The 69301-nt window shown below is 40.9% G+C and overlaps 6 protein-coding genes and 2 long non-coding RNA genes across 13 annotated transcripts; 5 read left to right on the top strand and 3 right to left on the bottom strand.

Moving 5' to 3' along the window:
* The first annotated feature begins 1681 nt into the window (after positions 1-1681).
* Positions 1682-4999, top strand: LOC120720292 (kinesin-like protein KIF1B). 2 transcript variants are annotated; one of them, XM_040009908.1, is made up of 6 exons: positions 1682-1795; positions 3914-4028; positions 4127-4260; positions 4361-4422; positions 4517-4662; positions 4838-4999. In XM_040009908.1, the coding sequence occupies exons 2-6, from the start codon at positions 4005-4007 to the stop codon at positions 4904-4906; spliced, it is 435 nt and encodes a 144-aa protein (XP_039865842.1). In that variant the 5' UTR covers positions 1682-1795; positions 3914-4004; the 3' UTR covers positions 4907-4999. The 2 variants fall into 2 exon arrangements, with proteins under 2 accessions (XP_039865842.1, XP_039865843.1); XM_040009909.1 differs by lacking the exon at positions 1682-1795 and adding an exon at positions 2045-2106.
* Positions 5000-6406: 1407 nt separating this feature from the next.
* On the top strand, positions 6407-13654 carry LOC120720289 (kinesin-like protein KIF1A). Its single transcript, XM_040009906.1, has 11 exons — positions 6407-6459; positions 6706-6756; positions 6950-6993; positions 7570-7625; positions 7843-8057; positions 8689-8797; positions 8916-8982; positions 9130-9214; positions 10285-10468; positions 11601-11703; positions 12727-13654. The coding sequence occupies exons 2-9, from the start codon at positions 6753-6755 to the stop codon at positions 10308-10310; spliced, it is 606 nt and encodes a 201-aa protein (XP_039865840.1). The 5' UTR covers positions 6407-6459; positions 6706-6752; the 3' UTR covers positions 10311-10468; positions 11601-11703; positions 12727-13654.
* A 10473-nt stretch (positions 13655-24127) lies between these two features.
* On the bottom strand, positions 24128-30391 carry LOC120720293. The gene is made up of 4 exons (XR_005692866.1): positions 29563-30391; positions 25563-25668; positions 25272-25383; positions 24128-24172 (listed from the first exon to the last, which is right to left on the bottom strand). It is a non-coding gene; the product is annotated as an uncharacterized LOC120720293 (long non-coding RNA).
* Positions 30392-35529: 5138 nt separating this feature from the next.
* Positions 35530-38001, top strand: LOC120720281 (transcription factor 7-like 2). Its single transcript, XM_040009899.1, has 7 exons — positions 35530-35817; positions 36149-36171; positions 36275-36337; positions 36541-36697; positions 36833-36940; positions 37057-37090; positions 37202-38001. The coding sequence occupies exons 1-7, from the start codon at positions 35530-35532 to the stop codon at positions 37945-37947; spliced, it is 1419 nt and encodes a 472-aa protein (XP_039865833.1). The 3' UTR covers positions 37948-38001.
* A 297-nt stretch (positions 38002-38298) lies between these two features.
* LOC120720284 (leukocyte elastase inhibitor-like) lies at positions 38299-43628 on the bottom strand. Its single transcript, XM_040009900.1, has 8 exons — positions 43311-43628; positions 42677-42817; positions 41746-41863; positions 39710-39852; positions 39252-39329; positions 39017-39106; positions 38765-38945; positions 38299-38637 (listed from the first exon to the last, which is right to left on the bottom strand). Exons 1-8 carry the CDS (start codon positions 43563-43565, stop codon positions 38411-38413), a joined length of 1233 nt encoding a protein of 410 aa, XP_039865834.1. The 5' UTR covers positions 43566-43628; the 3' UTR covers positions 38299-38410.
* Positions 43629-46805: 3177 nt separating this feature from the next.
* On the bottom strand, positions 46806-50601 carry LOC120720290 (kinesin-like protein KIF1B). Its single transcript, XM_040009907.1, has 6 exons — positions 50152-50601; positions 47923-48037; positions 47691-47824; positions 47529-47590; positions 47286-47434; positions 46806-47106 (listed from the first exon to the last, which is right to left on the bottom strand). Exons 2-6 carry the CDS (start codon positions 47944-47946, stop codon positions 46921-46923), a joined length of 555 nt encoding a protein of 184 aa, XP_039865841.1. The 5' UTR covers positions 47947-48037; positions 50152-50601; the 3' UTR covers positions 46806-46920.
* A 3564-nt stretch (positions 50602-54165) lies between these two features.
* On the top strand, positions 54166-57957 carry LOC120720297. Of its 3 annotated transcripts, none has more exons than XR_005692874.1 (4): positions 54166-54630; positions 56241-56365; positions 57049-57107; positions 57235-57262. It is a non-coding gene; the product is annotated as an uncharacterized LOC120720297 (long non-coding RNA). The 3 variants fall into 3 exon arrangements; XR_005692873.1 differs by lacking the exon at positions 54166-54630 and adding an exon at positions 57909-57957 and having other exon boundaries at positions 55517-56365; positions 57235-57339; XR_005692875.1 differs by lacking the exon at positions 54166-54630 and adding an exon at positions 55517-56053.
* A 181-nt stretch (positions 57958-58138) lies between these two features.
* Positions 58139-65150, top strand: LOC120720286 (probable E3 ubiquitin-protein ligase HERC6). Of its 3 annotated transcripts, none has more exons than XM_040009902.1 (11): positions 58139-58433; positions 58547-59356; positions 59473-59580; positions 59709-59807; positions 60221-60388; positions 60482-60622; positions 60727-60896; positions 61552-61622; positions 61719-61902; positions 64107-64209; positions 64732-65150. In XM_040009902.1, the coding sequence occupies exons 6-11, from the start codon at positions 60607-60609 to the stop codon at positions 64941-64943; spliced, it is 756 nt and encodes a 251-aa protein (XP_039865836.1). In that variant the 5' UTR covers positions 58139-58433; positions 58547-59356; positions 59473-59580; positions 59709-59807; positions 60221-60388; positions 60482-60606; the 3' UTR covers positions 64944-65150. The 3 variants fall into 3 exon arrangements, with proteins under 3 accessions (XP_039865836.1, XP_039865835.1, XP_039865837.1); XM_040009901.1 differs by having other exon boundaries at positions 58139-58745; positions 59218-59356; XM_040009903.1 differs by having other exon boundaries at positions 58232-58253; positions 58347-59356.
* The last annotated feature ends 4151 nt before the right edge of the window (positions 65151-69301 follow it).

Raw genomic sequence — 69301 nt, 5'->3', positions numbered from 1 at the left:
GGCCATCTGCCTCGGCCGGTGGGGGTGATGGTAACGATAATACGAGGAGACACGATGAAGAATATTTCTCAGTCTAATTAAAGTCGAATGAAATAGTTTTAAAACAAAATATACCTCAGATGTTAACTCTGAGGCCAGACTGCTTTAAGATTTTAAAAGAGGTATTCAGCAGTTTGGCTTGAAGCTTGCAAACTGTTTTAACTTGTTATGTCTGATTAAGTTTTCCTTTCAGGATGCTCGCCAGTTTTCTTTCACTTGTTTCCTGTTCCTGCCAGCAGAATGCACACACAGCTGCAGTAACTACACACAATGTTGCAGAAAACATTGACTACAGTCATTTGTGCATTTTGGGTTGCTTTAAATAAATAATGATGTGTTGTAATCATCCAGATCTAGAACCTTAAACTGCTTTTTCATGTGTCTGTAAATGAATTTCTATCATTGGTGTGGGCTGACACTTGACACTCTGTGGCTCCTGATTTGTCTGTTGTCAAGGTCTCACCTCAGTGTGATTCCTCACGTTTTGTCATGATTAAAGGATGAATGTGAACACAGCTTCAGTGTAAATGTGAATGAAAAAAAAAAAAAAAGCTGGAAAAAGGAGGAGCCCGGAGCTTCGTCTTTCGCTCGGACTACCCAGCTATAGCAGACGGACCGTCAGAGACTCGAACTTGGCCGTTAAATTCCGGGGTCTGAATGCTGGCCTCTTAACGCTGCCACAGCCGGCCAGTTGAAAAGAGAAAAAAAGGACATTTATCTTCTGTTGTTCAACAATTTTTTTTCGTTTTTTTTTTAATCTATTTAGCTTGTTGTGCAGTATTGTTGCTGTAAACAGTGTGTCACGTTACTTGAAAAAAGTAATCGGATTACAGTAAACATGGGCAGTTAACATCTCTGTTAACTAGTCATGATAGAAGCCAATATTTCTGTCCTAACATGGTCGGAATATGTTTGACTACAAGCTAACATTTACAGCATGACTTTAAGCTAGCACCATAAAGATGGTAAAAGACACTGTAATATGTAGAAATGCATGTGAAAAGTGTTATATTAGCAGTGGCTGTGCTACTCCACACAGCCACTTTAACATTACTGACACTGTGTTTCTTACCTGTAAACAGCGGTCGTGTGTGATAAAAGCTTGTGCAGAAAGTAGCAGGTGTAGACTGGCCCACAGCACTGTATGAAGTGATAAGATGTGAAAGGACATATATAGGGTACCTTAAAGGGCGCCTTAAAAGTGTTTCCCTGAGCTTTTACTTGCAGCTTGATATCTAAATAAATGTGAATGAAAAAAAAAAAGCTGGAAAAAGGAGGAGCCCGGAGCTTCGTCTTTCGCTCGGCCTACCCCGCTATAGCAGACGGACCGTCAGAGACTCGAACTTGGCCGTTAAACTCTGGGGTCTGAATGCTGGCCTCTTAACGCTGCACACCACACAGCCGGCCAGTTGGAAATAGAAAAAAAGGACATTTATCTTCTGTTGTTCAACAATTTTTTTTTTCGTTTTTTTTAAATCTATTTAGCTTGTTGTGCAGCATTGTTCCACACAAATGACACATGGAAACCTAGCTATTTTTTTTACTGGCTTTCATAAAATGGGACTGCCAATGTTGTAGGCCTTACTGCACCAAAGTCTTCCTGCTAGCCGGAAACCTGCTGGCGGCGCCACTATGTTCTCAGCACACTCTTCAGCGTCAGCTTTGTCGCCTGTTTTCGGCACACCTACCTAGTCCCACTCATCCACTTTATCTGCTCATGGCAGATTTACCCACACTGAGCACTCCTTGGATTAAGGTAAATTGAAGCAGGTCATTATAAAAAAGACACACAGTTTATCATCTTATCCTTGTGCAACACCTAAAAGCACTGTGTTCATTTGTTTGCTAGATTAGCCGCTAGCATACATACACTGTGTTAGAGGCTTGTTGCTACCTAGTTAGCGATGCTACACACCTGTTACTGTGTATTTTTCAATGATTCAGCACTCCTTGGATTTTTAGACAGTAATGAGATCATGTGCACACTCCACAGAGGTCCAGAGTACAAATGTGACCTCTAGCACCAAACGCTTGCTGCAGTTGTTGGTGTCAGAGGTGACACACAAGGTATCGGGTTTTCTGTGTGATTACTTTTTCATATAGGACCAAGTATGTTTGGATAGCGTTTTGCCCTTGAAAACTGCCGTTGAATATTAGACATTGTTGTCTAATGTTATAAATGTATTGATGTGAAAGGTGTAAGTGTGACAAATATGGAATAAGATAGGAAATGAGAAAGGAGGCAAATACTTGTTCACAGGGCTATAGTCTGTAAATGGTCTTCTTTTGGCTATAGTAGATCTTTTACTTGTTCATTTTTTTAATTTTTTGTTAAAATAGTTTTTTCCATCATATTGAGTATAGAGGAATGCAACTGTGAGCTTTAGCAATTAGCCCGTTTCAACAGGACCGTGATCCCGATGTGTGAGACAGCAGGGTGCTGCCACTGGTGTTGTAATGTGTGATTTAGTTCCTCCTAACATTTCAGTTTGCTTCCAGTATCTATCCTCTGTGATTACTGGCTCTTTAGACAGATTTAGTAGAAGTGTGTGAGCTATTGGCTCAGTATAAAGGGTCAGTAGTGTTTTCATGTCACCTATCCATCCTCCATTTAGTCACCCAAAGCATGTAGTAAATACTGCTCACTTTTATTCATCTGCTCTTAAATCCAGAAAAATTCCCACTTGTTAACGTTGAGCTTGTGTGTGTGTGTGTGTGTGTGTGTGTGTGTGTGAGAGAGAGAGAGAGAGAGAGAGAGAGAGAGAGAGCTGTGCATGAAGTGTGGTGGAAGCAAAACAGCAAAAGTCAGAGTGAATTCATGATGATGTTTTTGTGAAGCGTAGTTTGGATCTTCTTTTGCTGCTGGTTCAGTCAATATTGTTTTGGAGAGACATCAAACTAACAGCTTTAGAATCAGCGCAAAAAGGGCGTAAACACAAAGCGCGGAGTCGCCAAAACATCAGAATCAGCGAGCTGTCTGCTTTCAGCCCCAAGTGTCGTGCCGTCGGGTGAGAAAGGCGACGTCTCACTGATTCTGATCCGCGGGTCTTTGTGTTTACGTCTTTGTGCAGAATCCGTGTTCCTGCTCTCATTTACTGTTTTAGCTGTTTGGTGGTTCTTGAAATTTTGTGAGGTTTGACCGGAGATTCTGGCACTTCGGACAAAATAAATGAACATTAAAAAATCGATTCAGGATTTTAATGAATCAATATCACGTTATCCAAGCCAGAATTGATTTTAATCGATAAATCGATTATCAAAACCCACCCCTACTGCAAAGTGTCCAGGTCCCTGAGTGAGCCATGAAGTACTCTAGAGTCAAAGAGATCATCGTTGGGTCAGTGACTCCAGAGCGCAGCAGCAAAGCAACAACAGAGTGGTGCTGCAGTGGCTCAAAGTTGAGACTTCAACATGATTGAACATTAAGAAAGCTGTGAATGAATAAACATCTGCAAACTTCAATGAACCAAAGAAACATTGTAAAGACAAACGGGCCAGAAATCCGTCCACACTGCTGTGAAACACTAATAAAAAATGATTACCTCAAGTTTTTGCTGCTAGAGTTGGTTCTATCAGCTGCTGAATCACAGGATGTACTTGGTTATAGTCATTTGTGCATTTTGTGTTGCTTTAAATAAATAATGATGTGTTGTAATCATCCAGATCTAGAACCTTAAACTGCTTTTTCACGTGTCTGTAAATGAATTTCTTTCTTATCATTGGTGTGGGCTGACACTTGACACTCTGTGGCTCCTGATTTGTCTGTTGTCAAGGTCTCACCTCAGTGCGATTCCTCACGTTTTTGTCATGATTAAAGGATGAATGTGAACAATAATGCTGCCAAGCTAACTTTTCCTCTTTCTGTCTTTTTCAGCACTTTCTATCGCTTTGAGGCAGTGTGGGACAGCTCCCTGCACAACTCCCTCCTGCTCAACCGCGTCACTCCCTACGGAGAGAAGATCTACATGACCTTATCTGCGTATCTGGAGGTCAGCCGCTGCTCCGCCGTGTTGTACCTGTTTGTACGTGTTTTTAAGTCTCTTGATGTCATCGTGTCTAACACACACCCTTTATCTCCTCTCTGCAGCTGGACCATTGCATCCAGCCTGCCATTATCACCAAAGACATCTGCACGGTCTTTTACTCCCGAGACGCCAAGATTTCCCCACCCCGTTCTCTCAAGAACCTCTTTGGGACTGGATACTCCAAAACTGCTGACTGGTAAATCTGGGCTGCTGCACTGTGGCCATCTCTGTTTCACAATCAAAGATATCTGCCCTGTTACAAAGTTTCCTTGTTCAAAACTTCTGCTTCATTATAGCAACCGAGTGACTGGGATCTACGAGCTGAGCTTGTGTAAGATGTCTGACACTGGAAGCCCAGGTGAGCGGCCATGAAACATGTTTAAAGAACGGCAGCTGTTTTATCATAATTCTGTGGAGAGCTTCATCCTAATGAGGGCTCATGTCCTGAGCAGGGATGCAGAGGAGGAGGAGGAAGGTCCTGGACACATCAGTGGCTTATGTGCGTGGAGAGGAGAACCTGGCCGGCTGGAGGCCCAGAGGAGATAGCCTCATCCTAGAGCACCAGTGGGAGCTAGAGAAGATGGAGCAGCTGCAGGAGGTGGGGCCTTAAAAGATTCATAAAGAAATAAATCTGTTTAATATCATTGAGGGAAAAATGACTTTTCAACTCAAAGACCAAAGTGCTATTCTGAAAAGTTTTTTCTTAGAGTACAGACTTTACATGACTAACTCCCTCTTCTCCCCACCTCACATTGCCCCCATCTTTCGTCCAGGTGGAAAAGACCCGTCACCTTCTGGGAGAGGCGGCTCCCGTGGGAACAGCTCCAACACCAAGTCCCTGAGTGAGTCTCTGTCCCCCAGCGTGAGCTCCGGCACTCTGTCCACGTCCACCTCCGTCTCCTCGCAGATCTCCAGCACCACCTTTGAAAGCGTGAGAAGGAGCTGGCCACCAAGGGAGAAAAACGTGGGCTTAGTGGGCGTTCTTGTTGCTGCCTTCTTCCAGGATCAGACGCGATCCGAGAAGAGCAGAGATATCTTATCCTTGTGCAACACCTAAAGCACTTGTTCATTGTTTGCTCGATTAGCCGCTAGCTACACAACACTGTGTTAGAGGCTTATTGCTAGCTAGTTAGCAGATGCTACACACCTGTACTGTGTATTTTTCAATGATTCAGCACTCCTTGGATTTTAGAGCTAATGAATCATGTGCACACTCCACAGAGTCCAGTCAGAGTCCAAATGTGACCTCTAGCACCAAACGCTTGCTGCAGTTGTTGTGTCAGAGGTGACACACAAGGTATCAGGTTTTCTGTGTGATTACTTTTCATATAGGACCAAGTATGTTTGGATAGCGTTTGCCCTTGAAAACTGCCGTTGATTTAGACATTGTTGTTCAATGTTTATAAATGTATTGATGTGAAGGTGTAAGTGTGACAAATATGGAATAAGATAGGAAATGAGAAAGGAGGCAAATACTTGTTCACAGGGCTATAGTCTGTAAACGGTCTTCTTTTGGCTATAGTAGATCTTTTACTTGTTCCTTTTTTAATTGTTTGTTAAAATAGTTTTTTCGATCATATTGAGTATAGAGGAATGCAACTGTGAGCTTTAGCAATTATCCCGCTTCAACAGGACCGTGATCCTGATGTGTGAGACAGCAGGGTGCTGCCACTGGTGTTGTAATGTGTGATTTAGTTCATCCTAACATTTCAGTTTGCTTCCGTATCTATCCTCTGTGATTACTGGCTCTTTAGACAGATTTAAATGAACACATTCAGTAGCTGTTGTGAGATGAACTGGCATTTATAGTACATCTGTTCCAACACAGTGAAGTCACATGCAATTAGATAGTCATCATGAGACGTTTTACCAAAAGCTTTTGTAATTCTTTCAGTCTGTCAGTGTGGCATCTGTGTCTACACTTGGATCTGAAGTTTATAGAGGTAAAGAGCACATTGTACACGGGCCTTGAAGAAAAGGTATGTAGTCTTAAGCCCGATGTTTTGGTGGAGTCAGGGGTCTGTAGCATTTTGCACTCCAGCAGACTGACGTTTGGTCATCATCATCATCATCACTGAATCACAACATCTTCTCCTTCACCCTCACACTCTAACTCCACTCTGTTCCCTTTCATACGTCATATATACTTAGTCTGCTACAAACCAGGAGGCGTAAAGCAGGATAAAGTTAAAAGTTTGACCCTATTGTTTAAACTAACTTGAATGATCAACAACCAGGAGGAGGCAACGATTATGGAGGGACGGGAGGTGAGGACCACGCAGGTGGAGGAAGTGAGGAACGTGATGGAGAAGATTGAGCTCAACAAGGGACAGGATGAACCCACTGAGCACTTCAGAGGGGCAAGTGGAGCACGCAGGCAACAAGACCAGCAAAGGTGATTTGTATGTTTGTATGTATTGTATGCTTTATATTTGGAGTCCAGGCTGAATTTTAGAGGAGTACCCGATGGCTGAAACACAGATATTTATGTTCCCTGACCAAGGATCAAGGAACATGTATTTTACACCAGTTGATACATGTACAGTCAAATCTATTGGATGTTGATATTATACATTTAATGTAACCATTTTAAAGTGATTTTGTTTTTGTTTTTCTCCCAAAATCACGTACGTCAACACAGGATCCACCAGGGGGAGAGTTTTTGGTGAAAGCCACAAAAAGACAAAGATGGGTATGTCATTGTTTGTGGAAGTATTTAGACTAGTTTGATACACTGTAGTAGAGTGTGTATGGAAGATTTGATTCAAGGAACATTATCATATGAAGATGAAAACCAAAGTTGTGCGATCTCTGAAAGTGTTTTGTTTATTTGCTTTTTGTTTGTTTGTTGTTTATGAAACTGGTGACTTGGCTGTGATCTTCAGTCCCAGAGGCATCAAGATCCAGACCTAAGAAGAAAAGGCCACTAGTAAGTATGCTTTTGCTAATGCTTTTAATCACCACAGCTCATTCCATTCAGTACAAATACCTGTAGATATGTGATGATTCCAAGTTTACATTACACTAATGGCAGGAAACTGCATACATGTGTCACCTTATACACATACCACATACTATAGAATTCAGTCCCCTTTGCTTTTTGCAGTCTTATTGCAATATATAAGTACTTTTAAGAGATGATGCAAGTACAGTTAAATGCATTCACTCCAGTAAAAATGCTTCTAACACAATGCTGTTGCAAGCAGCAGGTTTTCTTTTTCTGTTGTCGATGTAGATTAGATAGAACTTTATTAATCCCTCGGGTGGTTCCTCTGGGAAATTCAGTTTCCAGTATCAGGACACTGACAGAAGTTGCATATTACAGAGTTAGAATATCAGGACGGGACCAGGTTGGTGGGGGTCAAACAGCAGATCCAGTCGTGCAGTGATAATTCATATTTAATGCAGCAGATTTTGTTAGAAATGTGTAAACGATTGTATTCTAATCACATTGGCTAATTTTATATGCATATATAGAAAAAAGGTATTTTTATTATGTCAACAGTCCTCCAACAGCATCCAGGAAGTACTATCCTATTCCCATGCCTCTGTCCAAACCAGGCGAGTGTTTCCATGTCACTTCAATGTGTTCTTTGCCATCAATAATTTTATGTTGATTTTTTTACATAAGCTGCCTCATGTGACCTTCCACTTTTTTCCCCTTGTCATTTCTCACCTCCTTTGGATATGTATGTATCTTTTATTTATATAATCCTCTTACCCAACTCTGTCCTCCTTTCTCTACTTTTCTCCTTCAATCTCTCTCACCGTTCATCAGTATCGCACATCCAGACTATACCCGTAAGATGGAGTTGATCCGCTACCTTGTGAGCGGCTATGTAAACGGCAAAGTACTGGACACGCTGTCCGAGCACGCCAACTCCCTGGCGTCCTCTGCTGTGGCCATTCTGGAGGACGAGACTGACCAGCTCTCTCACTTCCCCTTCCTCCCAGTGGCCAGTGACTCTGTGCTAACGGTCCCCAAGCATCATGGTTGGTACAGTGGACTCTGTTGTAGCTAATGAGCCAGACATTTGATGCTGGTGCTGTAGTGATTAGAGTCGTGCTGTGCTCTTATAGTGCTCTGTGGCTGCAGGCAGTAGCACGGTAAAGCTCTGCTGTGGTTATGAGTGCTGCACCTTGCTGACATATCATTCACACCAAAAGAAGACGTGAATAGAGCAGTTTTCAAGTGTAATAACATTCCTTTCGATCATATTGAGTATAGAAGAATGCAACTGTGAGCTTTAGCGATTAGCCCGTTTCAACAGGACCGTGATCCCGATGTGTGAGACAGCAGGGTGCTGCCACTGGTGTTGTAATGTGTGATTTAGTTCCTCCTAACATTTCAGTTTGCTTCCAGTATCTATCCTCTGTGATTACTGGCTCTTTAGACAGATTTAATAGAAGTGTGTGAGCTATTGGCTCAGTATAAAGGGTCAGTACTGTTTTCATGTCACCTATCCATCCTCCATTTAGTCACCCAAAGCATGTAGTAAATACTGCTCACTTTTATTCATCTTCTCTTAAATCCAGACAAATTCCCACTTGTTAACGTTGTGTGTGTGTGTGTGTGTGTGTGTGTGTGTGTGTGTGTGTGTGTGTGTGTGTGTGTGTGTGCCAGTTGCAGCCTCCAAGTTGAACACCATCACCAAATCCATCCTGGGTCAGTGTGTCAGCAAGTACGACCTGCTGGTCTGGTTTGAGATCAGCGAGCTGGAGCCCACTGGAGAGTGAGTATCCACCTGGAGTGTTATATTGACGCACAAGCTTTAAAGGAACCATAAAAATGATCTCCAGGAAGAATATTATAAGTTGGGATGTTGTGTCACCTCCTCCCTCCATGCACAGGTACATCCCAGCCATCGTGGATCACAGTGGAGGCCTGCCCTGTCATGGTACCTACCTGCTGCACCAGGTACAGGATTGGTGCACATGTTGTTTCCTTATTACTCACACAGTGGTAACTGCTTCCTTTGTACACAGTTGAATATCTTCTTTTAAAGCGTAATGTTGCTCTAGCTGTGCTCACTGTGATCCTGAGCTCCTGTTATGTTTGCTGCAGGGGATCCAGCGGAGGATCACAGTGACCCTCATCCACGAGAAGGGCAGCGAGCTCCATTGGAAAGATGTTCGTGAGCTGGTTGTAGGTGAGCAGCCTGCCTTTAGGGTCTAGTCGTGCTATACCTCTGTGTAGAAAACAAAACCCCAAAGCACCGAAACAATGTTTTATAGTGTTTGTGTGCTTTTGATAGAGGAAGACAGGACAGAACATCATTAAAGGGATTTGACTTTGTGAGATCACCCTGAAAACGCACCACTCGGTTCACTCTGAGATATTTTCAGTCTGGAAAGATGAATCTGTCGGGCTTCAGGCTGCTTCTCACTTTAAGCAGTTCATGCTGTAGCTGATGGACCAAAAATGACATTTGATATTTTAGACATTCAGCTGCTGACTCTGAAGCCAACAGGCTCTTGAGTGTGGATGATTGTGTTGGTACTGGATGCTGTGATCAAACAGCTGTTCTGATCTGTCTTCATTCATGCCTGTTGTTATTAAGCCTCCTAAGCTCCAAACCAGTAAAAGCAATCTTTGGAGGCAACACCCTTTTTAGTACTTTGCTGTATTTGTTTGTGATTGTGTGACACTGAACCACAGTGTATATCCTCTGTAACACTCGGACGTTTCCAGATCAGTGTTTCCCCCTCAGCTGTTTCTCACTATAGAGTCTTTCCTCTGTAACAATGAGGCACCAGCAGAGCATATCTGGCTCCCAGTCTGTGGCTGATAGTGCCCCCTGCTGGGGCGATCGTGGCTCAAGAGTTGGGAGTTTGCCTTGTAATCGGAAGGTTGCCGGTTCGAGCCCCGGCTTGGACAGTCTTGGTCGTTGTGTCCTTGGGCAAGACACTTCACCCGTTGCCTACTGGTGGTGGTCAGAGGGCCCGGTGGCGCCAGTGTCCGGCAGCCTCTTCTCTGTCAGTGCGCCCCAGGGTGGCTGTAGCTGCCATCACCAGTGTGTGAATGTGTGCGTGAATGGGTGGATGACTGGATATGTGAGCTCTCAGGTTTTATGTATCAGGACATAATTAAAAAACAATCAGGTCCTTAGTAGGTCTTAATATGAGGTAAATATAAAACATGAAGTGTTTGTGAGGTTCATCTGCAGCACCTTTGTCTCTGTGAAATGTTTGCTAATTTAACATTTTCCCTCCTAAACAGGAAGGAGTTTGTGGAGGCCTATGTGAATCATGCCTTCAACACATCAGTGGAGAGTCTGTTCCAGGAGTTCAAGCGAGGCTTCTTCCTGGTGTGTGAGCAGGATTTGGTGAGGCTGTTTCGACCAGAGGAGCTGCAGGGAGTGCTGGTCAGCCAGGACGTGCATGACTGGGAAAAGTTCAAACAGGTACAGTCAGCCAAACAGACACAGGCTGTAGTTTCACAGCTGTCCTGTAGCACAATAACTGTGTACTGCATACTGCCAAAAGCATTCAGTCGGCTGCTTTAACACAAATATGAACTTGAGTCACATCTCAGTCTTAATCCAGACTTTTGTATGATAGTATAATATAATAGTCAGCCCACCCTTCGCAGCTATAACTGCTTCCACTCTTCTGGGAAAGCTTTCCACAAGGTTTAGGTGTGTTTATGGGAATTTTTTGACTATTCTTCCAGAGGTGCATTTATGGTGTCAGACACTGATGTTGGAGGAGAAGGCCTGGCTCACAGTTGCTGCTCTAATTCATCCCAAAGATGTTCTATCAGGTTGAGGTCAGGACTCTGTGCAGGCTAGTCCAGTTCTTCTACACCAAACTCACTCATCCATGTCTTTATGGACCTTGTATTGTGCACTGGTGCCCAGCCATGTGCACACATGCCCACACTTTACACTTGGCACAGTGCAGTCAGACAAGTACTTCTGGCAACCACCAAACCCTGACACATCCATCGGATTGCCAGTCAGAGAAGTGTGATTCGTCACTCCAGTAAACACATCTCCACTGCTTTAGAGTCCAGTGTTGAGATGCTTAAATCACTCCATCTGACGCTTTGCATTGTGTTTGTCAGTGTAAGGCTGGGATGCAGCTGCTCAGCCATGGAAACCAATGAAGTTTGGACATCTGTAACAACAGCAGACTGCAGATATTGGTGACTTAAGTGCACTATGAGCCTTAGCATCAGCTGACTCACTGTCATTTCCAATTACTTCCACTTTGTTATAATATCACTAACAGCTGACTATGGAATATTTAATAGCGAGGAAATTTCATGACTGGACTTGTTGCACTGGTGCATCCTATCACATTACCATGCTGGAATTCATTCAGTTCCTGAGAGCGACTCGTCCTTTCACACATGTTTGTAGAAGTAGTCTGCGTGCCTAGGTGCTTGATCTAATACACCTGTGTCCATGGAAGTGATTGGAACACATTAATTGAATGATTTGGATGTGTTAGGGAATACTTTTGGCAACATAGTGTATATGTGCCTGACCTTACAAACTCTATGATTATAACAGTCATTTTCACTGTTTTCAGAACACAAGTTATGGTTGGAGATATCATGACCGCCACCCCACCATACAGATGTTTTGGGAGGTATTTGATGAACTAACTGAAGAGCAGAGGAAAGATTTCCTTCGTAAGTACTTGCTGAAGCCTCCATTATGATATGTTACTGAAATCACACTGTATCATATAAAACATTAGATTTTTCTGCACTTTACCAAGATATATTAGAGAGCAGCATTGTTCTGATTAATATACTGTAAAGCTGCTTTATGGTTGAGTTAGTCATCAAAAACGTATGCCAAGGAAAGTGGGCCGAAATTCCTCCCAAAGCTATGTAAAGATTCGTTACTGTCATGGTCCTGCGACCATGACTCAGTGACTTTGTGTTTATGTTCTTTATTGTTATTACTTTCATTATTATTCATGGCTGTTTTGGGATGGTTTGTGTTTGGGATTTTAGACACTGGGTTCTGGGTTTGTGCTCCCTCTGTTGGTCCCTGGTGTTAGTGTTCCCCTGTCTCTCAGGTTAATCAGGTCCAGCTGTTTCCCCCACCTGTGTGTGATTTCCCAGTGTCTCTTTGTGTACTTATAGTGTGTGTTTTCCTCTGCTCCTCGTCGCGTCGTCTGTGTTCATACCCTGTGAAATCCTCTGCGTGCTCTCCCTGCTGTTCTCCCTTCATGTTCAGGTTTGCCACTCCTTTGTGTAATTTTTCCCAGTTTAGTTCGTCCTTAGTTCTGTTTTGCCATCTCCACTTTATGTTCAGTATTGTCAATAAATCACCTTCACATCTAAGGAAGCGCTGCGTTTGCGTCCTCCTTTCCACTCTTCACACGGCCGCTGCCCCGGACCGTGACAGTTACCAGTTATCACAAACACTTGACTGCAGTTCTTGCTGCCAGGATGCTTCCACCAGTTAATACATTTAGAGCTCAATTGCTTTTTCACACAGGGCCCGCTAGGCTTGAATATTTTTTCCTTAATGAATGAAATGACAAATTAACAATTGTGTTTTGTATTTACTTATTACACATAAATGTGACAAATATGCAAAAATACTTTTTCCTGTGATGTGATGATGATAAGATGTATGTAAAAGTTTTCAAAAAAATAAGATAAGTAAAATGATATTTTCTTTCCATTGCTGTTCTTCAGGGTTCCTGACTGGTTACAGGAGAGCTCCTATTCTTGGCATCGACCAGGTCAAGATGAAGGTTTTTGCTATTCAGAGCAGCACCTGTGATCAGCACTTCCCTGAGTCAGAGACATGTCACTCTAATCTGTATCTGCCTTTTTACTCAACTAAGGAGATCATGCGAGACAGACTGACAGAGGCCCTGCTAGCAGATACAGATTTCACACTGTGATGCTGGATCGTATGCAGCTCTAAAGGAGCGTGCACTGTGTCTGAGCCGAGGAGGAGGGATGAGATTTATTTTTACTCTTGGAACTCATCTTCTTTTCCTGTGGTACCTCAGGATAATTTACACTGTGCATTACAATAATATTACACTATAGCAAATGCAAAACATTCAACATCCCTACATAAGACAGCTGTGTAACAGCATCAGCATCATAAGGCACTTTAGAATTATCTGACTTTTCTTAATATGTCATAATTTATCCAATAATTTAAGTTACTGCTGCATTATAATTCTTATGAATCAAATCTCATTTTTATGCTCAGACAAACATGAACAGGAGAATGTATTGCTTTATAACTACTATATTGCTATAAACATCTGACTATGTAATACAATCCAATAGAGCACTTCTGTATTATTTATCACTTTATTCTTTGTGTTTTGTTTAATTCTGGTGGGGTTGAATTATTTCCAATAATAAATCTTTAACATATGTAACATTGGTTATTTGTTGGAACAATAAAAATGTGTATTTTACACTAAACATTGCTTACCTGGTGTCAGTAAATCCCTAATTACTGCAGTCTGAGGTTTGCTTAACACGATTTGAAGAAGCAAGAGTACAGTAGTACAATAGAGTCACAAGTGATGAAAGCTGGGACGTATATTTGAAAAAAAAAAAGTTTTTCATAGTATATGTTAAAAAAGCAAGCATAGTTTCTTCCAGCCAGACAGATGCTATAGATAATAACAAGTCATCACTTATTATGATCTAATCTAGTCTAATAACTGTAGATCAGCCTACAAAGGCAGCTGATCTGTAAAGTCAGCTTACAGAAATATATAACCGCATATCATCTACAAAGAAACAAAGCTTTATTACATAAACTCTTTTGTGGCCAATGTGAAGCATCTAACAGAAAGAGGTCGAATGCATATCCTTGAAGCACACCACAAACTTTCAGGTTTCTACACAATGAATTACCATGGGACAAGTAACCACAGTAAAATATCAGTGGCAGAGATATAAAGCGACCACTCTTTAAACAAAATGGAACAGAACAGTTCATGATTTGACCAAAGCGTGGATGTAAATCACTACTTTTATCTTCCAAACAGGAAGGAGTTTGTGGATGCCTCCAACACATCAGTGGAGAATGTGTTTCAGGAGTTCAAGAGAGGCTTCTTCCTGGTGTGTGAGCAGGATTTGGTGAAACTCTTCAGGCCAAAGGAGCTGCAAGAAGTGATGGTGGGCAAAGACTTCAGTGACTGGGAAAAGCTGAAACAGGTAAACAGCTGTTAGTGACACAAAGATGTAATTTGTCTGCAATTCTTTTATCACATCCCATTATTGTGAATGAGCTATCTTTGGTATATCTAACAGTCTCTTTCACTATGATTAGAACACACATTATGAAGGTGAATAAAGCGCAGGCCACCTCACCATACAGATGTTTTGGGAACTGACTAAAAACAAGAAGATACAGAAATTTTCTTAGGGTGGCATAGAAATCAAATGTGGAGGCAAAATTACACATATTCAGGTGTTGCATTCCATAATACGCATTATATATCGTTAAAATACATCAAATGCAGTAAGTGTACACATGTTTCATATAAATATACTTTGTAACATTCTTATTTTCTTTAATCTACACGATTAAACATTTCAGTTACATAAAACATGCTATTTTTTCATTTTATGTACTGTAGCCTATATAATAAATAAGTATGTATCCAGTAAGTATAAAATCCACAAAGCTACACAACATGGGGTGGTTCATTTCCAAACACAAGTCTAACGTCAGTTTCACACTTTTTTATTATTAGAAATAATTGAATTGTTACATGTTTAAATTTACACAAAATACCAGAAATCTACACTGTCATGAAGACTTTTTTCACCAACATCTAAAAAACGATTAAAGATAAAAGGTGAGTGGATGGAATGACCACTATATTACACAGTTTAAATATAACGTTTGAAAAGCACATGTCAACTGAAAGTGTAATGAAAGAAACAAAACCTTAAATGCATTCTTGGTGGATTTTAATTGACCTAATACGAGCAATCATCGCCAGTACGATTATTTGTGTTATTATGTACTCTGTGTGTTAATGTGTTGTGTCATCTTTTTTAGGTTTCCTATATTAAACACAAAATATAAAAAGTTTGAATCGGCCCTCATCTTCCAAGGTGGAGTGGCACCGTTCCCTCTATGGCTGCTTAAACTCTTAAAATTGTGCAGTCATATCAGTGTAGACATGTGAAGAAAATACAGGCAGAACTAAGTAGATCCAGTTTTCATTGAAAAACGTTGGTCCTCATTCAGTATGTGTATGGAAACATCGTTATTCTGTGCAAACAAAAACATGTGCACACACAAAATTACAGAAAACCTGTGCAAACTTTGTTCTTACCACTGTGTGTTTGTTAATGACTCTGGATCATCCACATACTGTCATGCTTCTACTTCTCTTTGCAAATAAGCAAGTGTGGTGTGAATAAGGCACGGCGGGTCCAGGGATCAGTGTTTTGAGCCATTTTATTTACATCACCTCACACCACAACACCGCAACCCCTGAGTCCTCGTGTTTTTAACTTGGCGGGCGTGATTAAGGATGCCTGCACCGCAGGCCACACCCCACCACATACCCCCATCGCCCGACTGAGGCCGGGGAGCCATCCGGTTGAAATATTAAAAGAATGTTGGAAATTTGATCAAAATACAGTGAAAATGAGAGAAACAGACATTTTTCTCAGGTCATTGTGTTAAATTGTCATAATCGCCGTGTTCTTTAAGACTATCAGCTCTACTCTAAACAACCCTGAAAGCCTCTGCTGACACATGTCATCAGTTCCTTTCTTTCTTTGTAAACAAGGTCGAGTCTGTCAGGTCAGCAATAGTACTTCCTACAGATGACCCATCAGTGTTTATTCCATGACTGTAAACATGTTTCCATTTGTCACTTCAGTCTTTACTCTGAAATACAGGAAATGACATCATGGCTCAAAATCTTTGTCGTTCAAACAATTCTTTATTTAACTTTTTTTTTAAACTTTATTGAAGAACTTTAACAAAATACATTCAATAAAAACTTGAACTGTCGTCCTGTGATGGGAACGATTTCAGCCCTGCGTGATCGCGCTGATGTTTGCACAGAGCAGATAATGAAGTGAATGTTTTGGCACATTGGTAACAGTGAAACAGTTTATTAGTAACGTGGGATCGTTTGTGTGCAGAGTATGAACTGAGATTACTGAAGCTCTTGTCACACTGCTCACAGCTGTAGTTTCCTTCCATGTGTGTACGTTCATGCTCGTTACGATTACTTGAACGTCAGAAGCTTTTGTCACAGTGTCTGCACTTGTATGGTTTCTCTCCTGTGTGGACTCGTTTGTGTCTTTTAAGCTGACCTGCAGTGGTGAAGGATGACCCACACTGATCACAGAGGTGCCTTTTGACCCCACTGTGAAAGAGTTCATGTCGTTTTAAGTCACCTGACGTGGGGAAGCTTCTCCCACATTCTTTGCAGTATTTCAGTTTGTCTCCAGTGTGTTTACGTTGATGTATTTTTAGGCCGGCTTGCTGACTGAAAGTTTTTCCACAGATGTCACAACGAAAGTCTTTCCCACCACCACAGCGATGTGTGTGATGGGTCATCTGTGTCGCTCTGCTTCTAAACAAAGACACAAAGACAGTGTAAGTCAGTCCTTCAACACTTTTATCCTGAAAGTCGCCTGAAATAAAGAGCATCTCTGCAGACGTCCAGTTACATTTTACTGTTTCAATTAACACACTCAGTTTACTGGGCTACAATAACTACAATACTACCACCATAATACTACAGCAATACTTATTTAATATTACAGTAACATCTGACTTACACTTAAGTACTACCACGCTAACATTTTTAAAGTATCCACATAGTGCTACACTACTGTAACACTGCAATAATACTGATTTAATACTGCATTAATAACACTGTAATTGTGCAGCTATAACACTCAGCTGACCGGGACACAAGAAAAACTATTACCCCCAATGACACTGTAATTATAACATTAAATGGGTATTTTAACACTAATGTTTAAAAGTACTAAAGCTATAAGGAAGCAATGATACTACAGCTACAATACTGCAATACCATTACGTAACGATACAACTTTGTTAACCTCAGAATAGTAACAAATGTTTACCAGGTCTGTACTTTTTTATATTTCCTGTTTGTTTCCTATTATATATTTCTATAATTGTCTAATTTATTCGATAATAATAAATCAAATGTAACAGTTACTAGCTTGGTTCAGTAAAGGATGATGTCAGAGTCTGACTGTAACCTGAGGGTTTTTTTTTACTTTTACTCGCTACATTAAAAAAAAAAGAAATCTGTATTTTCTACTCCTTACATTTTCAAAACAGGCTTGTTACTTTTGGTTTAAGTCATTTGAGGGGAGTTATTTCATCACTGCGGGCTTCAAAGATCAAATTGATTTGAGCCTAAACAGTAACACATGAAATCCAATCCTGCATCATACACCAGGCTGTGTGGTAAAGTCCTATAAATGGAGCATGTAACGATCACTGTAACACAAACCGTAAATTTTATCTCAGTTTAAAGGTTTAAATCACCGTCAATTTCATCCTTCTATGATTCAGAGTTTGGTGACATCCTTATCATACAGAGTTCCGTTGGCTGAGTTGGGGAAAAGTTCTCAATAGAGTTTTTGAGCTCAGCAAGGAAATCTTGCTGAGCTCATGTCATACATGGACATGACATGTATGATGCAGTGAAGGCATTTCAAGTGAAGCCGTCACAAATGCACCAGTGCAACCTGTCTCACTTTCCCTGTTGCCAACTAATGTTGAACCAAGTCGGCGCACTTTGCTGATAAACTGAGCGCACTGAGTTCGCGGTGCTTTGGTGACTGTGAAGAACAAAAAGAGAATTTCAAGCTTCTTCTTTACGTGGAAACTGCACCTGTGCAGATTCAGATGGAGCTGCAGTGTAATGGTACACTCAAGGCAAAGTACGACACTGAATGGCCTGCACAGTTTATTAGTTCCATTCCTGCAGCAATGCCCCAGCTCCGTCTACATGCAGCTCCAACCTTGTGTATGTTTTCATTTATTTTTTCTGGGGTTTTTGCAGCATGTTCATATTTCTGACTTGCATAATTTTGACAGGATATATTTTTATGAAGATCAAAACATTTAAAGTTAAAGTTGATTTTTTAAGTTTATTTATTTAAGGGGATATTTGTTTGTTTATTTAAGGGGACGGCTGTGGAGCGTGTGAGCAGCTTCAAGTTCCTGGGAGTCCACATCTCCGAGGATCTCATCTGGACGACCAACTGCTCCAAGTGGGTCAAGAAGGCTCACCAGCGCCTCTTCTTCTTGAGGACTCTGAGGAAGAACCACCTGTCCTCAGACATCCTGGTGAACTTCTATCGCTGCACCATCGAGAGCATCCTGACCAACTGTATAACAGTCTGGTACGGGAACTGCTCTGCCTCGGACCGGAAGGCGTTGCAGAGGGTCGTGAAAACTGCCCAGCGCATCGCCGGAGCACCACTTCCTGCCATAAAAGACATCTACAGGAAGCGGTGTCTGAAAAGGGCTGGGAAAATCATCAAAGACCCCAGTCACCCATCACATGGACTCTTCACCCTCCTGCCCTCTGGGAGGCGCCACAGGAGCCTCCGGACTAAGACCACCAGGTACCGGAACAGCTTCTTCCCCACAGCTGTCAGACTCCTGAACTCTGCCTCCTGACATCTGACCCACGTTAAACTCATGGACTGAACATACACACACCCACAATGGACAACTGTACCCTCAAACACACAATAATAACATGGAGTGAACCACCACTCACAACCACTAGCACTTTATATAGCCTCTGTAGAATTATCCACATATCTCACTTATCTTAACTGCACTACTGTATAGCTCTGTGTAAATAATCATTCTGTACATACGATAACTTTTAACGCTACAACTGTTTACAACTTGCATAGTTCCCATTTCTGTATAGCTGTATATCTCAGATTCTGTAAAGTTATTTATTTCATATTCTGTATAGTTTTTCATATTTATATCCTGTTCATAGCCTGTACATAGCTTGTACTCACTACAGCCTGTACATACTTATAGTTATAGAATATTCACAACATACTTCATACCGTGTACATTATAACATACCATAATAGACCCATTTCTGTAATATACTTACATATCTATACTATTGCTAATATATATTGTAATATATCTATATCACTAAAGCACTTCTGGATGGATGCAAACTGCATTTCGTTGCCCTGTACCTGTGCATGTGCAATGACAATAAAGTTGAATTCTATTCTATTCTATTCTATTCTGGAATAAAATTCCTGTCTGTTTTTATTCATATTTCTGTTTAAAAACATGGTTTTAGTGTGTTCAATAAATGTTTATCTTGTTTGGCCCGCGACCTAAAGTGTGCCTTGAGTTTTGCTCCCTGTGCAGTTGAGTTTGACACCTCTGGTGTAGAGGATGGAAATCAGCCAGGACAACTCATGAAACATCTGCAGACATCTGGTTGAATTCAGTTGTGTACATCCACAGAGAGCAGCAGGTCAGCTGATCACAGCCTGTACATTAAGAACATCGACTGGAGCTCTCAATAGAAATGATTGTGAGCTGTGACTCTTTTCCCCACACTGAGCCACTACAGCTGATTTTAGGGTTGAATCCTGCTGAATCCCACTTCTTCCCTGCCCATTTTCCTCTTTAGAGGCAAAGTCACCCTCGACAATGTAGGCATTGTATTATTACATGATTATTACATTACATTAATATAGCAAGGTTCAGTTAGTTTTGCATAAAATATATATCAGTACTTCATCTTTTACCCCTTTAAGACCTACCATAGAACCAAGTTTGTCAGAGCTTATGTTTATATTTTTACTAGAGATGGCACGATACCACTTTTTTATGTCCGATACCGATACCATAAATTTGGATATCTGCCGATACCGATATGAATCCGATATAGTGTATTTTTTAATCAACAAAACTGTTTTTTTTAAATGTCTTGCTGTTTTTGTATAAGTTCATACTCAAGTTAAAAAACAAAACAAAACACTAAAGCTATTCTGTTATACCTGTATGCAAAAAATACACAGCACCCAAATATTTCATAGTTCAGCAATACTGATCAATCTAATACATTCAATCCTACTCTATTCTCCCTATTTTGGTATTTTAAAGAGTAAGTAACCTAAATAATAGGGCTCTAAAACTCCCAGCAAAAAACAAATAAAAAAAAATAGATGGGGAATCACCCTCCACCTCATGATGCTTAATCAACATAATCAACTTTAATTTGATGCAGTGTGGAAAAAAAATTCACAGAAATAAATCATTTTTCAAGAATAATTAAATAGATTCAACATCTTTCACAGCCAAAAACACCAACCAACAATCATGCCACTGTGCGATGTGTTCACTGCTACAGATACACATGTGGTAAATGCAGACTACAGATACCATGGCAGTGCCAGGATTGTGAGTGATTGCTGAAAATGTTGAAATGTACTCACTCACTTTTTATTATTATTTGTAAATATGTGTACAAATGGTTGGTTTTTTGTACTGTTTTTATCAATAAATCTCAGCAACAAAGGACATACACCCATGTGTGTTGATTTCTCCCTAAGATGGCAAACTGAAACACTCCAAGTTGGTGACTTTTGGAGATTTATTTCCCTGGATGATTGAGAATGCATCAAGACGAACACAAAAGGAAGTAAGTTCACAGCTTTTAGCAGCTCCCCCACCCCCTCATTCACACACCCCCACTCCCCTCCCTCCAGAGTTCCCAGGTAACAACCTAATTTACATATGAATGACTAGCCAATTTAGCTTCCACTTGGCTGAAGCTAAAGCCTAGCTAAAAGCCATTTGGCTGGTAGGAGGGTTTTAAAGGTAGAAAAGCCAACTGGCTGCTCTCCGGGGCTCTAAGCATAAATCCTGTCTTTCCAGATTGTATTTTTGTTTCAATGTATCAACACTAATTAAATTCCCATCTTTAATCAGACTATCAAATGTAGGTAATCCTTTAGCAGACCAACTTTTAAGACGTGAGTCCAATTTATTTGGGGGTAAAGTCACAGACATAAGCATACCATTTAAATAATGCCAAGTCTTGTTCTAGCTTAAATTCAAAAATATATATTGTTAATTAAATGTTAAATAAAAACTAGAAAAGGTTGCATTTCCTGCGAAAATGCAGTGTAGTGGAATCTGATGAAAACGGCAGGAAAATCTCCCTTTTTTTCTTCTTCTTTTTGTCCACCTCTGGATCATTATTATTTATTCAGACGTGAAAAAGAAAGTTTTCACAGGACTGCATAGCGTGAATAACTAACTATACCCTATGATTCAGCAACTTGTAGAATTACCTTCAGCAGCAATAACTCAAAGTAATCATTTTCTGTGTGACTCACACTATTGCAGATGAATTTTGACTTAATCTTTTTTACAACCTTGCTTCATCTCATTGAGGTTTGAGAGTATTTATTTATATCCAGCTCCTGTAAAGATGTGCCACAACGTTTCAGTCAGACTTTGACTGGACCATCGTAACACCTTTGATTCTTTTCCTTTTCCGCCATTGTTGTAGATTCACTGCTGTGCGTAGGATCGTTGTCCTGTTGCTTGATCCAGCTATCCTCACATTTTACTCTAGAATACTTTGGTATTCTAGTTCATGGTCAACTCAATGTCTGCAAACTGTTCAGGTCCTTTGGCTGAAAACAAACCCAAAAAAGCACACCTCCACCAGCGGTGACAGTTGATATGAGATGACAATCCTTCCAAACAAGCCATACTTTTTCCAATTGTTCAGTCATAAACTTTAACATTTAACACGTTAAGTCCTGTAGCTTTTTGATTTTTGCAGGTGATAAACTTACTGATGAAAAATTAAGCAAATGCATTTGGTTACTTGATGGTTTTTGGCTGCTAATTATGTTCTTAATTCCTATGGATGGTGTACCGGTACATAGTTTTTTACAGAACTGTATGAGAGCACACATACCACTTGGGGTAACTTACGGTCGGCTTTCCTTTCCTTTTTGGTCTCTCTTCTTTCGCTTGAGCTTTTTTACTGGTGGGACCCATTCCTGATGTAACATGAAAAAGAATATATAGGTTTTTTGTTTGTTTTGTTTTTGTTTTTTTTGTGTCCCGTTTGGATCTTTAGCCATCAGAATTGTTGTCTTAAGGCCAAGAAAGATGCCAAGCGGATTTATTTTACCAAGTGGATCATCATGGCCTTGCCATATTGGTCCATTTGATTGACCTTTATTATAATTATGAATTTATTTTATTTTCAGTTGCTACAAACGGGACAGATATGACTGGGTGATAGGACAGGGAGAGAGAATGAAAGAAAGAGAGGGAGAGAGAGAAAACCAAAGGGGAGAAGAGACAGTGAGAAGGGGGGGAAGAGAGAAAAAAAGAACAAACAAAACAAAAAAAACACCTGGGTCACCTGTATGAAGAAAAAAAAACAGAAGAGAAAGCAAACAACAAAGAGCAACTTAATAAAAAAAAGCACCATCACAATAAACTAGCTAGCAGTAGATATCAGTAGTTACTAAATAATAAACGATATTGTCCGCGTCTGTGAATACCCGTGTGTACACCTGTGTGCATACCTGTGTGGATCAGCATGCTTGCATTCCAAAGGTTTCTCCATGTAATGATCTGCTAGGGAGTGTGGGGGCGCCACAGCCCTGTCCTCTATGGTATGAAGCAGGTATGGAGGAGATCAAAACTCCAGACATCCAGAGGCCCCCAGAACACAAGAGACCAAGGAAGACCCACAGAGGGGCAGCAGCGCCACTGTCCCAGTAAGAGCTGAGGAGAGTCCCAGATGAGGGCTCACTCAGCAGCCGCGGAGCAGAAGCCAGGGGGAGTTGCAGTGACGCGCCCGTGAGCTCCGCCGGCAGCCAGCTGTGCCTGAGTGACCTCTGAAGTGGCCCGAGCGAGCCCCAGGCTCCAGGCCCCGATAAGCGTCCGCCAAGGAGTGAGCCGGTGTGTACCCGGACGCCCACCCCCAGACACAAAGAACCACCAACGCACCGACACCTGAGGGAGTCCGCCACTGGCAGGGGAAGTGATGGTGGGTGGAGAAGGAAAATCTCCCTTTTAACAGGAAAGCAGAACTCTCAAAGAACCAGGCTCAGGGAGGGGCGACCATCTGCCACAACCGGGCAGGGGTGAGAGAAGGAAGACAGGATAACAGACATGCTGTGGAAGGGAACCAGAGATTAATAACAAGTATGATTCAATGTAGAGAGCTCTATTAACACATAGTGAGTGAGAAAGATGACTGAGGAAGAAATACTCAACACATCATGGGAAATTCCCCTGCTGCCTACACCTAATGCAGCATAAATAAGCAAGAATTCAGAGTCACCTGATCCAGCCCTAACTGTATGTTTTACCAAAAGGGAAAGTTTCAAGCCTAATCTTAAAATTAGAGATAGTGTCTGCCTCACCAATCCCAACTATAAGATGGGATAATGCAAGGCCACCTGGGTTGGCTGGAAGACTGTTTACTTAGCCTGTCAGGGCGAAGGACACTGTCTCAGCTGAACTCTGGACACACACACACATACACTGATGTGCACACACTGATCCCCACTCCCTTTCCAAACGCCTTCGATGCTTGTGCCCTACCGGGGAAGATGGCAGCCGACTGGACCAGCGCAGACATGCTGCAGGACCGGATGTGCTGTCTACACCGGCTCTCTCTTACCCTTTACCCGCCCCTGTTGCTTGTCTTGTGTTTCTATGGTGCATTGATAGTCATGTGCTTTTTGTGCTGAGGTGTTTTTTCTGTTATCAAACTGTTCTCCCACTAGGAGCTCAGTCTGAGTGGAGTTTTTTTTCTCCTCCTCTTACCTCATGTTATGTATTTTCGTTGTTTTTTTTCTATCAGCCTACCTCTCGGACGTGTCTCCCCAATGTGATGTTTGTGTAAAGTTGGTCAGAAGGTTCCTTTGTAAGTGCGCATGCGCCATTAGCGTGCTGCCTGCTGTAACCCTAATTTCCTTCGGGATTAATAAAGTATTCTGATTCTGATTCCATGGTAGAGGGCCCTGAAAACTCAAGGCTCTTCCTCCCAACACTCCACTTGACCCCAGCCGACGTCCCGCTCACTCTCTGCTGACGCTGCAAAGCCTGAAACACACGATACACACCCACAGGGCTTAGCATGTCACTGTAAACTGATTTTCCACAGTAACTTCTATTTTCTTGAGCTCTGTATTTTGTTTCTGAACCTCTGATTTTACGCACCTTTTTAAAAAAATAAATAAAGCTACTTTACAAAGCTTTCTCTGTTTGCTGCTTTGCTCTTCACCTCTCTGGGCCTCTAAAATCTGGATATTTCATATCTCTAGTTTTTTCATAATCTTACGCTCTTCAGAATACTTAACCTTTGTTGTGTTTTCCTCAGTCCGAAAAATATATCGAAGCACAAACATTCAAAGATATTTGAACCCTTTGAATCATTACGTTCATGGATCTTTTCTTCTCTTCACATTCAAATTCTTAAAGTTATGCAAAAATCAGGTCAATGTAACTTTGTCCTCGTCTGTCCTTGTTAGATGTTGAAAAATCTCTAAGTAATAAAAATTGATAGTTTTCCTTCAGAGATCCTAAATCCCTGAAAGTCACTTTAAAAAAGACCCTATAAAGTCCTTCTGTGTAAACTTTGTCTCAATGTAAAAAACAAACAATCAGGCTTCTGGTTTCTAAAGTCATGAAAATGTCATTAAAATAAGCAGAAAACGTGATTCTGTCTCTGCTGCAAACCTCCATGTGTATCAAAACTGGGCAACCTCTTTTCCAAAAATACAAAAATAACCATAGTAATTATAATAATGTGGCTATATTTTTGTCTCTAGTGATGTAAACGTTACCAAACTGGATAAAATCTGCTCATTTTTGTTATCAGGGACCTAAAAATCCTTATTATAGGAGAAATTATTCCCACTTCCTGGTGCTTTGATTCTCTAAAGCAGTGGTGGGGACCTCCACAGACTTGCAGCTACAGCAAGTTTTTATTTTTCGATAAATCACAGAGTGATGGAGCTGTAAAGGCAGGTTTCATCACAGCAGAGGATTTCATTTAATGTGCATTCTTTAGGTTTATATCTGCAACCAGAACTACTCAGACTGCATTGTGAGGCGGCTGTGCACGACCTGCATTCATGTTAAATTAAAGTACTTCATGCGAGCGTGATTTCCCTGTGCGGATATGAATGAAACGCTGTACCGGTGTCCAGCACTGGGGGCCAGTTCCTGATGTCCATCGTGGCCATGGCCTCTTTGGAGCGCAGCAGCTTACAGATGACGGCGGTGGTCATCACACACGCCGAGTGACTCACCTGCACAATTAGAAAGAGAAAGACAGAAGAAGAAATTAAGCTCCCTTTTCCCCCAGAGGAGATCAGAAGTCAGCCAGAGCCATACGAGTCTGGAATTAGCTGGGAGCGAGAGCTTGAGCCCTGGAGGTCTGACTGAAAGAGAAACCGCATCGGTTTAACAGACAAATTAAGAGTCTGACCTCGACAATCATCTTAACAGTGGGCAGGGTGGTGGAGATGTTCTGAGGGTGAGGCGGTCCTGTGTGGTCTGAGCTCTCCACTGCAAACCTCGGACAGGAACAGAAACTGCAAGACAGACATAAACACTTGTTTTACACACACTTTGATGGCCTAACCTCTGTGTTTTTTTACATTAATGTGTTTACGTGTGATGTACATGACTATTGTGCATCTGGCTCAGTGTTTGATATTGTAAAGCAAAGTCAATAACAGCAAAAATTTAATATTTTACTTTTTATTTCTGTCGCCCTCCTGCATCAATCCCAGAATCACCCACACCCTTTACCACATTTGCTTACTTTAGAGACTCCAGACACCAGGAAGTGGGAGAAATTTCTCTTATAATAAGATACGGTAATCTTTCTGACAATAGGTGAGATTGCTTTGAGAGGCACAACTCAGACAGAAGAGCAGACAGAGAAAAGCCACGTGGATAGGAGCTACTCTCCCGAGCTAAGGTTAGCCACAGAGGGCATGGATGCAGACGAGCCCAGCCTCCTGAACATCCCGAAAGAGCTTCGTGACTTTAGGAAACACAACAACAAACAATATGCACATATTAGACGAGGGTTAAGAAGAGTTGATGCTAGAATGGAAGAGGCAGAGGGGCGATTCGACGAGACTGAGACGGTGCTACAGTTGTTTATTTTATTCATAAACTTCACTATTTCATTAATTATTTCATGGTTTCTTTGCATCTTCATCTGTAGTACTTACACATCGGTGTATGTTCCTTGTGTTTGCTTACATTAAAATACCAGCACTAATGACCAGAGCATATAAATGCAGCTTTTCATATTTGACAATATATTTTGAAAGCACAAGACAAATCACAAACAGTTTTCAATGTAGGTTTTTATTTTTATTTTGTTTTATTTTTCAGTTCTTGATTTGATGGTGATGTGATGCTATATTACATGTTTTTAATATTCAGCTGAATTTAATATTTGTAATATAGCATCGAATCACAACCGTCTCCTCAAGTTGCTTTATACTGTAAGATAGAGACCCTACAGTAGCAGCAAGAAAACCCCAATTAATTAATAATCCCTTATGAGCAAGCACTTGGCGACAGTGGGGAGGAAAAACTACCTGTAACAGGCAGAAACCTCCGGCAGAACCAGGCTCAGAAGGGACGGCCATCTGCCTCGGCCGGTGGGGGTGATGGTAACGATAATACGAGGAGACACGATGAAGAATATTTCTCAGTCTAATTAAAGTCGAATGAAATAGTTTTAAAACAAAATATACCTCAGATGTTAACTCTGAGGCCAGACTGCTTTAAGATTTTAAAAGAGGTATTTGAAAAAAATCAAGATGACAATTTAGTCATCAGTACTGCCTTTAAAGCAGCAGCTGAACGGCTTCTTAAAAGCTTTTAACACTGCTGAAAAAAACCTGGCAAGTTTGGATTTCTTTGGAGGATTCATGAAGACACCGAGATTCATTGCTATGTGCATCAGAATAGTGTCGTCAAAAGATGAATCTTCTGACATCATTATATTGAAGAACTTCTCTGCAGATCCAAACTCCTCGATAAGGCCTTTAGCTGTGGGCTTGACTAATTTTTTCATGTTATTATTAACAGTTTCCAGGGATTCGGTGTATCTCATTTCAGAAAGTACCAAATCTGTCAGATGGTTGATAACTAACTCTAATTGTTCTGTATTCAGAAGATTTCTGGCATTTCTGTGCAAATTATATGCGATTTCTACGGCTAGAAAAAGACCAAATCGACCGGCAATGGGCTTAGCCTGACTTGACACTGATGTTTCTGACAGCTCTTCCTCTGGGTTTTCAGGGGTTGCTGGCTGACTTTGACCCTCTGTGGGGTCAGTGTCAGAGACTGATGCCTGATCACTGCTTGTATTTGAATCCAAGTCCGGGTCTTCTGCACTCACACAGACTGGTTGATTGGTGAGATCAGTAACTGGACTTGAGTGTGATATAAACAGTCTGTCGCTTGTTTCACCAGCATCTGGTCCAATCATAATTTCTTCCTTTGATGGGGTCAGCACTCTTACTATATCTTCCACGGCACCAGAAATTTTGTCATTTATAATAGTTTGGGTTAAAGTTTCATTCTCCAACCAGAAAAGAAGGTTTTGTAAGAACCTTTCCACTGAATCTTCTACGAGCACATATGGCACCTCAGGAGCAGAGGGTACGTTACAGTTACCCTGTGAAGTCTTAGAGAAGTCAGACTCTGAGAGACTTTTACCCATTTGCATCGTGGGGGCTGGATATGTTGACTGGACATGGTCGTACACATTTTCTGTCAACTCCCTTGAAAACATCTTGATTTCCTTACTTGTCAGGTCAAGGTGTCCTGCCTGGGTTAATTTACTAAACAGTTTATTCAGAACCGGCACGACTGTTGTAAATTTGAGCGCAGAAGAACTTTTAACTGTGGTTTCTAAGGTTGGTGATTTTCTGGGAACTTCTGAGGGATTCATGTGTTCGCTTTTCCTGGAGTCAGCTCTCTCACTCTCAGGGGAGTTTGCCTGTTGTCTCTGAAAGGTCAAAAATCCTTTGCTTTTCTTCACCTGATCTTTCAGCTCACTGTTCATTTTTTCAAATTCCTTTTTAGCAAACCTGAAGAAGTGTTGTTTTACTTCATCTGGTTTTATAATTAGGGCGCATGATGCAAAAAAGTCTTTCACCTTTTTGATCACCAGGTCCACGTCAAAAGCAGGCTTGGGTGAGCTACACTTCTCACTTAATGTGATATCTTCTGCATCAGGATACTGAATGTTTGCAATTAACACATTTACAATGTCAACTGCAGCTTTATCTGCATCATCTTCATCATGTAAATAATTCAGATTGTTGAGGATTGTTTCAACATCACTTTGAGCTTTCTCCTCAGCTTCTGCAAACTCATCGCTTTCTTTTTCCTCCACGGGTTGCAGTTCTATGTGACAGTCCTGGTCATCTTTACTTATCTCTCTGTCTGTACTCCACCTCATGAGAGCCATACTTATTTCTTTGATTGTTCCCATCTCAGAGAGCTTGGATTCAAGACTCTCATCACTTGAACTAAAGGAAGTGGGTAAAGCCCCCCTCATGCACAGGCCGCTCAGCTTACCTTTATATTTCTTCAGACATGAGAAAGCATGAGAAACCATGCATCTGAGGTTTTTTATGTTTGTTATTTTTCTGGTGACATAAATAGAATCCGGGTTTTCTGGGACTAGAACCCAACCCGAGTTGACTTTATTTGAGATCTCCTCCTCAATCATCTGTGTCAGCGCCACAGCGCTTTCACACTCCTCATGGGTGACATGAAGAGCAGCAGCAAAGCTGGATGAGAGAGAGTCTCCCAATATGGGGCTTATTTTTGTCACGGCTATGCTAAGGTATGTCTGGAATGATGCATCATTTAATTGGTCCTGACCTCCTAGAAGTAACGTTTTTATGGCGCTTGCACTAACTGACTGAATGACATCAGTAATCATATCAGCCAGTGCTACTTGGACATCGGAGTCCCAGATCCCATTTTCTATCAAGCGCCACTGTAATCCAGAGAGCCTATCGAAACACCCGCTGATAGCAGGTGAAAAAGGCTCTGAATTAATGCGGGTAGGGATTCTAATATTGAATACAGACATTGTCAATGACTTAGTTTCGCTACAATTACTTTGGAAATCCGTTTTCAGAAAGCTTTCAGAAAGGGAAGATCGCGGTCTGTACATTTAACGCACGACAACTAAAAATGCAAAATCCCGCTGTTTCACCCCTATTTATAGACTCGAGTGGAGGTCACGTGCTGCAAGATCAAAGACACGTACTGTGACATCAAAGCAGAAAGGAACTGAGCTGTGTGACGTCATGCCGCGAGCGTTCACCTACATGCACGTGCACACAAGTGAGCGATCACTAATAAATCACAGACGCATCAACAGTGTTTTAGCTTCAGCGCCGGCGTTGAAGTCGGTGTTGTCAAACTTTCAATCATACCTGCAGCCAGTTCTTTGAAGCTCTCAAATGGGTTGAATGGCGGCTGTTTTCCACCATCATCGCAGAGCATTCCTCCAGCAGGTCCAACGCCTGATTCAACAAAACCCGCGACTCCGGCAGCTGTGCTCCGAAGCAGTTTGCTAATGTGATGCTAACTAGCTAATGTGATGCTAACTAGCTAAAGAATCCTAACAATATGAGGTACTTAGAAAACAAAGGGGACGAAGAAGGACGAGGAGAAGTGGAGACAGCGATCTGAACGTCGTCTGTGCAGTCTGCACGCCAGCTGCAGTGGTCTGCAAGTGTGTTGTCCTTTTAAAAGGGCCTCATTACATTAGTTTCAGCGTTAAGTTTAATATGTTATTGTATGAAGGACGGTCTTACCGGCGGTAAAGTGAGCCGTCATTTGTGAGCCGCGGTCAAGCCAGCCGCCTCCTATCCGCCGCATAAATTTCCTTGCGCTTTTACACCAGTCTTTACGGTAGCGCCTTTTCGCTTTATATAAAAATTCATTAAAAATCATCCTGAGTAGCTGAGGTCCAACTTTCAACAGATTCTTTCTCTGGGACACCTACTGTACCTGTGTGCCAAGTTTCAGCCAGATTTACTGTAGAATTCCTCAGAAATTAAAGGGTACTTGTATCCAATGCAATACAGCCAATACACTACAATTATGTCAATTTTCAAAAATTCATTAAAAATCATCCTGAGTAGTTGAGGTCCAACTTTCAACACATTCCTCCTCTGGGACACCTACTGTACCTGTGTGCCAGGTTTCATCCAGGTTTACTGTAAAATTCCTCAGAAATTAAAGGAAACTGAGACCCAAGTCCTCTGCCGGCTCTACATCTCTCCTATTACCTTTTGTAATAAAAGGTAATAGTTCACCACAGTTTTGAAGTGGTGAAAGGAAAAGGCATGAGTGTAAGCGTAATGCTTACACTCATGCCTTTTCCTTTCACCACTTCAAAACTGCGCCTACTTCAATATTAACTTCATACGCTCTCTTTGCTTTTCGCCTTCCTCACTACACTGTGAAGAGATGTTGAATAAAAAAAAAACAAAACAAAACATACTTTTCTTTTCTGTTTTATTGAAACCACTTTACAGAAAGTACAATTGTTTACAATGAAGAAAGAAGTAGCTAGGTTTCCATGTGTGTTGTGATATTTTGATACTATGGTAGCATTTGCTGAGTATTGTTTTTGATGATATTATACAAAGGACCCTGTCTCTGCAATGCCCTTTGTTTGAACCTCATCTCCTCTTGCTGTGTCAACTGAAGATTTTATGGTGTGAAAAGTAGATACTAAGGTTGGAGGGAAAACACCAACAAATCACTCTTTCACTTATCACTCCCTTGCAGAAGATATTTATGTGAAGACCATCTGGGTTGTGTCAGAACTCACGGATGTAGGAGATCTCTGTATAAGATTTATAGGCCTTGTGAGTGCATCTTTATTGCCCTTGCTGAACAAAGGATTCCAACTGTCGAAGGACACCACCCCACCCAACTTGAAACTTGTTGTCTGCCTATAAAAACTGCTGCACAAAAGAATAAACTTTGAGTTAGTTTGGGATGACAATCTAGAACAGTCTCCGCGTTTTTTTGTTCTTCCAAACTGCTCCCGGTACTCCGGCCGGTGCCGTAATTAACCGTTGATCATATTTGAGTGTTACTTGAGAATATTTTAATTGTTATAGGTTAAAGGATGAACTCTGATGATGAGAGCCCACGCCTCAGAGAAACCCAGAATGGAGTTTCTTACAATGTGTAATTAGTGTGTAAGAATATTGCAGAAGAAGCTTAATGTGTACTGTGTAAAAACGATGAGAAAAACAGGTGGCTGAAGAAGAAAAGATAAACGGCCTTTTTTTTCAAGCTTTCTCTCGGCCGGCCGTTTCAGTGCCACGGCCCTCGCTTGGGGGGGCAGGGAGACGTGCACTCGCGTTTCCTTTTTGCTTTTTCCTGCTCGAGCCAAGTCCTCCCCCGCTCTACATCTCTCCTATTGCCTTTTATTACCCGAAAATCACAATCACGCTTATACTCATGCCTTTGCCTTTCACCAATTCAAAACTGTGCCTACTTCAATATTACCTTCATACGCTCTCTTTGCTTTTCGCCTTCCTCACTACACTGTGAAGAGATGTTGAATAAAAAAAACAAAACAAAACATACTTTTCTTTTCTGTTTTATTTAAACCACTTTACAGAAAGTACAATTGTTTACAATGAACAAAGAAGTAGGTACACTGTAAAATCTAATTAGTTCCTAGAACTCAAAAAAATTGAGGAAACTCGTTGCCTCAAAAAATTGAGTAAAGCTTAGCTAAAAATGACTAAATTAGGACAACTCATTTATTTTGAGTACTCTGTACAAGCTCATTTGTTCCCAGAACTCAAGAAAATTGGATCAAGTTTACGTAAGATGACCAAGTTAGGGCAACTTACTCATTTTGAGTACACTGTACAGCCTTGTTAGTTCCCAGAACTCAAAAAAATTGAGGAAACTCGTTGCCTCAAAAAAACTAAGTAAAGCTTACTTAAGATGACTGTTAGGACAACTTACACATTGCTGCAGTATTAAGAATAACTTGATATTTCTGACTGCACAATTTTAATTGTTTACCTACTGACAAACATTTCAAGTTCAACTAAATGAAAAAACTATTTGTGGTAACCTGAATATGATTAGAAATAATTAACAACACTTTTTGTAATGATGTTAAAATCAGCCCAACTTTTATTTTCAAACACAACAAAGTATAACAGCCAACATACTGGACACTGTTCTGCTGAACAACAAACAATTATATTGCCGTCACTGTTATAATCTTACAATGAAACAAAGTCTTAGATGTAATTATTCTGAAAATAAGTTTAGGCCTACCACCTACTTGATGATTTTTAAGTTGTTTTTTTCTGTTGTTATTTCAATTATATTTGCATGTTTGAAACAAATTTTATCTATCTATCTATCTATCTATCTATCTATCTATCTATCTATCTATCTATCTATCATTTCTCACGGCACACGTATATTGTTGCTTTGTTTTTTCTTGGCCAGGTGCTCTCCTGGTACTGGTGTGCCATACATTCCTTGGGTGGACAACTTGTTTTAAACAAGTTGTCCACCCAAGGAAGCTAAAATGTGTTCTGTGTGTTCTCAGATGAACATATGAGACACTTTGACTCTTCAGTGCAGTGTGGAGCTTAACAAAGTTCTGTTTTGTGTCCCAGCTGAGCAGCAGGAGAAGAAGAGTCTGACGGAGCAGCAGAGGTAATTTCAGCTACTTGGACTCAGCTCAGCCACTGCAGAGAAAACAATGAGCTCAACACAGAATGCCTACATCTTGGACGGTGACGTTGCCTCTAAACATCAAAATGAGCAGGAAGATGTTAAAGTGGGATTCAGCAGGATTCAACCCTAAAATCAGCTGTAGTGGCTCAGTGTGGGGAAAAGAATCACAGCTCACAATCATTTCTATTGAGAGCTCCAGTAGATTTTTTTAATGTACAGGCTGTGATCAGCTGACCTGCTGCTCTCTGTGAATTCATCCAGATGTCAGCAGATGTTTCATGAGTTGTCCTGGCTGATTTCCTTTCTCTACACTGACAGTACACTGTCTTTATATTAGACACTAAACTGTTGGTATGTGGGTGGAGCTCAGTGAATGAATGTCAGCATCATGAGCTTAAGTTTAAGTTAATCTCTGCTACACTTGATGTAATCTAACTCTGACATGAGCACCACAGTCACTGTGCACCAGTCACACACTGTTCTTTACTTAAATCCATCACATTACAGTAAACTTGCCTGCTTATCCTGCACTAACCTGCAGAGGATTTTCCTGCAGTCTTTAAATCACATTGTGAGACAAACTGCACACAAACAGTTTGTGTGTTTGCTGATGTTTGTTGGGCTGATAGAATTGCTGCATTTGAAATTACCTGCCACATAAAAATATTACTCCATTTATTCTCGCTCGTCTTCTGTATTGCTAACTAGATGTTGAAATACCGCGACCGCAACTTATCAGCACCTGCAGTCGTTCAGGTTCTGGTGTTTTAAACCTGAAGGTTTAAAACTAGTGTTAATGGAGGGAGTTTGAAGCTTCAGTTTGTTTAATGACTGCATTTCACTCACTGCCTCTGTTTGTATCTCTGTCACTGCAGGACCAACATGGACCGAGAAGTCAGCGCTCTCAGGAGGCCGACAAACCTCACAGAAGAAAGAGAGAGAAAAAAAACACCTGTGACGAGTGTGGGAAGGATTTTACCTGGAAGTCTAAACTAAAACAACATCAGCTCATCCACACTGGAGAGAGACCGTTCAGCTGTGACTTGTGTGGAAAGTCGTTTTCCTGGAAGAATGTCCTAAAAACACACCAAGTCGTCCACAGTGGAGTTAAAGCTTACAGCTGTGATCAGTGTGGTAAAGCTTTTGCTCACAGTAGCAACTTACAGAGTCATCTAGTTACCCACTCTGGAGTTAAGGCATACAGCTGTGACATCTGTGGAAAAACCTTCAGCCAGCTAGGGTACCGAAATATACACCTACGCATTCACTCCGGAGAAGATGTGTACTGGTGTGATCAGTGTGGCAAATACTTTACAACAGACGCACAGTTACAACGCCACATGTTTACCCACACTGAGGAGAGACCTTATCAATGTGACCTGTGTGAGAAGACTTTTAAAACTCCACAGTACCTGAGAAAACACCAACAGATCCACACCAGAAAGAGACTCTACAAGTGCAGTTACTGTGAGGTTTGTATTTTTATTTTATTCTTGTAAGTTCAGCCTGACTGTTTGGAACAAGTCTGCTCATTAAATTGTGTTAGCATGTTAGCACTTCTACTGCACCGAAGAGTAGCTCTGAGCCATTATTCAGGTTTTCATTTCATTTAAGTGTAAGTCAGATGTTACTGTAATATTAAATAAGTATTGCTGTAGTATTATGGTGGTAGTATTGTAGTTATTGTAGCCCAGTAAACTGAGTGTGTTAATCGAAACAGTAAAATGTAACTGGACGTCTGCAGAGATGCTCTTTATTTCAGGCGACTTTCAGGATAAAAGTGTTGAAGGACTGACTTACACTGTCTTTGTGTCTTTGTTTAGAAGCAGAGCGACACAGATGGATCCACTTCTCAACCCTGTTATCGCTGTGGTGGTGGGCAGAGATGGGCAGTAATGCGTTACTTGTAACGTTACTTGTAACTCGTTACTGTAATCTGATTACTTTTTTCAAGTAACGAGTAAAGTAAGGGATTACTATTTCAAAAACGGTAATTAAATTACCGTTACTTTCCCATAGGAACGCTGCGTTACTGCGTTACTAAAACCGTGATTTTTTGCGAGAATGTCTCATGACAGTGACGTAAGCAAGTGCGACGTTCGTGACAACAGCTGTGTGCAGATCAACAATGGATCATATATCGAGTGCGGGAGAGAGTATGAGCGTGCAGCGTTTAAAGCGTTTAAACCTGAAGCTGAACTAAAAGTAAAGAACAACTGAAATCCGTTCACTATATTATGCAGAAGTGGGTAACTGCATGTGTAACAGTGCATTATGTTTTAAACTCTGATTGTGTCACATTCGAACAATTACAATATAAATGCAGTGAAGTCTTGAGCTAACAGAATTCATAGTTTGGGGTATTAATTACTGTTGATTTTTCATAGTTTTCAGTTTGGTTTCGATTAGTTTGCAAATGCAGCACTTTAAATGTCTTTTTTAAACTTCTTTGTAAAATAAATGTCATATTTTCAAGTGTGACTTACCAGTTTTTTCACTGATAAGTCACCTTGTTCCCTCATAGTACTCGTCCTTTGTATAGTTCTGTATTATATAAGATGTCAGTCCCAGTCTAAGAGGATCAAACCCTCCTTTTGTGCCACAGGATCCCAGACAGAATCGGTTCGAAATTCTTCTGGATGAGTTCAGACAAAAACATCACGAAAATGGACAACAGGGAAGATCTGGAACATGATGTTCCTTGCAGGCTTGACGATGTGATGTTTGGGCAAACACCCAACCCTCCACCTCCTCCTCCTTTGCCCACTGGAACGCCTGTCCCCCCTCAGCCAGCAGCAGAGACTGGGTGGTTTGTTAACAACACCTTCCCGGGATCTTGTCTTCCTGTATCTCAGCAGCAAGTTCCACTCGCTGTTACTCCCATCATTATGAGGCCAGCTTACTTGTACAGAGAGCCAGGGACAGATAACCAGAGACCGCTGAGACAACCAGAGGTAGTGGCAGGTGTCATTAGAGTTTAATTGATAAAAGTGCTTAAAACTTTTGCATGCTTCAGGCCAACTGAAGGAAAAACTGTTTTGTTTGAATGGAAAATCAATCTGCTGTCACCTTTCTTGTATTTGACCTTAAATAACTTTGCTGACCAGTAAACTTCTTCACTGTCAGTGAATCCTAATTCTTAAGACTAACTAAGAAGAATAAATCTATGTATGAATGTCGTTTTGAGCACATCTCCTCTTTCTACTGATCAATTCTTCCACCTAGTGGATAGATGATAGTATTGCAGCTTGTCTCATCACCTGTTGTGTGTTTTGTGTGCTCCAGAACCTGCGTCCTGTTGGAGTACTGTACGTAAAACACACAAACACTGGAGTGAACACAGCTGCTGAACATCTCTATATTCATAACTTCTTCCTGTTATCTCATATCTGTCTCCCTTCATCTGTGTAGGAACGGTGTACAGATGTATGAGTATGTCACTCCTGCTCCTCCACCTAACACCTCCACTCCAAAGTAAGTTTGCTCGGCTGCTTTGGTTCACTGATCTGCAAGTATCTGTCATTTGTTTGCAGATGTCTGCAGGAATTATTGTAATGATCCATTAATGGTGCCTGATTTCATTCAGTTTTACAGCTTGTCTCGTGTTTTTGAACTGCTTCCCTCACAGTTGTACACAGTGCTAACATGTGCTCTTACTCTGTGTTTTATTCCTGAAGAAAAAGAAAGTGCCCAGCCCAGCAGGATGAAGATGGGCCATACGTCAAGAAGCCGCCAAATGCCTTCATGCTCTATCTCAAAGAGCAGAGGCCAAAGGTCATTGCTGAACTCAACATCCCTGGAAGTGCAGCCGTAAATGCAGTGGTGGGACAGAGAGTAAGTGTGTAACTCTGCATACATTAATGCATCTGTTAATGTTGTCTGCTCATGTTTTTGCATGTGTCCCAGCTGTCCTGTAGTTATGTGTAGTAGCAGTGCTCACAGTGTGTTCTTATGATCTTCTGTCCACAGTGGAAGTCGCTTTCAAACGACCAGAAAGCCAGATATTTCAAGCAGGCTGAAACAGAAAGACTGAATCATGCCAAAGAGCATCCAGCCTGGTCGACCAAAGAAAACTATGTATGTCCAAAGTGCCAACATGCAGTTCCTACATGTGTGCATCACTGCACTGAATGATGAAACAGTCACTGCACAGAGTTTGTATCAGCTAATGAAAACTCTGTGTTTGTTTTCAGGGCAAGAAGAGGAAGAGAATCAGACTTAGAAAAGGTGAAAGAAGATTTCTTGGTATCACAGCATCTGACATAAGAAATGTGATGAAAACGAGACAAAAATGTGTTGAAAAAAAGAAGACTTAATGTATTTTTGTTTGCGTTGCAGAATCTGCATCTGTACATGAAGAAGAAGCTCAACAAGCCAACAACTTGCGTATGAGGCCAGCTGAGTCACAGCCATCTTCTTCTTCTCATTCATTTCTGACAGAGCCACATGAGCAGCCACAGACAAAGCCAGATGACAGCAGCGTGCCTCGCCAGCAGCCAGTGTGTTTGCAACTGCCAAACACACAGGCATCACCCTACACACCTCTCTGTCAAGAAAATCAGGTCTCCCCTGCCTCTCACATGAATTTCCCTGAGGACACCTCATTGGACTCCCCTGTTGCAGCCCTTCAGTTCCAGACAGAGGAAGCCTTTGTCGCAGACAGTGAGGAAGAACTGCTGTCAGTGCTGGAAGAGCTCGACCCCCTCCCCATCACTGCGCAGTCTCAGCAGCCCTCACCCACCCCTGCCTCTCCTGTAGATGCCTCTCAAACTGCATCAGTTCAACCCCGAGTTGAATTATTTCAAGACCGAGATGAGCCCATCTGTTTTGCTGAAATCCAAGAAGACATGTGGTCAGTGCTTGACTACCTCCCCGTCTCTCAGCAGTCTAATGTGCTCTCCTCTCCTCATTCACACAACTACTCGACTCCTAAACAAAATCTCATCTGTCCTGCTGATTCCCCTCCATCCAAACTGGCGTCCTCCCCTGTTGCATTCACTGAATTGCAGTCAACAACCCCCATCTTTTGCCAACTAATGAAAAACAATAATTTCATTATAGACTATTGGACTGATTTCAATTGAATTAAACTGTTACTCCTGTTATTTCAACATCTGTCTTTGTGTAAATAAATAAAAAAACAAAACAAAAGATGCTTCTGTCATAAGTTACAGCAGGATGAAACAACCTTCATGTAGTTCTTGTTTTTAACACTGCAAACCTTCTTTAGTTCTTTTGTTTCCTTTCATATTCAGTACACATCTGTCAGTGTCCACTAACTGTCAGGGAAAAGCCAGATAAAAACACTGTGGGGTCTTTTGGGACACGTGCTCGTTGGGTTTACTCATAGATATCAGAAATGATGTGACTTCTGACATTTTCCTAGCAGGAAATGTGCTACTGTGGGACACTGAAAGAATAAACAGTAAGACACGTTTTGTTTTAATAACTTTTCTTTACTTCATTTGTATGAACTAGGTTTACCTTACAAAATCTTATACTGTATATAATGTTTTATGTTTAATTCATGTCAATGTCAGCTCGTGTTTACTCGGGTGAGCAGTACCGGCCCACAAAGAGAATGCTCTTGGTGGGTTTATGTCGGATGAAGAAGATGAAGGGATGGTCGGCAACAAACTCAGCGGGAATCGTTATAGAGCGGACTTCCATGTCAACCCCAGTGGCAGCAGCAGCCTCAGCTCCTTCTTCATTTACATCCACGAAAGCCTTGTGGACAACTTTGGACACTATCAGGTCATTTGCTGGAGACATTCCTAGTAGATGAAGAGCCCAGAAATCAGTTGTGTTTTATTCTTTAACAGATGATGTTTTGCAGTTTTTGTGCTCTCAATATAACTGTATAATTGATTCAGTGTGTCTCATTGGTGCAATATTTCTCACCAGAGAAGTCTCTCTTGTAGATGTCAAAAGCGTTCTCCATTCCCATGTTGGTCAGGATTTTCTCCAAGTCATACTTCTCCTCCATCTTAAATCGAGGGAGCTTGACATCAACCTCGTTGGGGCTCATCATGTCTGGGCGAGTCCAGTCCACAAAGTTCTGATAGGTCAGCTCCTTCTCCAGCTGTGTGGATACAGTGTCACTAGCTTGTCTGATTGAAACTGGACATTAAAGTACTGGTAAGTGCATCTTACCTTTTCCAAGCCTGTGGTATCATCTTCTATGTCATTAGGCAGGAATATGAGCATGCTGAGGTCATTTCCTTTATACGGCATCTCAAGAATCTGTCCAGAAACATTGTTGTTATTTATTACTCCATCAAAGATGATCTGACTTCCTAATCTAGAAATTTAGGCTGATATTTGTAAAAGACAAGTTTTAGATCATGCTGGTGAAATCCTGTAATAAGCTGAAAGTGATGGATGTTACCTTGCAGTTGGCCTCAGGAATGGTCGCAAAAGGAAATTTACTTTTCTGCTGCATCATCTTCACCGGCTTAGTGTCGTTCTGAAAAATAGGGGAGACAAGAGAAATGTTTTTTGTGTTTAGTCTCAAAATGATCTCAAAAAGTTCTGTCATGGTTTTATTCCAGCCATTGAGTGGATTTGGATGTAGAGCACACGTCACAACACAACTTGTTCTTGTTAGCCGAAGTTTGTGATGTGCTGTTGTTTGAGATTTATTTGAGAACTTATTGGATATTACATGAGTAATAAACTGCATTGCATAACTGCATAAAGTTGGAAAGTGATCGTCCTAAAAGCACGATTTTATCCCCTCAGAGCTCCAGGCTTTATGTTCTCATTCAGCAAAGTCCACAGCTCGTTTGTAGTATGACAGATCAAAGTATAACTGCACCATCCTATGCTGCCTTTCTGCACTGTTACCTTGTTCAGTTGAAACTGCGCATCAGCAGTCTTCTCCTCCTTAAACTGCGTGTTCCAGCTGCCCTTGAAGTAAATGGCATTCACGAGAACCAGCTTCGTCAGGCTACCCACTGCATCCTGGCTTAGCAAGTCCTTGATTTTATCTGGTAAAAAGAATTTATGAAAACTATTAACTATTACCAAAGATGCACTAGTTACTGTACAACATCTTCAGCTATAAAATCAGAAAACAGGGCAACAGCAAGATGGTTTTTATTTTAAAAAAGGGGGGAAAAAGCTTTATGATCAGTATAACAGGGAACAAAAAACAAAAATTCAAGCGTAGGCTTGAAGCCACTGAGGTGGTTGTTAGCGGGGGTGACGCGATGCTTCTGGTATGCATGAATTAATTAAACAGTCCAATAACTGCAGCAGTACTTATCTTGTCCTTTTTGGTCTTTGTTCCAAACATTTTAAGATAAAAGCGCAGCGGTCACAAACGTTTTGCCTTCTTATGATTAACAACACACCTGACGCTGATTACGTGCGTCCACCTTAAATACCTTACATAAACCTACCAGACAGAAACTTAAAAAGGTGGAATCCTCAGTGGTGCTTGGTGCCACACCCTCAGGGACTTTAATGTTATATAAAAACACTGACAGCTCAATATCTGCCTCAGTCACTCTCCCTGATCCAGCTGAGTCACCAATAGGAAAAATCTGCTTTTCACAGGAACTTGGTAACAGCAATAAGAGAATACGTAGTTTATTCCAAGAAGATATCGTCTCTCTCCCATATATAACATCTTATTGGAACCGATATGTTCCAGATATCAAGTGGAAGACAGTCTGGATGGTCCCCCATAAATATTTGATTGTAAATAAGGTGAAAGAAGTCTCATTTAAAATTCTACATAAATGTTATCCAGCCAGTCACTACATGGTAAAATGTAAAAGGGACATAAATACTAATTGTACTTTCTGTGGGGATCATCCAGAAACTGTGACACATCTTTTTTGGTACTGTTCTTTTACACAGAGATTCTGGAAGGAATTTAGCAGGTTTGTTATTGTCCATATTTTAAGGGAGTTTTCTTTACGATGGGAAAATGTTTTATTCTGTTTGTTTAAGTTCCCCAAGAAGTATGAGAAATGTTTTTTATGATGAATTTGTTCATACTTTTAGCTACATTTTTTATCCATAAATGTAAGTTTACTAACAAAACACCATATTTCTGTCATTATTTTAAGGATGTGGAAATGTACCTACAATCAATATCAGACTCCACCAACACAAAGGCTCTCAAAACAATATATGTATGTGTATTCTTATAATTGTTACCTTTTTCTTTTACCCTTGGCTTTTTGTGTTCATGTTCTGTTGTTTTGTATACTTCATCTGTTCGTATGTTGTATACTCATTGTTTGTTAAATAAAGTTTAAAAAAAAAGAAAAAACTTAAAAAGGTTACCTCTAGCGGCAACATAAGGTATCAACCCAAAAATGGCTCCTACAAAAATAATGTCTTCTTTCAACTGGGATTAAGATTGTCTCATTTCCAGCAGGTGGCACCACAGTCCTATAACCCTCATGGAAAGTCCTTGTATCCTATTATTATAGATGGTAGATTTATAAATGGCCTGTATTTGTATCGCGCTTTTATAAAAACAATGAATGAATTTCCTGCTGCACTTAAGATAATATAAAGATATAGAATCAATAGCAGCCAATCCTAAATGGGCCTGAAAAATAAAAATATGTTAAAGACACAAGTGATCAAAGTAGAAGTACCCATCACATAATATAATAAGAATAGAAGAATTGGCCTGCTATTTACAGCAACATACTGCTGTGATGGTTTTATTAATAGCATGAAACCAAACAGTAAAACCCAGAGATAATGCTGCTTAATACTGAATAGAAATTAGACTGGAAGAACTGGAAACAGAAAATAATGTGGACGGTGGACAATCCGGTAATAATGTCTCAACTGAACACAACACAACTGATCCAAGGATTTACAGTGGAGATCATTTAAAGTTACATTATGCTTACCTTGTGTCTGCTTCTCCACCCAGCTGTTGATGTGGACCCTGGCCTCCTCTGCATTTCCTTTGAAGTCCACAGACTCGAGCTCAGCGTTGTAATGCTTTTTGGTGCCTTTTAAAAATTCCTGGAATTGTGAAAATAAGTCACTCGAAACAGATTCAACAAACTACGGAGACTTCAATCAAGTTCAGTCACTGTGTTAAAACATTTTCAGTCCTTTGGATGCAGTTGAAGCTTGAACTAACCAGTCAGCCTTTGTCTAATAAAAGATTAAAGCAAATAGCTTGTTGGATGCCAATTTAAGTAGCCAGCATAGAAAAATACACAGATTGTGGGTAAGCTGGTTTGTAACGTTTCGGTTCAGATGGCAGCAGTTTTTGCTGACAAATGTACATTTTAGTATTTCTAAGTATTAATAAATTACTGTTTTACTTCTTTATATATTTCTTTATACTATTTGCAAATATTTTAAAAGTTTAATCTGCTGTGATGACTGGAACACAAAGGAGAGAAATGGTGCCTTGTCTCTTGTTATGAACTGTAAATAAATAAAACTGTAAAATGATTATATTTAATTTTGTTTTATCTGTTTAGTTCTATTTTTTCAGTTTTACTGTTTTTGTGTTATTTATTTTTAATACAAATGTTTCTATTTTATTGCTGTGTTTTATGAAGACTTGTCTGTTTTTTATCATAGAACATATTCTTGTGAAATGTTTCCAGTAAATACAGTGAACTTGTACTACCACTACTACTGACTAGATGTAGCCAACTTCATGGTATTAAATTAGCATTACTGTCCTAAACTTTGTGTAAGTGAAAATCCAGGGAGCAGGGAGAAACGTGCACAGCTTTGGTCTCATGACTTATAACAGGGCTCACTGCACAGGTTAGTCATTTATTGTAAGTCTAAGTAACAACAGGTTTCCTCTCACACCTCGAGAAACGTGTAGGACCGATCCCCGTAAAGTCTGTTGGCAAGACTGAGGGAGTATGGAGCATCAGCCTTGTTCAGATCAGTTAGTAGTTTGGCAAACTTGGCGTGGACATCGTCCTCATCGGTCTGGGGTTTCAGACACTGTGAACAGCCAGAGAAGACTTACGTGTTATAAAGCCACGATGAACCAAAGACAGATGAAAGACAGCTTATATGGCTAACATAACTCTGCATTGGCCTTTTTGAATGTATCCATGTTAGTTTGTTTTCATTTGGTAATAGCTTTCTCATAACTAACATCCACTGAATGATTGGATTCAAAGTCTTAAGGAACTGAAGAGCTCAGTAGTAATCTGTATTTACAAGGCCTCCTGCATCTTTTGGAAAGAATACAGAAAAAGGACAAACAGACGCAACAAACGTTCAAATATGTTAAACATTTAGAACATGTATGCTGTTACACTTTTGTTGACACTGAACTTTTCACCTGCTGCATAAATCTGCTTTCTACCAATTCTGTTTTAAGGTGTTAGCTATGTGTTGGATATATGTGGTGGGAAGTTTGGTGTGAGATACTCTGGAGCTAAAACCTTGAATTTCCCTGTCAGATCACAGTTATTCGCTTTGTTACCACCTTGCGCAGGTAGCCCGGCAGTCTGGTTTGCTGCTGAATCTGCGTCTGCATCCGTGTCTGCATCTGCGTCCGCGTCTGCATCCGTGTCTGCATTGGCGTCTGTAGCGACGACGTTTCTGACTGCGTTTGTGTCGGTTTCTCTTCTGCCAGCTTTGGTTTTTCAACCTCAGTAAAGCCGAGGACCTGTGAGGGAGGAATCACTGTTGACATTTTCATAGTTTGTTTGTGTGTGAATATGTGAATGCATGCATGCATTACACATGTTATTTGGATATAAATATGTTTGAGCAGACATTCTGTGGTGACCTGCTTCCCTTTTGGAAATAAAAAAATAAATCCACATGACAAAAAGTCTCAAATTTAAGGTTAAATAAATATGGAGGGTTATGGACGCACTGGAACGGTTCGCAGCCGAGTGTGAAGCAGCAGGAATGAGGATCAGCACTTCCAAATCTGAGGCCATGGTTCTCAGCCGGAAAAGGGTGGAGTGCCCACTCCGGGTCCGGGATGAGTTCCTGCCCCAAGTGGAGGAGTTCAAGTATCTCGGGGTCTTGTTCGTGAGTGATGGGAGAAGGGAGCCGGAGATCGACAGACGGATTGGGGCTGCAGCTGCAGTAATGCAGACGCTGCACCGGTCCGTCGTGGTGAAGAGAGAGCTGAGTGTAAAAGCGAAGCTCTCAATTTACCGGTCGATCTATGTCCCTACCCTCACCTATGGCCACGAGCTGTGGGTAGTGACCGAAAGAACAAGATCGCGGATACAAGCGACAGAAATGAGCTTCCTCCTAAGGGTGGCTGGCCTCTCCCTTAGAGATAGGGTGAGAAGTTCGGCCATCCGGGAGGGGCTCAGAGTAGAGCTGCTGCTGCTCCACATCGAAAGGAGCCAGCTGAGGTGGTTCGGGCATCTGACAAGGATGCCTTCTGGGCGCCTCCTGGGTGAGGTGTTCCAGGCATGTCCCACCGGGAGGAGGCCCCGGGGCAGACCCAGGACACGCTGGAGAGATTATATCTCTCGGTTGGCCTGGGAACGCCTTGGTGTTCCCCCGGATAAGCTGGAGCAGGTGGCTGGGGAGAGGGAGGTCTGGGCCTCTCAGCTTAGGCTGCTGCCCCCGCGACCCGGCCTCGGATAAAGCGGATGAAGATGGATGGATGGATGGGTTATGGACACACATTTCACCTCTCCTCTATGTTATATATGGTAATGGAAGTATTCGGCAGCCATTGTTTTGTTTGTTGGTTGCACGGACCAATATTGTAACAGTTTACCAGTGTACAGTTTGGTTTGTGTCATATCTATCTAATAGACTCCAATTTGTGCATGTAAATGGAGAGTCCTCTTCACACACTGAGGTTAATTATGGAGTTCCACAGGGTTCAGTGCTAGGACCAATTCTGTTTACATTATACATGCTTCCCTTAGGCAGCATCATTAGAAGACATAGCATAAATTTTCACTGCTATGCAGATGACACCCAGCTCTATCTGTCCATGAAGCCAGATAACACACACCAATTAGTTAAACTGCAGGAATGTCTTAAAGACATAAAGACCTGGATGGCCGCTAACTTTCTGCTTCTTAATTCAGATCAAACTGAGGTTATTGTACTCGGCCCTGAAAAGTTTAGAAATATGGTATCTAACCAGATTCTTACTCTGGATGGCATTACCTTGGCCTCCAGTAACGCTGTGAGGAACCTTGGAGTCATTTTTGACCAGGACATGTCCTTCAACGCACATATTAAACAAATATGTAAGACTGCGTTCTTCCATTTGCGCAACATCTCTAAAGTTAGAAATATCCTGTCTCAGAGTGACGCTGAAAAACTAGTTCATGCATTTATTGTGTGAATGTGTGTGTGAATGGGTGGATGACTGGATATGTAAAGCGCTTTGGGGTCCTTAGGGACTAGTAAAGCGCTATATAAATACAGGCCATTTACCATTTACCATTTATTACTTCCAGGCTGGACGACTGTAATTCATTATTATCAGGATGTCCAAAAAACTCACTGAAAAGCCTTCAGCTAATCCAAAATGCTGCAACAAGAGTCCTGACAGGGACTAGAAAGAGAGAGCAGATTTCTCCTGTTAAATCCAGAATTGAATTCAAGATCCTGCTCCTCACATACAAGGTCTTAAATAATCAGGCCCCATCTTATCTTAATGACCTTGTAGTACCATATCACCCTATTAGAGCACTTCGCTCTCGCTCTGCAGGCCTACTTGTTGTTCCTCGAGTATTTAAAAGTAGAATGGGAGGGAGAGCCTTCAGTTTTCAGGCCCCTCTTCTGTGGAACCAGCTTCCAGTTTGGATTCGGGAGACAGACACTATCTCTACTTTTAAGATTAGGCTTAAAACTTTCCTTTTTGCTAAAGCATATAGTTAGGGCTGGACCAGGTGACCCTGAATCCTCCCTTAGTTATGCTGCAATAGACATAGGCTGCCGGGGGATTGCCATGATGCATTGAGTTTTTCTTTTCCAGTCTCCTTTCTCACTCACTATGAGTTAATAGACGTCTCTGCATTGAATCATATCTGTTAGTAACCTCTGTCTCTCTTCCACAGCATGTCTTTTATCCTGTCTTCCTTCTCTCACCCCAACCGGTCGCAGCAGATGGCCCCGCCCCTCCCTGAGCCTGGTTCTGCTGGAGGTTTCTTCCTGTTAAAAGGGAGTTTTTCCTTCCCACTGTCGCCAAAGTGCTTGCTCATGGGGGGTCATATGATTGTTGGGTTTTTCTCTGTATCTATGAAGCGCCTTGAGGCGACTTTTGTTGTGATTTGGCGCTATATAAATAAAATTGAATTGAATTGAATTATCTGAGGAAGAAGCAGAGTTGGTTTGTTTCCAGCTGAAATCATCCAGGCTCAGGAATTTGAATCGATCCACATCATTTCTGCTTGAACTAGAGAACATGAGTGTCGACTTACATTTGGTCTGTGAGACACATGTCATAGTGACAGTATTTGGGTTAATTACTCACCCTGGTCGCATTTCTTCAATATCAGGCACCAAGTTCAGGAACTCGTTCTTTGCAGCCCGCGCAAGGTAGGAGGTCTCCAGAGTGGGAACCATCGGGAAGTTTTCACAGTCTGAGCAGGAGGGACTGGAGGCACGTGAGCTGTTCTCAGGGGTCCTTTAACACAAATCACACCAAGTCAGAATCAAATAGATAACCTGTCAATAACCGTTTGCAGATCGAGGTCAATGTTCCTAAAAATATGTTTACTTCTGGCCCATGGAGCCACAGCGCGAGTCCGACAGAGAGGGGGAGGTAGAGGAAGGGGTGAGGGTGGCACTGCTGAAGCTCGTCACGGATGGATCACGTCCGATCGGTGAGATGAGAGAAAGCTGAAGTGAAACAACAGCAGGATGAGGTAGACGTCAATATAGGAACTCCCTGATGTGACACAGAAAGGCTATTTTTTTATTTCTTTGTATTATTTCTCACCTTGCAGTCACTGATGCTGTTCACCAGCTGGTTGTATTCAGTATTGAAGGTGTGTGTCAGAAGGCGCAGGCACTACAACACAACAGGAACAAGACCGATCAGCTCCGAGCAGAGAAGGAAGAAGGCAGCAACAAGAACGCCCACTAAGCCCACGTTTTTCTCACCTTGGTGGCCAGCTCCTTCTCACGCTTTCAAAGGTGGTGCTGGAGATCTGCGAGGAGACGGAGGTGGACGTGGACAGAGTGCCGGAGCTCACGCTGGGGGACAGAGACTCACTCAGGGACTTGGTGGTGGGAGCTGTTCCCACGGGAGCCGCCTCTCCCAGAAGGTGACGGGTCTTTTCCACCTGGACGAAAGATGGGGGCGAATGTGAGGTGGGGAGAAGAGGGGAGGGTTAGTCATGTAAAGTCTGTACTCTAAGAAAAAACTTTTTAGAATAGCACTTTGGTCTTTGAGTTGAAAAGTCATTTTTCCCTCTACGATATTAAACAGATTTATTTCTTTATGAATCTTTTAAGGCCCCACCTCCTGCAGCTGCTCCATCTTCTCTAGCTCCCACTGGTGCTCTAGGATGAGGCTATCTCCTCTGGGCCTCCAGCCGGTCAGGTTCTCCTCTCCACGCACATAAGCCACTGATGTGTCCAGGACCTTCCTCCTCCTCCTCCTCTGCATCCCTGCTCAGGACATGAGGCCTCATTAGGATGAAGCTCTCCACAGAATTATGATAAAACAGCTGCCGTTCTTTAAACATGTTTCATGGCCGCTCACCTGGGCTTCCAGTGTCAGACATCTTACACAAGCTCAGCTCGTAGATCCCAGTCACTCGGTTGCTATAATGAAGCAGAAGTTTTGAACAAGGAAACTTTGTAACAGGGCAGATATCTTTGATTGTGAAACAGAGATGGCCACAGTGCAGCAGCCCAGATTTATCAGTCAGGAGTTTTGGAGTATCCAGTCCCAAAGAGGTTCTTGAGAGAACGGGGTGGGGAAATCTTGGCGTCTCGGGAGTAAAAGACCGTGCAGATGTCTTTGGTGATAATGGCAGGCTGGATGCAATGGTCCAGCTGCAGAGAGGAGATAAAGGGTGTGTGTTAGACACGATGACATCAAGAGACTTAAAAACACGTACAAACAGGTACAACACGGCGGGGCAGCGGCTGACCTCCAGATACGCAGATAAGGTCATGTAGATCTTCTCTCCGTAGGGAGTGACGCGGTTGAGCAGGAGGGAGTTGTGCAGGGAGCTGTCCCACACTGCCTCAAAGCGATAGAAAGTGCTGAAAAAGACAGAAAGAGGAAAAGTTAGCTTGGCAGCATTATTGTTCACATTCATCCTTTAATCATGACAAAAAAATGTGAGGAATCGCACTGAGGTGAGACCTTGACAACAGACAAATCAGGAGCCACAGAGTGTCAAGTGTCAGCCCACACCAATGATAAGAAAGAAATTCATTTACAGACACGTGAAAAAGCAGTTTAAGGTTCTAGATCTGGATGATTACAACACATCATTATTTATTTAAAGCAACACAAAATGCACAAATGACTATAACCAAGTACATCCTGTGATTCAGCAGCTGATAGAACCAACTTTAGCAGCAAAAACTTGAGGTAATCATTTTTTATTAGTGTTTCACAGCAGTGTGGACGGATTTCTGGCCCGTTTGTCTTTACAATGTTTCTTCGGTTCATTGAAGTTTGCAGATGTTTATTCATTCACAGCTTTCTTAACGTTCAATCATGTTGAAGTCTCAACTTTGAGCCACTGCAGCACCACTCTGTTGTTGCTTTGCTGCTGCGCTCTGGAGTCACTGACCCAACGATGATCTCTTTGACTCTAGAGTACTTCATGGCTCACTCAGGGACCTGGACACTTTGCAGTAGGGGTGGGTTTTGATAATCGATTTATCGATTAAAATCAATTCTGGCTTGGATAACGTGATATTGATTCATTAAAATCCTGAATCGATTTTTTAATGTTAATTTATTTTGCCCGAAATGCCAGAATCTCCGGTCAAACCTCACAAAATTTCAAGAACCACCAAACAGCTAAAACAGTAAATGAGAGCAGGAACACGGATTCTGCACAAAGACGTAAACACAAAGACCCGCGGATCAGAATCAGTGAGACGTCGCCTTTCTCACCCGACGGCACGACACTCGGGGCTGAAAGCAGACAGCTCGCTGATTCTGATGTTTCGGCGGCTCCGCGCTTTGTGTTTACGCCCTTTTTGCGCTGATTCTAAAGCTGTTAGTTTGATGTCTCTCCAAAACAATATTGACTGAACCAGCAGCAAAAGAAGATCCAAACTACGCTTCACAAAAACATCATCATGAACTCACTCTGACTTTTGCTGTTTTGCTTCCACCACACTTCATGCACAGCTCTCTCTCTCTCTCTCTCTCTCACACACACACACACACACACACACACACACACACACACAAGCTCAACGTTAACAAGTGGGAATTTTTCTGGATTTAAGAGAAGATGAATAAAAGTGAGCAGTATTTACTACATGCTTTGGGTGACTAAATGGAGGATGGATAGGTGACATGAAAACACTACTGACCCTTTATACTGAGCCAATAGCTCACACACTTCTACTAAATCTGTCTAAAGAGCCAGTAATCACAGAGGATAGATACTGGAAGCAAACTGAAATGTTAGGAGGAACTAAATCACACATTACAACACCAGTGGCAGCACCCTGCTGTCTCACACATCGGGATCACGGTCCTGTTGAAACGGGCTAATTGCTAAAGCTCACAGTTGCATTCCTCTATACTCAATATGATGGAAAAAACTATTTTAACAAAAAATTTAAAAAATGAACAAGTAAAAGATCTACTATAGCCAAAAGAAGACCATTTACAGACTATAGCCCTGTGAACAAGTATTTGCCTCCTTTCTCATTTCCTATCTTATTCCATATTTGTCACACTTACACCTTTCACATCAATACATTTATAACATTAGACAACAATGTCTAATATTCAACGGCAGTTTTCAAGGGCAAAACGCTATCCAAACATACTTGGTCCTATATGAAAAAGTAATCACACAGAAAACCCGATACCTTGTGTGTCACCTCTGACACCAACAACTGCAGCAAGCGTTTGGTGCTAGAGGTGACATTTGGACTCTGGACCTCTGTGGAGTCTGCAGATGATCTCATTACTGTCTAAAAATCCAAGGAGTGCTGAATCATTGAAAAATACACAGTAACAGGTGTGTAGCATCGCTAACTAGGTAGCAACAAGCCTCTAACACAGTGTATGTATGCTAGCGGCTAATCTAGCAAACAAATGAACACAGTGCTTTTAGGTGTTGCACAAGGATAAGATGATAAGCTGTGTGTCTTTTTTATAATGACCTGCTTCAATTTACCTTAATCCAAGGAGTGCTCAGTGTGGGTAAATCTGCCATGAGCAGATAAAGTGGATGAGTGGGACTAGGTAGGTGTGCCGAAAACAGGCAACAAAGCTGACGCTGAAGAGTGTGCTGAGAACATAGTGGCGCCGCCAGCAGGTTTCCGGCTAGCAGGAAGACTTTGGCGCAGTAACACCTCCAACATTGGCAGTCCCATTTTGTGAAAGCCAATGAAAAAATAGCTAGGTTTCCATGTGTCATTTGTGTGGAACAATGCTGCACAACAAGCTAAATAGATTTAAAAAAAACGAAAAAAAAATTGTTGAACAACAGAAGATAAATGTCCTTTTTTTTTATTTCCAACTGGCCGGCTGTGTGGTGCGCAGCGTTAAGAGGCCAGCATTCAGACCCCAGAGTTTAACGGCCAAGTTCGAGTCTCTGACGGTCTGTCTGCTATAGCGGGGTAGGCCGAGCGAAAGACGAAGCTCCGGGCTCCTCCTTTTTCTCAGCTTCTCTTTTTTTCATTCACATTATTACATTATTATTTATTAGACATCAAGCTGCAAGTAAAAGCTCAGGGAAACACTTTTAAGGCGCCCTTTAAGGTACCCTATATATGTCCTTTCACATCTTATCACTTCATACAGTGCTGTGGGCCAGTCTACACCTGCTACTTTCTGCACAAGCTTTTATCACACACGACCTCTGTTTACAGGTAAGAAATACAGTGTCAGTAATGTTAAAGTGGCTGTGTGGAGTAGCACAACCACTGCTAATATAACACTTTTCACATGCATTTCTACATATTACAGTGTCTTTTACCATCTTTATGGTGCTAGCTTAAAGTCATGCTGTAAATGTTAGCTTGTAGTCAAACATATTCAGACCATGTTAGGACAGAAATATTGGCTTCTATCATGACTAGTTAACAGAGATGTTAACTGCCCACGCGTTACTGTAATCCGATTACTTTTTTCAAGTAACGTGACACACTGTTTACAGCAACACTGTTTACAGCAGTGTGTCATGTTGTTAAAAAAGTGAGTGACGTGAGCACAGTTCTGACATATCAGGAAGTGAACACAGTGACTGAAGCTGTGTTCACATTCATCCTTTAATCATGACAAAACGTGAGGAACCACACTGAGGTGAGACCTTGACAACAGACAAATCAGGAGCCACAGAGTGTCAAGTGTCAGCCCACACCAATGATAAGAAAGAAATTCATTTACAGACACGTGAAAAAGCAGTTTAAGGTTCTAGATCTGGATGATTACAACACATCATTATTTATTTAAAGCAACCCAAAATGCACAAATGACTATAACCAAGTACATCCTGTGATTCAGCAGCTGATAGAACCAACTTTAGCAGCAAAAACTTGAGTTAATCATTTTTTATTAGTGTTTCACAGCCAGAGGTGGGCACTAACGCAGGGTAAAGCGTTACTGTAATCCGATTACTTTTTTCAAGTAACGAGTAATGTAAGGGATTACTATTGCAAAAAAGGTAATTAGATTACTGTTACTTTCCCGTAAGCACGCTGCGTTACTGCGTTACTAAAACCGTAATTTTTTTGCCAGAGTGCCTCATGACCATAACAGCTGTGTGCAGATCAACAATGGATAATCTATGGAGGAGTGCAGAGAGAGTATGACCGTGCAGCGTTTAAAGCGTGGAAGTACTGAGCTTACTTTGAGTTTGATTCCGTAAAAAGTGACAAAAACTTTTCGAAACTTCTTTTTACAGCGAAAAAAACCCTTAACTTCAGAGCAAGCACCGAGTACGCTACTACGGGATTGGAAATTCACAGAGAGACTCGCGGATTCCTCCACTGACCCCTGCGGCACACCTGCACCAGGTCCGGGGCAAACATCCGCCTGCTATACAGGTGAAATTAGAGCAACAGGACCGCTGAGTCTTTGATTTTATTTATTTTCTGCTGTGTTTCACTTGTATTTATTTGAAAGACTGAGTGCAAACACAAATTCTTTTATTTTATGTGCTGGAATGTGCAGAAAATAGGTTTAAATGTTAAACAAATTTCTTCTCGTCAGAATGTTGCATATAATTTAATTTTTGCTTGATGCATAAAGTAAAAAGATTCAAACTAATAAAACAAGTTTTAAAAACAGACTTTTCCATTTGATTACATTTTGTATGATGGATGATGCAGAAAAAGTAGAATTGGGCTGAAAGATCTATTGCTTTATTACCTATTCAGGTCATAAATCATGTTTTTAAAAAGTAACTAAGTAACTAAGTAATTAATTACTTTTGAAAATAAGTAATCAGTAAAGTAAAGGGATTACTTTTTGGGGGAAGTAATCAGTAATTAGTTACTGATTTACTTTTTTTCAAGTAACTTGACCAACACTGCTAGTTAAGTTACTACCATAGTTAATACAGTTGCGGGTAACATGATAGTGCTAACCCATAACCCCGAACTCTGTAATGCTGTAAATGATGAGTGATTTAAGTTAACACTAAACATTCAACAGTGTCTCCTGAACATTTATAATCAGGTGTGAGTCTGGCTGCATTGACTTTTGAAGATGCAAATTTAGCATGATGGCTGATGGTGCTGTGTAAGCTTCTACTTACCTTCTACACTGTGTTTAACACACATTTCAGAATAGCAAAGAGGAGCACTGTTGCTTCATCCTTAATACTTTAGAGGAGAACTGGACTGCAGATCAAAAGGTCCTTAATAGCTTTTTGTCCTCCCCGACCCTCAAAGCCAAACCAGCCATGAGAGCTGATGGGACACGATTTGTAAAAGTGACATTATCAGAAAGAAAGTGGAGCAACAATACTTGATATTTGCATTCTTTAGAGAAAAGTATTTGAAAAGGCTTTCTGCTGTTTTGGATTGATGTCGTTCTCCGGAGGCTCAAAGAAGTAGGGCAGTGTCACGGTCCTTTTGGCAGCAGAAAGCTGCTGAGTGCTGGAAAGAAGCACGGCCACACCAGCTGAAATGTCTCACTGACACAGAAGCTGTTGGCCATCCTCTGTGTTGCCACTGTCTTCACCCTGCTGTTATTAAGTGTCAATAACATACATTTCTATGTAGCTAAGCTTGATGAGCGATGCCTTGTTGGCTGACATTTATGTCTTTGAGCGTGTGAGAAGTTTAATAATTATAAAACCACATGAATTTGACAAATGTCCTTTTAACCGTCAGCTCATAGTGAAGCACACTGAGCCACCCGGAGCTATAATATCAAAATAGAAGCTGCTACCTTTGTCAAGAGTGGCTGGATCTGAGTGCATACTACTTTCAGTTATTCACATTTTGCTGAATTTGTTAAAAGTCCTGTCTATGTGCAGAGAGTGTCTTCCAGAGGAACGGTTCTGTGGGGATTGTGATGTTCTACATCACGAACATCAGCCACTCCACAACAGAGAAAGTGTTATTGATGTTTTTAAAGCCATTCCTCCAACCACATGTATTATTAGAGTGGACGGTCAAAATTGCACCAATATACAAGATATTTCCTCATGAGATTCACTCAATTTTGGTTTTCATATGTGTCTACAGCCAGTTAGAAAGAATCTATTTAAGTGGTTTTCTCTTTCTTGGTAGCTCGCATTCTGCCAACAGTGAAGCTTTGAAACTGCTCCTGTGGGTTGCGTAAACTTCACAGTGTCAGCAGGAAAAATCGTGATTTTAATCGACATTAATAGTAAACAGCAACCTGCTATTTAGGTTTCTGTGATGGATTTGAACATAGTGTGATGGAGCATGTTTTCTGCCCTTGCTGTACAATCAGAACATGGTATTGCTTTAACAGAAGTCATCTGTGAAGGCAGTGGTGTATTATTCATGTTGTTTCTTTTTCTTTTTGGTCCAAGGAAGTTATGATGTGCACCAGGCGATACACAGATGTCAAACATGGCAGCAGCAGTGCGGCCCTGATTTAAAGGACCTGGTTAGGAGTGGATATTGGCCAGCATCTGTCAACATGTCTACTCTTTACACTTTAGACCTCTTGAGAGCTCCTTCCTGGAACTAAAAGTATTTTCTCCATTGTGTGGCTTTGTGCTGAAAAGAGCACAACAGATTGTCTGGAGAGAAGGTGAAGGAAAGTCAGCTGAAGCAAGACAGTTTGTGGAGTTTGTGTTGGACTGTATGTTATGCTGGGAGCCTGGGGATTAGTGCACTTTGATTCCAAGTTAATACTAGCTAGTGTTTCTCACTGGTTTTTGGGTGGTGGAGTAAAAGGGATTGGTTGGTGGCTGTTTCTAATGTTAGCCTTGTCTTGGTTTTCTTACACGCAGGGTAAAGACATGGTGATGAATGAGTGTGTGGGCCGTCTGCTGAGGACCAAGAGCTCAGGACAGTCAGACGGGGGTGTCGCAGCAGGAGTCACCGTGCTCGACAATCCTCTGCTGTTCTGAGATGTCACACTCCTGCCTGCACATACAAACCACAGTGGAGTCAAAGTTCCACCTGCACCTCCACCTGTTCTTGCAACAGCATGAAAACTGACAGAGGTGAGACAGCAGAAATGTTCTTGTCTAAGTTAAGGAATTAAGTTAAGAAGAGTGATTAAATAAATAGTTTCTTGCATTTTTGATTTAATGATTGTGTTTAGGATTATTTCAGAAACATGTTTAGAGGATCTTTGTAAGCCTGTATTTACTTTAAAAGAAGGGAAGCACTTCTTCATTCTACAGAAAAGGTGACACATTACAGATGAGTTCATAAAAAGTGTCTCTGTCACTCTTTCAAGGCTCTGTCACTTTTTCTTTTGTACTGGAACAGCATGTTAAAGTAGGCCTAGGTTGCCATCTTGTGGCAGTGTGTTGTTACTACAACATATGAAATTGTGTTTCTATTGGAAATATAATTCAGCACCACTGAGCCGCTCTCTCAGTTACAAACTGAACCTGTTTTTTAGACGTATAAATTACTTTTTTCTTTTTTGCCTGTCCCGTTTGGATCTTTAGCCATCAGAATTGTTGTCTGAAGGCCAAGAACGATGCCAAGTGGATTTAGTTTACCAAGTGGATCATCATGGCCTTGCCATATTGGTCCATTTGATTGCCCTTTATTATAATTATGTATTTATTTTATTTTCGTTTTTTAAAGACGGGACAGACATGACTGGGGGAGAGGGAGAGAAAGAAAAATAGAGGTGAGACGAGATGGTGAGAAAGGGGGGAAGAAAACAAACAAAACACCTGGATCACCTGTATGGAGATAAAAGAACAGAAGAGAAAACAAACAACAAAGAGCAACATGATAAAAACAACGCAATCACAATAAACTAGCTAACAGTAGATACTAAATATTACATGTTATCGGGTTTTTTTTGTTTGTTTGTTTTTTTCTTTTTTAATTTCACCTGTTGAGAATGAAAAAAGAAAACAAGCAGAAGAAAACGAGAGCAATAGAACAAACAACATCACGATGATATATGGGAATATAACTGTAGATACTAAATATTAAACATTATTGTGCAGCACGTAAGATCGACAGTGCACAGTGTGCTTCGAGGGAGGAGCCAAAAAGGGTGTAGTTTGTGTGTGTGAGCACCCGTGTACACCTGTGAGCATGAACGCGCTTGTTGACTCCAGTTATTTATACTGAGGTTTCTTTTATTTGTCTGTTTTTTAATAAGAAGAAATTCCAGTAATTTCATACTATCATTGTTCATTTTGCATTAATTATGAAAGCGCCTTTTTGTTTCTTATTCTTTGGCTTCTGATTGCTTTTCCACAAACTCCTGAGATAACTATATGTACATGGCAAAAATTAATATGGACTGTTGTCTGGGTCTCGGGACGGTGCAGTGTTTACATTTGGCTCTGGTCTATATGGACAGCTTGGCCACAACTCGTTACAAAATGAACAGCGTCCTCGGCTTGTTGCAGAGCTCTGGGGGGCAAAGGTCACAAAGGCTGCATGTGGAAGGTACCATTTAATTATAATTATATCATAAATAATTGAAAAAGAAAAGCGTTTACTGCTGAGCGAACAGGAAACTTCAACTTCTGTCTTATATCTTCAGAGTGATCATACTGAGGTCCACCAACAACACAGATGTTTAAAATGTTTTACATTGTGGACTTTCCTTTTCATGCACTCTTTTCTCAATCAGCTGTCACACACTGGTACTGACAGGATCCAAGAAGGTGTACTCGTTTGGGTGTAATGAACAAGGGCAGCTGGGACGTGGAGAAGAGACTCAGGCATCGGTGCCACTACCTGTGCAACTGCCACATGGTAAATACATTTATCTGAACAGAGTCGATTCAGTTTACAATTACACAAAAATAACAGTAACAATTAAATAATTTTATTATTAGAGTAATAATTAAGGTGTGTCACATCCAACTGTATAGACAGAGGTTATAAACCTGACAAAGACACACACATATATTCACTATGCAGCAATAAAAAGTGCTACTCAGAGGTACTTAGTCTTCTGACACCAGTGAGGAGCTGCACTGTTGGGCTTTGCACTTGCTGCAGGTGTAACACAGATGAGCCAATAGCCCAATAGATAATTGGGTAAAGCTTTAGTTTAAAATAATTAGTAATTCTGACTATAAGGGCTTGAATATAATCATAGACAAAATGTTTGGCCACGCATCAAATACTGGAAATCTCAAAATAATCTAAAAATAAATGTCACAGACTCACGGCAGGTTTTAGGTTTTCTGCTGTATGTTTTTAAAGTGCTGATGAAAAAATAATTTAAGCAAATAAAACTGGACCTGAATTTGATCCAAATAACCAAGTTAACCACAGTTAACAACAAAAAGGTTTATTGCCTAAATGTCACAAATTAAGCCCACTGTAAGAGCAAGTCGCTATATCTTATCTTTCTTTCTGGAACTGAAAAACCATCCCATACAGTACAGTTGACTCTTAGGTAGATAATTTCTCATCTGTTTTTATTCTAGACATTTCTAACATCTATGCAGGAGGAAACACTTCATTTGCAACACGCACGCCTAATGAGGTACCAGCACAAATGCATACAGTGCAGTAAGGATACCTGTGGGAGGATGTAAACATGGCTTTACCAGTTATATCTACTTGTGAGGTCATGTGTCTAAACCAAACACGAACCTTTGCTTCTTTCACAGGGCGCTGATAACGAGTCAGGCAGTGGCACAAAGAACAAGGTGACAGAACACTATTGATAACATGATTGACAAATATAATCCAAAGCTGTGGAAAAATCTAAAAGAGTAAGTCTAACACAAAAGCAGCTGTTATTGTTGTTGTATGTAACTGGTTTGCTGCACAGCATCTACACTGTAGTCTTAGTGTTACTGACTAACCTCATGAACTCTTCACAGGGAAATTCACAGGATGCTCACATCTCCATCCTGTGTGAATCAAAGCTTTCAAATCAGATCAAATCACTTTTATTGTCACATCACATGTGCAGGTACACTGGTACAGTACATGTGAGTGAAATTCTTGTGTGCGAGCTTCACAAGCAACAGAGGTGTGCAAAGTACAATAACAAAAGAACAAGCAAATATAAGAATGGCTAAATCTGAGAATTATATGAATAAATATATGTCCAATATAAGAGTGTATGCATATTACTGAATGTGTATACTAAATATGTATGTCTACGTGTGTGTGTGTGTATACATATTTTACAAATTAAATAGAGTAAAAATAAATATATAGAATATACAGAGGTTTGTAGTTGGATATTGTGCAAAACAGAGGCATTTATATACAGTATGGAGTGCATAATGTAGAAGTTCCAGTAGTGAAGCTGAGGTGTCTATGACGTGTTCAGCAGTCTGATGGCCTGGTGGAAGAAGCTTCTCTCAGTCTGCTGGTACGGGACCGGATGCTGCAGAACCTCCTTCCTGAGGGAAGTAGTCTGAACAGTTTATGGCTGGGGTGACTGGAGTCCTTGATGATCCTCCCCGCTTTCCTCAGGCACCGCTTCCTGTAGATGTCTTGGAGGGAGGGAAGCTCACCTCCAATTATCCTTTCAGAACGCCGCACTACTCTCTGGAGAGCTTTACGGTTGTAAGCGGTGCTGTTGCCGTACCAGGTGGTGATGCATCCAGTGAGGATGCTCTCAATGGCACAGCGATAGAAGGTCCTGAGGATGCGGGGGCTTTCTTGACAGGAAGTAAGAACACCATTTATGAGCATGATCATGACTTCTTTATATCTGTTGAATTTAACATTTGAATATACACATTTGTCATTTTCTTCATGTCAGCAAAGATAAACGTACTCCGGTTTGGACTTGTCACTTGCACGGCGAGGTTTTGAGAAGCTGGTAATGCGAGATGTTGTTTTTGCAGAGGTATTGAACTGGAATGTGACTAACACACGTTTGTAACCTGATGAGTAATTAACTAAAAAAGTAAGAAGTGGCCTTTAATTAAACCTTTAATTAATAACAAGTTGCATCAGCAGGCTGAGACTGCTGTTCAGCAGCTGCTTCCATCTGTTGATATGAACCCTGTGGGAGTGGAAGGATTGAGGATCTTCCTGCTTCTCAATGAACTTCTGCATGCATGCATACAGAAATGCAGATGGCAACAGAGCAAAAAGCTTGCTGATGCAGTCGCTGCTACCATGCAACGACTCCCCAATGAAAGCGTCCAGATTTTAGGTACGGTGACACCTACTATTTTGCTTACTGGCTGTCCCGACTTTAGTGCAGTTCTCACATCAACATCATTCTATCCAACTCCAACAGTTCTCAAAGCAGTGAATGCATTTCTCATAACACAATCTCACCTATGCAAAAAACACTAAACTAACAACTAATTTAACAAATCTGAGGAATTAGTCCAAAACCTTGCTGAAGCTTTGCGATTTAGAGCTCATAATTACGTCACAACTCAATTATTATTTAATGTAATTTAATTGTTTTTAAAGCAATTTTAAAGTCTGTTGTTCAGGCATATATTTAGGCAGACTTTAACAACTTTAAAATCTTCAGCACGTCTATTAAAAGTGTATTTATTGGATTAATATATACTGTTTAAATGCATCACTGTATTAAATGATAGCATTTTATTCTAACGAACACTCCACGATATCAGCCAGTGAAGAGCTGACTGTAACTTTGTCATCCTCAGGGGAATGGTGGTCCTCACTGTCACCCTCCGATATGTTCAGGTGTGGAAGACGGCCCTCTCGTGGATCCCAATCTTTAAGTCTGCTTCTTGCAACGCTCAAGCCAGAAACGTACTGCTAATCCTCCAGCATATGTACTATGTCAGTATCAGAAGTCAACAAAGTTTAATTAAATGTATTACTGCTCAGATTTTCAACAAAAAAAGTTGGATTTTCACACAGCCAGTATAACAAATACTACCACTTCTTGTTTTAAGACCAATGAGATAAACAAGAAAATCCCAGAAACAACTTTTTGCCTCGAGCTTAGCCAGATGTTTCTAAAGGAGGATCTCAAACGTTGGTGAACAAAGTCAAAACTCAAGGTGAGGTCAGCTGACAACAAGTACTTTGAACCTGCTAAGATGGCAGTCAACCCAGAAAATGACTCATTCATGTTAACACACTGTTAAGCTCACTAACTGTTTATGTGGGTTGTTTCTTTTTTTTCCAGAATGCAGATGATCTGCCTGTGATTCTTTGCAAGTACCCATTTGTGATGGATCTGAAATCAAAGAAGCTGGTTTTTGACATGAATTCTGCATTCACTCAGGTAACTTCACCACCCTGTTATAGGAAAACAATAGCAGAATTTGTAATTTTCCAGTCTGCGTTAGTGTGTATTAGTGATCGCACTTTAAAGCTACCCTATTCAGCAGTTTTATATAACAGACAAAACAACCATCTATAAAAATCAAAGGAGTCACAACAGAAAATAAACTAACAGAATACAATCATAAATCAGCAGCTGCCCTCAGTGCTGCAGAAGATTCCAACATTTTGTTGTTTCATTTGTTTTAGTTCTCTCAGCACTCTTTTCACTCACAGCTCAGGCAGGCGTCAGTTTCAGAACCTCAGAACAGAAGCAAGAGCCAGTCTAGCTCACGTGGTTCACCAGCTGCCTTATATACATCACAATTGGAATTTAAATATTTTAAAATCATGATACTTTGTTTTGTCTTGCAGAATGAACAGCAGGCGCCTCCACAGATGCTTTTTGTTTTTCCTTACGGATGGATTCCCCAGTCAAAACCCAAATTTTTTAAACTGCACCTGCAGCGCGCATCACTTTTTGAAAGCACCTTCAGAGAGCTGGCAGCTGCTGCTCACAGCGACTTCAAGAAGCCACTTGTGGTGAATATTTGATTGATCACCTGATGATTAATGCATAGCCATTCTTCTGCAACTGTTCTTACCAGAAGCATCTCTAATATTTATATTTCTCAGGTCCATTTTGATGAGGATCCAAACAGCAAAGATGTCTACAAACGAGACCTTTTTTACCACCTGTTTCTTAAAATGGTGTCAGAAGAATCTGGGATGTTCATGCTCAATGACTCCAAAACCCTGGCATGGTTTCCCTCCAATGTAAGACTTTAAAACTGAGCCCACCAACTGTATAAAATTGGTTAAAGGATTGAAATTTAAACGATAAGCAATAATAGAACCAAAGTGAACTTTTATTAATGCAGGCAACAGAGGAGAGCAAGAGAACCTTCTTCCTGTTTGGACTACTGTGTGGCTTGGCCTTGTACAACCAGTGTATCATACACTTACCATTCCCACTGGTTCTGTTCAAGAAGCTACTCAGTTTAGAGCCGACACTGGAGGATATGATGGAGTTCAGCCCGACTGTAGGACGGTAAGTATCCATTTCATTTCAGTAACACATGCTGCTGCTGGTCCCACAGCCGGCCCCGGACAAGCAGAAGAAAATGTATCGATGGACGTATTTTAAGTTGTCGTGTGTCAAAAGTTACAGTAACTTGTGACTGCTGTAAAATGTACATAGTTGAACTTCTTTTAATACAACTTTTTGTTTTCATTTCTTTAACCTCCTAAGACCCGAACTCTTTCATGGCATGCATTTTTAATTTTTCTTTGCTATTTGGGCTGATTGGGACCTAAAGAATGTAAAAACAAAGAATTACCAGATTTTTTTTTCTTTTTACCTAATTTTTGTTTCTGAGAAAAATGAGATCCACATATGAGGACATTTGTATCAAATTTTGATAGAACAGTGGCAGTATAATGTCCTCGTATGTGGATATCAGGCCCTTGTAGAGAAGAATTAAGTATTTTGGTCTAGACGTCCCAAAATGTGATGTCCACATATCTGGACGCCAGGTCCTAGGAGGTTAAAGGAGTCTGCAGACTATCTTAAACTATGAAGATGATGTTCTGGATAACCTCATGGGCAACTTTTTAGTATGCGTTTTACTATAGAAGATGATCAGTAATCTGTCTCATTCTCAGGTTTTGCAGCTAAACTCATCTGATTTATAACTAATTTACAGATAATCTGGGATGGAACAGATGTTGACCTGGATCCTCAAACTCCTGGAAAGCCACTGACAGGTCAAAATAAGTAAGCATATAAAACATGAAGTGTTTGTGAGGTTCATCTGCAGCACCTTTGTCTCTGTGAAATGTTTGCTAATTTAACATTTTCCCTCCTAAACAGGAAGGAGTTTGTGGAGGCCTATGTGAATCATGCCTTCAACACATCAGTGGAGAGTCTGTTCCAGGAGTTCAAGCGAGGCTTCTTCCTGGTGTGTGAGCAGGATTTGGTGAGGCTGTTTCGACCAGAGGAGCTGCAGGGAGTGCTGGTCGGCCAGGACGTGCATGACTGGGAAAAGTTCAAACAGGTACAGTCAGCCAAACAGACACAGGCTGTAGTTTCACAGCTGTCCTGTAGCACAATAACTGTGTACTGCATACTGCCAAAAGCATTCAGCCGGCTGCTTTAACACAAATATGAACTTGAGTCACATCTCAGTCTTAATCCAGACTTTTGTATGATAGTATAATATAATAGTCAGCCCACCCTTCGCAGCTATAACTGCTTCCACTCTTCTGGAAAAGCTTTCCACAAGGTTTAGGTGTGTTTATGGGAATTTTTTGACTATTCTTCCAGAGGTGCATTTATGGTGTCAGACACTGATGTTGGAGGAGAAGGCCTGGCTCACAGTTGCTGCTCTAATTCATCCCAAAGATGTTCTATCAGGTTGAGGTCAGGACTCTGTGCAGGCTAGTCCAGTTCTTCTACACCAAACTCACTCATCCATGTCTTTATGGACCTTGTATTGTGCACTGGTGCCCAGCCATGTTGGAACAGAAAGTGGCCATCCCCAAACTGGAAGCATGAAATTGTCTTGATATGCTGAAGCATTAAGAGTTCCTTTCATCTGCACTAAGGGGGCGACCCAACTCCCGATAAACAGCCCCACACCATAACCGCCCCTCCACCACACTTTACACTTGGCACAGTGCAGTCAGACAAGTACTTCTGGCAACCACCAAACCCTGACACATCCATCGGAGTCAGAGAAGTGTGATTCGTCACTCCAGTAAACACATCTCCACTGCTTTAGAGTCCAGTGTTGAGATGCTTAAATCACTCCATCTGACGCTTTGCATTGTGTTTGTCAGTGTAAGGCTGGGATGCAGCTGCTCAGCCATGGAAACCAATGAAGTTTGGACATCTGTAACAACAGCAGACTGCAGATATTGGTGACATGGGTGAACTATGAGCCTTAGCATCAGCTGACTAGCTGTCATTTCCAATTACTTCCACTTTGTTATAATATCACTAACAGCTGACTATGGAATATTTAATAGCGAGGAAATTTCATGACTGGACTTGTTGCACTGGTGCATCCTATCACATTACCATGCTGGAATTCATTCAGTTCCTGAGAGCGACTTGTCCTTTCACACATGTTTGTAGAAGTAGTCTGCATGCTGTGGGGATGAACAAAAAGGATTTTACCAGTATGATATAATCTGCAGTATGATCATTGCTTTAACAATGTAACAGATAGCTGTAAGAAGGCCTTAAGATGCTTATGCATACAGTTATTATATTAACCTTGTATTCCAGATGCAGTTATAACTATTTTATACATATTGCATATCTGTGCTTATTTTGATGATGTTGATGTTCAGGTTCATTAAGGGTCTTAAGCTTCACTGGTGAGAGTGTCCAGATGATCCATGCTGAGGGAAAACTAGAACATAGAAGGATTGCAATACATGCTTACAAAACACTTATATCAGGTTATTTTTAATATCTTTTATATGTCCATATTCTTGTATTAAGCTTTTAGTAGAGGTTCTTGATTAAAAAATTTATTTAGTAGATGATATATACATAGTTTCAGTTCGGTTATTACATATCTGAGAGTGGTTTCTGTCTCTCTGTCTGGTTAGAGGTCAGGAGCTAGTCGGCGAGGTGAAATCGGGTGCAATTGTGGTTAGCACACAGACACACACACACACACACACACTCAGTTAGAGAGAATCATTTAGAGGGGAAAGTTTAATCATGTTTTGCTGGGATTGCAAAAGAGCAGTTTGTCGCAGAACTGCTGCTGAGGTGTCAAGATGACAAGCGAGCATCCGGCAGTGACAGGATGTACCTGTTATGAAGATAGAAGACGATGTTCTTTTTAGACTGTGTTAAAAGTCATTGTGGTTTTGATTTGACGTATGTATATATCCTGTCTGTGACGTATGAAGGGGCGTCATTAATTCAAACCCTGATGCTATAAAAATCTGTGTATGCTTTGAGTAAGTCGAAGATCAATTCCTGTCTTCCCACGCGTGTATTCATTAAAATCATTGTTTGACCAAGAGCTTCTGGACCATGGTTGTTTGTACTCTCCTTCCTCAATTTTTGAACCTTAACAATGCCTAAGTGCTTGATTTAATACACCTGTGTCCATGGAAGTGATTGGAACACATTAATTGAATGATTTGGATGTGTTAGGGAATACTTTTGGCAACATAGTGTATATATGCCTGACCTTACAAACTCTATGATTATAACAGTCATTTTCACTGTTTTCAGAACACAAGTTATGGTTGGAAATATCATGACCGCCACCCCACCATACAGATGTTTTGGGAGGTATTTGATGAACTAACTGAAGAGCAGATGAAAGATTTCCTTCGTAAGTACTTGCTGAAGCCTCCATTATGATATGTTACTGAAATCACACTGTATCATATAAAACATTAGATTTTTCTGCACTTTACCAAGATATATTAGAGAGCAGCATTGTTCTGATTAATATACTGTAAAGCTGCTTTATGGTTGAGTTAGTCATCAAAAACGTATGCCAAGGAAAGTGGGCCGAAATTCCTCCCAAAGCTATGTAAAGATTCGTTACCAGTTATCACAAACACTTGACTGCAGTTCTTGCTGCCAGGATGCTTCCACCAGTTAATACATTTAGAGCTCAATTGCTTTTTCACATAGGGCCCGCTAGGCTTGAATATTTTTTCCCTTAATGAATGAAATGATAAATTAACAATTGTGTTTTGTATTTACTTATTACACATAAATGTGACAAATATGCAAAAATACTTTTTCCTGTGATGTGATGATGATATGTATATGTATAGGTATGTAAAAGTTTTCAAAAAAAATAAGATAAGTAAAATGATATTTTCTTTCCATTGCTGTTCTTCAGGGTTCCTGACTGGTTACAGGAGAGCTCCTATTCTTGGCATCGACCAGGTCAAGATGAAGGTTTTTGCTATTCAGAGCAGCACCTGTGATCAGCACTTCCCTGAGTCAGAGACATGTCACTCTAATCTGTATCTGCCTTTTTACTCAACTAAGGAGATCATGCGAGACAGACTGACAGAGGCCCTGCTAGCAGATACAGATTTCACACTGTGATGCTGGATCGTATGCAGCTCTAAAGGAGCGTGCACTGTGTCTGAGCCGAGGAGGAGGGATGAGATTTATTTGTACTCTTGGAACTCATCTTCTTTTCCTGTGGTACCTCAGGATAATTTACACTGTGCATTACAATAATATTACACTATAGCAAATGCAAAAAATTCAACATCCCTACATAAGACAGCTGTGTAACAGCATCAGCATCATAAGTAGGGATGGGTACCGGTGTCCGGTGCCATGATGGCACCGGTTCTGACATAAACGGTAGTAACCAGACCGAAAAGCAGCGCACATTTCGGTGCTTTATTTCGGTGCTTTTTTTTCCTGAGCGGTGATACACTTCTAGCCAATCATTTTACGTTTCCGAGGATAGTAGGCGGGGCCAGGTACGTAAGTTCTTTTATGCAGAGCTACAGATTAAAAATGCCCAAGGCGAAGGGTCAAAAGTCTGGCTGTACTTCACAGCAAAAGATGCAAACTCAGCAGCTTGCAACAAGTGCTTTAGGCTGATACTGTGATACTGTCAAAGGAGGTAACACCTCGAATCTGATGAAACACCTGGCGACGCATAGCGTTTTTTTAAAAGCCGAGAAATGCGCCGTGTTTGATAGCTTGCTGCAAGACCGAGCACCGAGAACATCTACTGCGGGTGTGGTGCCTGTTATCGGACCCGGAGTTAGAAACATCTCCCAAAAACACGAAGAGGAGAGTCCTGGCCCGTAGCCCTGCCAGTGTAGCAGAAATGATGAGGATGATGATGCAGCAGCAGCCGTTCTTCTCTGCGTCAGTAGCTTAATGTTGTTCAGGTGTAATTTACGTTGAGTAGGCTAACCACATTATTACATTAATGCATGTAAGGTGAACTAGCAAACATCATCATAGCTACATGCGGCTGTCTTCTTGTTTGATGGCAGATACTCCCTTCACCCTGGCCAAAAAGGCAAAAATGACCAAAGAAAAAGAGGGAAACAGCTGAACATGAGAGGTTTTTGGACAAAGTTTGTGTTTTTTCCATTGTTTAAGCACTGCTTCCAGCCAAGCGTGATACCATATATGCCCCATAGCTGCAGAAAAGGCTAACATTGTTATCTTTTTACAAAAACCAGCTGAACATGAGAGGTTTTTGGACAAAGTTTGTGTTTTTTCCATTGTTTAAGCACTGCTTCCAGCCAAGAGTGATACCATATATGCCCCATAGCTGCAGAAAAGGCTAACATTGTTATCTTTTTACAAAAACCAGCTGAACATGAGAGGTTTTTGGACAAAGTTTGTGTTTTTTCCATTGTTTAAGCACTGCTTCCAGCCAAGCGTGATACCATATATGCCCTATAGCTGCAGAAAAGGCTAACATTGTTATCTTTTTACAAAAACCAGCTGAACATGAGAGGTTTTTGGACCAATTTTGTGTTCTCCATTCTTTAAGCACCGGTTTGAGCACCGTTTAAGCACCGGCACCGTTTCAAAAGTACCGATTTGGCACCGGTATCGGATAAAACCTAAACGATACCCATCCCTACTCATAAGGCACTTTAGAATTATCTGACTTTTCTTAATATGTCATAATTTATCCAATAATTTAAGTTACTGCTGCATTATAATTCTTATGAATCAAATCTAATTTTTATGCTCAGACAAACATGAACAGGAGAATGTATTGCTTTATAACTACTATATTGCTATAAACATCTGACTATGTAATACAATCCAATAGAGCACTTCTGTATTATTTATCACTTTATTCTTTGTGTTTTGTTTAATTCTGGTGGGGTTGAATTATTTCCAATAATAAATCTTTAACATATGTAACATTGGTTATTTGTTGGAACAATAAAAATGTGTATTTTACACTAAACATTGCTTACCTGGTGTCAGTAAATCCCTAATTACTGCAGTCTGAGGTTTGCTTAACACGATTTGAAGAAGCAAGAGTACAGTAGTACAATAGAGTCACAAGTGATGAAAGCTGGGACGTATATTTGAAAAAAAAAGTTTTTCATAGTATATGTTAAAAAAGCAAGCATAGTTTCTTCCAGCCAGACAGATGCTATAGATAATAACAAGTCATCACTTATTATGATCTAATCTAGTCTAATAACTGTAGATCAGCCTACAAAGGCAGCTGATCTGTAAAGTCAGCTTACAGAAATATATAACCGCATATCATCTACAAAGAAACAAAGCTTTATTACATAAACTCTTTTGTGGCCAATGTGAAGCATCTAACAGAAAGAGGTCGAATGCATATCCTTGAAGCACACCACAAACTTTCAGGTTTCTACACAATGAATTACCATGGGACAAGTAACCACAGTAAAATATCAGTGGCAGAGATATAAAGCGACCACTCTTTAAACAAAATGGAACAGAACAGTTCATGATTTGACCAAAGCGTGGATGTAAATCACTACTTTTATCTTCCAAACAGGAAGGAGTTTGTGGATGCCTCCAACACATCAGTGGAGAATGTGTTTCAGGAGTTCAAGAGAGGCTTCTTCCTGGTGTGTGAGCAGGATTTGGTGAAACTCTTCAGGCCAAAGGAGCTGCAAGAAGTGATGGTGGGCAAAGACTTCAGTGACTGGGAAAAGCTGAAACAGGTAAACAGCTGTTAGTGACACAAAGATGTAATTTGTCTGCAATTCTTTTATCACATCCCATTATTGTGAATGAGTCATCTTTGGCATATCTAACAGTCTCTTTCACTATGATTAGAACACACATTATGAAGGTGAATAAAGCGCAGACCACCTCACCATACAGATGTTTTGGGAACTGACTAAAAACAAGAAGATACAGAAATTTTCTTAGGGTGGCATAGAAATCAAATGTGGTGACAAAATTACACATATTCAGGTGTTGCATTCCATAATACGCATTATATATCGTTAAAATACATCAAATGCAGTAAGTGTACATGTTTCATATAAATATACTTTGTAACATTCTTATTTTCTTTAATCTACACGATTAAACATTTCAGTTACATAAAACATGCTATTTTTTCATTTTATGTACTGTAGCCTATATAATAAATAAGTATGTATCCAGTAAGTATAAAATCCACAAAGCTACACAACATGGGGTGGTTCATTTCCAAACACAAGTCTAACGTCGGTTTCACACTTTTTTATTATTAGAAATAATTGAATTGTTACATGTTTAAATTTACACAAAATACCAGAAATCTACACTGTCATGAAGACTTTTTTCACCAATATCTAAAAAACGATTAAAGATAAAAGGTGAGTGGATGGAATGACCACTATATTACACAGTTTAAATATAACGTTTGAAAAGCACATGTCAACTGAAAGTGTAATGAAAGAAACAAAACCTTAAATGCATTCTTGGTGGATTTTAATTGACCTAATACGAGCAATCATCGCCAGTACGATTATTTGTGTTATTATGTACTCTGTGTGTTAATGTGTTGTGTCATCTTTTTTAGGTTTCCTATATTAAACACAGAATATAAAAAGTTTGAATCGGCCCTCATCTTCCAAGGTGGAGTGGCACCGTTCCCTCTATGGCTGCTTAAACTCTTAAAATTGTGCAGTCATATCAGTGTAGACATGTGAAGAAAATACAGGCAGAACTAAGTAGATCCAGTTTTCATTGAAAAACGTTGGTCCTCATTCAGTATGTGTATGGAAACATCGTTATTCTGTGCAAACAAAAACATGTGCACACACAAAATTACAGAAAACCTGTGCAAACTTTGTTCTTACCACTGTGTGTTTGTTAATGACTCTGGATCATCCACATACTGTCATGCTTCTACTTCTCTTTGCAAATAAGCAAGTGTGGTGTGAATAAGGCACGGCGGGTCCAGGGATCAGTGTTTTGAGCCATTTTATTTACATCACCTCACACCACAACACCGCAACCCCTGAGTCCTCGTGTTTTTAACTTGGCGGGCGTGATTAAGGATGCCGTGCAGGTGCGTCTGCCCTCCCTGCACGGCACCGCAGGCCACACCCCACCACATACCCCCATCGCCCGACTGAGGCCGGGGAGCCATCCGGTTGAAATATTAAAAGAATGTTGGAAATTTGATCAGAATACAGTGAAAATGAGAGAAACAGACATTTTTCTCAGGTCATTGTGTTAAATTGTCATAATCCCAGTGTTCTAATCCCCGTGCACTACTCTGCCTGGTTTGCACTCAATGTCATTTACCCTTATATTGTATATTGTATAGCTTTCTTGTTATATGTAAAATTGTATTATATTATTTAATTTTATTTAATTTTTTTTTACTTTAAAATATTTTACTTGCATTTTTAATCACTCTTATATTTAAATGTTCATTTTCTATTTTATCTAGGGATTGAGAGTAACGAAGTTTCTATTCTCTG

This window comes from Simochromis diagramma, unplaced genomic scaffold, assembly GCF_900408965.1.
Source record: "Simochromis diagramma unplaced genomic scaffold, fSimDia1.1 OVJJ01000575.1, whole genome shotgun sequence".
NCBI lineage: Eukaryota > Metazoa > Chordata > Actinopteri > Cichliformes > Cichlidae > Simochromis > Simochromis diagramma.
This window is presented reverse-complemented; position numbering and strand designations above follow the sequence as displayed.

Bases quoted from the DNA above. Each gene is read 5' to 3' on its own strand.
- LOC120720292 (XM_040009908.1), top strand. From the start codon at position 4,005: ATGACCTTATCTGCGTATCTGGAG. The intron at 4,029-4,126 runs GTCAGCCGCTGC...TCCTCTCTGCAG, and splicing joins CCTTATCTGCGTATCTGGAG to CTGGACCATTGCATCCAGCC. The intron at 4,423-4,516 runs GTGAGCGGCCAT...TGTCCTGAGCAG, and splicing joins GTCTGACACTGGAAGCCCAG to GGATGCAGAGGAGGAGGAGG.
- LOC120720289 (XM_040009906.1), top strand. The intron at 8,058-8,688 runs GTTGGTACAGTG...TGTGTGTGCCAG, and splicing joins AACGGTCCCCAAGCATCATG to TTGCAGCCTCCAAGTTGAAC. The intron at 9,215-10,284 runs GTGAGCAGCCTG...CCTCCTAAACAG, and splicing joins TGTTCGTGAGCTGGTTGTAG to GAAGGAGTTTGTGGAGGCCT.
- LOC120720281 (XM_040009899.1), top strand. From the start codon at position 35,530: ATGGACAACAGGGAAGATCTGGAACATGATGTTCCTTGCAGGCTTGAC. The intron at 36,698-36,832 runs GTAAGTGTGTAA...TTCTGTCCACAG, and splicing joins ATGCAGTGGTGGGACAGAGA to TGGAAGTCGCTTTCAAACGA. The intron at 36,941-37,056 runs GTATGTCCAAAG...GTTTGTTTTCAG, and splicing joins GGTCGACCAAAGAAAACTAT to GGCAAGAAGAGGAAGAGAAT.
- LOC120720284 (XM_040009900.1), bottom strand. From the start codon at position 43,565: ATGCATGCATGCATTCACATATTCACACACAAACAAACTATGAAAATG. The intron at 42,818-43,310 runs GTGGTAACAAAG...GGCTGTTCACAG, and splicing joins TGCCGGGCTACCTGCGCAAG to TGTCTGAAACCCCAGACCGA. The intron at 39,330-39,709 runs GTAACAGTGCAG...CCTATTTTTCAG, and splicing joins CGCAGTTTCAACTGAACAAG to AACGACACTAAGCCGGTGAA.
- LOC120720290 (XM_040009907.1), bottom strand. From the start codon at position 47,946: ATGACCTTATCTGCGTATCTGGAG. The intron at 47,825-47,922 runs GTCAGCCGCTGC...TCCTCTCTGCAG, and splicing joins CCTTATCTGCGTATCTGGAG to CTGGACCATTGCATCCAGCC. The intron at 47,107-47,285 runs GTGGGGCCTTAA...TCTTTCGTCCAG, and splicing joins AGATGGAGCAGCTGCAGGAG to GTGGAAAAGACCCGTCACCT.
- LOC120720286 (XM_040009902.1), top strand. The intron at 60,897-61,551 runs GTAAGTATCCAT...ACTAATTTACAG, and splicing joins TTCAGCCCGACTGTAGGACG to ATAATCTGGGATGGAACAGA. The intron at 61,903-64,106 runs GTACAGTCAGCC...CACTGTTTTCAG, and splicing joins ACTGGGAAAAGTTCAAACAG to AACACAAGTTATGGTTGGAA.